The sequence below is a fragment of the Calidris pugnax genome, unplaced genomic scaffold (genome assembly GCF_001431845.1).
Source record: "Calidris pugnax isolate Ruff unplaced genomic scaffold, ASM143184v1 scaffold188, whole genome shotgun sequence".
Taxonomy (NCBI): domain Eukaryota; kingdom Metazoa; phylum Chordata; class Aves; order Charadriiformes; family Scolopacidae; genus Calidris; species Calidris pugnax.
In genome coordinates this window covers 10,941,333-11,003,848 of record NW_015091257.1, presented here as the reverse complement: position 1 = coordinate 11,003,848, position 62,516 = coordinate 10,941,333, and the positions used below count along the sequence as shown (strand labels likewise).

Below are 62,516 nucleotides of genomic sequence, written 5' to 3'. Positions count from 1 at the left end.
TGGATTTTTTGCTTGTTTTTTTTTTTTTTTTGTGGCAGTCATCACCAACTTTTGTTACTGATAAAGTGTCTTTTCCTCAGGCATCCACCAATCCCTCCAACAAAGAAAGAGTGTCCAATTAAATGAGACATAGTTACCATCGCAGCTAGTTCTCAGTGTGTAGTCAAAGAAATCTATGATTTCTGCAAAGCAGCATGCTTTTTCAATCCTGCTTTTGGTAAGCACCATTTCCTAGATTTGTTTTTCCTGTCAAGAGACACGAACAAACAGACTGGTCTTGCAGAACGTGTTTCTGGTTGAGAACTTTTCCTGTCTTTGGCCCACTGTTAGGTGTATTTGAAGTTATTCTGCTCCTCTTAATACCCGAAGTTCATTGTTCTTTTGCTGCTGGAAGTTTTCTCTTTCCTTATTGCAGTCTGATTCTAGCCATCCTTGCATCCTTTTTTTGATCATTGTAGACATTCATTTAATGTAGGTATTCTTGGAGCATGTAATTGTTTCTCTGAAGACGTTCAGTGTGTTCATGTTTGGTATGATTTTACATTCAGAGTTGAGAGAAAAATCTAAACGTCATTCTTTTTTAGTTCTTTTATTACATAATTTTTGCAGCTTTTTAGAAACTGGTGGAATGTTGTAGAGTATCATCAACATGTGGTGGAGGTCCTGTTGAGGGCTCAGCAACTTAGAAACTTTCAGAACATGTAGACAAGTGGATCTAGAGGAATAATCTGCTTGAGTTAGAAAGTCTCAGGAGATAGGACAAGGGGAAATGGCCTCAAGTTGCTCCAGGGGAGGTTTAGATTGGATATTAGGAAAAATTTCTTCACAGAAAGGGTTATCCAGCATTGGAATAGGCTGCCCAGGGAAGTGGTTGAGGCACCATCCCTGGAGGTGTTCAAAAGACGGGTTGATATGGTCCTCAAGAATATGGTTTAGTGGTTTGGGGGAGTTTTTTGTGTTTTGTTTGTTTTTGTTTTTTTTTAATTGGTTATTTCTTATTTATTTTTTTGTCAGAGTTAGGTTGATGGTTGGACTAGACAATCTTTAAGGTCCCTTCCAACCTAGACAATTCTATGATTCTAAAGCTGATGCTGGTAACTGTCTTTGGCAAGCTGAGAAAAAGTGTATGAAGAAACTCTTACTTGTCCTGAACTTGGCTGTTACAAATAGTAACTACTTGAATAGTTAATGTTCTGTGACAACCTGCATTTCCCAGCATGGTTTCTGATACTCGGAAAGAACCCCAAAAACCCCAGAAACCAAAACTGAAGTACTACTCGCCATGTTTTGTTGCGGTACAAGGCATTGAGAGTTACTGGAAGACATATCAAATGAACCCTTAAAATGTAGTCCAGGTGGCCAAATACAAGATATTAGGCACAGCAAAAGGACAAATACAGATTCCAGTGGGTATGCTCTTCATGTTTAAGATAGTCATGCAAGCTTTGCTCATGTTGGGTAAATGCTTTCAATAACAATGAGTAACAGTACACAGGTTCATTGGAGGCTTTCATCTTTTGTTTAAAAGGGGGGAAGAAAATAATAATTTAAATGGCATTTTGTGCTTATTCTACTACCTCTAACTTCAAGAATTCATTAAGGGTGACTGCATTTGGTATGTGTCTCGGTAGACTAACACTTGTTGAAATCTAGAAAATACGGCCAAGCAGCTTCAGTCCTCATTTGGAATTCATGCCTGTTACTCTCTTGGCAGAATATCTTCTATCTATTAGAGCACTGCAGATGGAAAATGTAGAGGCATTCTGCCTGAACCCTTAGGTATTGAGACAATAAGAAGGCTTATAATAAATATGTCTAAAATATTAGTTAGATTTATTGGAAAAATAACACATTATTGGAAAAATAACACATTATTTTAAAAAAGGAGATTTGGTTATTTTGTATTTAGAAAATAACCTGTATTGCTAGATATTTTTATACCCTGTTTGTTAAAGTCACTGGTCATTACTGCCCATTAGTAGTGGTGGGTATGGGTACACTGGAGAATTTAAACTTCTTACGTATTGACTTATTTTCTCTTGAAGTAACATATCCACCAATCCGGACCCAATCTACCATATTTAAAATTGAATGCAAAATTTTGAGATTTAGGTTTTGGGGGAAAAATGAAAAGATTGGTTTAAAGTTGTGCGTAATAGTTGAGTTTGATTTATTAGAAGCCCTCTAGATCTGTATAATTATCTGGTGGGAAGCTGATTTGGTGTGACTTACCGTCCAGAGATCCTGAAGTGACAGCCTGAACTGCTCCTTTATCTTTGGAGAGAAGAGACTTTACCATTAGTAACGGATTGCTGGATATATTATTTTAGAGAAAAAAAAGAGAAAAAGGTAAGATTTTTCTCCTCTTCTACTATTTCCTGTCTACTGCAAAGGCATTCTGTGTCATCTTTGATATATCAGGTGCTATTTGATGACATGATCAGGTAGTCTCAAACTACACGATATCTGAATGTAATGATTTCTGCAAATATTTCATACTGTGGCTGCAGACTATAAATAGACTTTCTGGAAAGAGCTAATTTCTAGTTGCAAGTTGCATATATTGAAGATTTAAGGTTGCTGGTTTGAGGCTTTTGAAAGTAAAACTTGGGTACAGCAAGAAAGTAAGTGGTAGTTTCTTTAGATAATCTGTATAGAATATCTGTGTTTTCTTTGACACAACTAAACAAAAATCAAGTTAGGACATCGTGAGTCAAACTGCAGTTTGTCATAAAACAATGTTTCCCATCTCACAAGAAATACAATTAAGTCTTATGAACTTGTATGTTAAAAAAATTTAGAAGTTTGCCTGACACAAAGTTTGTGTGTTACTTTCAGAAGGCATTGACTTTTAATTTATCCTTTAATAAGCTTGGAATATAGTAATGCATGCACTGTACCAAGACTCTAGGTTACTTTTGACCTGTAGCAGACATTGGCAAGACTGAAATTTTAATTTCTTAGTGTGATTGAAGCTGTGGGTGGGTTTTTTTCACCTTTTTTTTTTTTTTTTTTTTAATCTTTATTTATTAACCTGTCTTTGTCTCCACCCACAAGCTGCTATCTCTCCTGCCCTCCCTGATTCTCTCCCCAAGGCGGCTGGCGGGAGGGCTTAGCTACTGGCTGGGACCAGCCACCACACAAGAAGCAGGCAGACAACAGAGCACCCGCATCGGCAACAGGCGCCCAAAGAACAACTCAAAGAGGGACTTGCACAGTGAAAACATGCTCTGGTTTCACTCCTGACAGTCCACTCTCTGCCTCAGCGGCAGCCTCTGAGCTTTTGATGCTTAAAAACCCTGGAGCCCATGGCAAGAGCTTCCAGAAAGGCTGCAAAATTCAAGCAGTTTTACCGAGTGAGGCAAAAATTTGTACTTCCACTGGGGCAGTAGAATAAGCCTTGTAGACAAATAGGAGCTAAAACCTGACTTTTGCTACGCAATGTGGTACTTTTTCCTCTATTTCGAAATAATGCTGCTGAGAGAAGAAACTTTCCCACCAGGCTGAACTCTCATCTCATCCTCAGACCAGAATCCTAGCATGCGCCAAGCATCACAGAGCATTAAACACCAAACACCTCACCATTGTCTGTTTCCATGCCTTTTAATTCTGTCAAAATGGGTGGGTTTTTCACAGAGCTGTTGGAATTCACCTAGAACTCTTCATAAGCATTTCAAGGGCACAAACTGCTGCGGACACAGTAAGCTTAATTCTGTATTTTCCTTCAGCTCTTTCCCCATCTCATCCTGTTAAATACCATTGAGGGGGTTTGTTTACAACAATGTGAGAAATTAGAACTTCAGATGCTCATAAAGCACTAACTCAAACTCCCAGTTAAACTTAAACATTGTGTCCCTTCTGCCAGACCATAAAAAGGAAGAGAAGGATGCTCTTATTACAAAGATATGTACCAGTCTGGTGTGATTAACAGTCCATCCTTATGTCCAAGACAGCTGGAATGTGATTTATGAGCAAGGTTTCCATGAGAACCAATGCCACATTCTTCCCTATTTGACCTGTGCAGGGTATGGCCTCAAAAAAAACCCAAAACAAGTGTATCAAAATAATAATAAAACCACAAGCAATCTCTTGGCACAAGTAATTGTCAAGTTTTATTTATAATACTTGTGCACAGTAAAGGCAAACAATTCAGCATCTTGTTTCTAAGAAAGATCTCATCTCTATGTGGTGGATTGACCTTGGGTGGATGCCAGTTGTCCACCAAGCCCTTCTATCACTCTCCTTCTCAGCGGGGCACTGAGAGGGAAATAAGATGGAAAAAAACTCGTGGGTCAAGATGAAGGCAGTTTAATACAGCAAAAGTGGAGGCAGCTCACAGACCAAAGGAAAATAAAAGATACTCCTTATGTCCTATCGTCGGGGGATGTCCAGCCACTTCCCGGGAAGCAGAGCTTCAGTACTCGTAGCAAACAAAGTGGACTTTGTTGTGAGAGTCTACTATCCACCACCCAATCAGGATGATGAATTATTCTATTAGGAATTCAGGAATATCAGTAGATCAGCTGCCCCTGTCCTTATGGGTGGTTTTAACTTCCCAGATGTCAACTGGGAATATCATACAGTGGACACAAACAGGTCCAGGAAATAGACTTAGTGTTGCTAGTCTGCTTAAAGGAGTTAGTTAGTAAGGTCCCCTGGGAATCTGCTGTTGCAGGTATTGTGGTCCATAAAAGCTGGTCACTTTTTAAGATCCATCTCTTAAGGGTGCAGGAGCAGGCAATTGCAAATTGTTGGAAGTCAAGCAAGCAGGCCAGAAGGCCAGCTTGGATATTCTAAAACTTATGTTGAAAAGGAAAGTGTTTGGACATTGGAAGCAAGGACAGGCGACACAGGAGGACTACAGAGATGCTATTCACCACTGTAGAGGGAAAATGTGTGTGGCCAAAGCTTGATGTGTGTGAAAATGTGAAATGCGTGTGGCCAAGCTGGCCAGTACAGTGAATGACAACAAAAACTTTCAAAAATATGCTGACAGCAAAAAGAGAGTCAGAGATAACATTGATTCCTTACTTGATGAGGGTGGTCACCTTACAAACAGGGATGCAGTCAAAGCGGAGACATTTAACGCCTTATTCACCTCTGCCTTCAACACCAATGATGGGCCCTGAGACCCCTGGAGCCATGTGTTGGAAGATCATGACTGGGGAATGATTAACTCCCAGCTGAATTTGAATTTGTTTAAGACTTGCTGCTCCAGCTGGCTGCACATAAGAATCATCCCAGGGTACTGAAAGAGCTGGCTGATGTTATCGTAGGACCTCTCTCCAGTATTTGTCAAGAGTCTGGGGAGTCTGGAGAGGTCCCAAGCAGCTGGAAGCAGGCAAATGTCCCAGTTTTTAAGAAGGGTAAGAAGAAAGATCCTGGTAACTACAGGCACGCCAATCTCACTTCAGTGCCTGGTAAAATTACAGAGAAGGTTGTTCTTGGAGTTGTTGAAAAACACTTGAGAGACAGTCTCTGGTCAGTATGTGTTCACAAGGGGAAAGCTTCATTAACTTAATTTCCTCTTATAACGAGGTCACACATCTAGTTGACCAAGGGAAGCCAGTAAATGTGGGGATTTTTGATTTCAGCAAAGCTTGTGATACGATCTCTCACACAATCCTTCTTGACAAATTTTCAGCAATGCAGATAGACAAGTCTGTAATATGATGAATGAACATTTGGCTGATGGGCTGGGCTCGAAGGGTTATAGAAAACAGAGTTACATCAGGCTGGTAGCCAGTCACCAGTGGCATTCCCCAGGGCTCAATTTTAGGGCCAGTGCTTTTTGATGCTTTTATAAATGATCTGGAAGCAGAAATTTAATGTACATGAAGTAAGTTTTCTGATTATACTAAACTAAGAGGAGCTGTAGACTCTCTTGAGAATAGAGAGGCTTTACAGAGAGGTCTGAATAGACTAGAAAGCTGGGCAATCACCAACCATGTGAAATTTAGCAAGAGGGAGTGCCAGATTCTGCATCTAGGACAGGGTAATCTTGGTTATACATACAAATTGGGGGATGAGAGGCTGGAAAGCAGCCCCTCAGAAAGACATGTAGGGGTTTGGGTTGATGGCAAGTTGAATATGAGTCAACAGTGTGCCCTGGCAACCAAAAGGGCCAACTGTGTCTGGGGGGTGCATCAAGCACAACATAGCTAGCCAGTCAAGGGAGGTGATGAATATAGTTTTGGGCACCTCTGTACTAGGAAATCAGACTATTAGAGTGTGTCCAGAGGAGGGCAACCAAGAGGTGAAAAGCCTCGAGGACAAGACTTATGAGGAAAGGCTGAAGTAACTTGTTTTTCAGCTTGGAGAAGAGAAGGCTGAGGGATGACTCATTGCAGTCTACAGCTTCCTCAAGGCGGCAGTAGAGGAGGAGGTGCTCATCTCCTCTCTCTGGTGACCAGCAATAAGACAAAAAGAAACAGTATGAAGTTTGAAGGCAAGTTCCGACTGGACATTAGGAAAAAGTTCTTCACTGGACTGGCTGGTGGTCAGTCACTGGAATAGGGGAAGTGGTCATGGCACCAAGTCTGTAAGAGTTCAAGGAGCATCAGGATGATGGTCTTAGTCATATGGTTTAGTTTTAGGTGGTCCAACAAGGAGGAGGGATTTGGACTCGATCATCCTTATGGGTCCCTTCCAGCTCAAGATGTTCTATGATTCTACGATTCTGCCTTATGAAGAGAGCTGTAGTACAGCTCACGTTACTCTATTTTGAGATACAGACACAATCATCAGAAAGACATTTGTTAAAATATAACTATAAATCACCCACTTTAACCAGACCCTCCTCTTTCTTCTGCTTCTATTGTTAATCGTTAAAACTGCTGTGATAAATTGGGAGGAAAAACCCCTTATTATCTGTAATATTATTACATGATCCTTGGTTTTCTTGTTCGTGTTTATGTACTTGTCTGTTTGGATGCCTACAACCAAATCAAAAAAGAACTATTTAAAGAAAAGATCAGGCAGAACAGGTAGGCAAGGAAGCACAGGAGGCAGCTGAGATCATAGAATCATAGTATGGTTTGAATTGGAAGAGACCTTAAAGATAATCTAGTTCCAATTCCCCTGTCATGGGCAGGGACACCTTTCACTAGATGAGGTTGCTCAAAGCCCCATCCAACCTGGCCTTGAACACTTCCAGGGATGGGGCATCCACAACTTCTCTGGCCAACCTGTTTCAGAGTCTCCCCACCCTCAGAGTAAAGAATTTCTTCCTTATATCTAGTCTAAATCTACCCTCTGAATTTCAGTTTATAACTGTTATCCCTCATCCTATCACTACACTCCCTGATAAAGAGCCTCTCCTCATCTTTCCTGTAGGTCCCCTTTAGGTATTGAAAGGCTGCAATAAGGTCTCTCTGAAGTCTTCACTTCTCCAGGCTGAACAACCCCAACTCTTTCAGCTAGTCCTCATCGGAGAGGTGCTCCAGTCCCCTCATCATCTTTGTGGCTCTCCTCTGGACCCATTTGAGCAGGTCCATGTCTTTAGAATGCTGGGGCCTCCAGAGCTGAGTTCCAGATGGGGGTATCACAGGAGTGGAGTGGAGGGGGAGAATCACCTCCCTCAACCTGCTGGCCACACTTCTTTTGATGCAGCCCAGGATGCAATTGGCTTTTGGGGCTGCTAGCACACATTGCCAGCTCATATTCAGTTTTTCATCCACCAATACCCTCAAGTCCTTCTTCTCAGGGCTGGTCTCAATCCACTCGTCGCCCAGCCTATATCTGTGTTTGGGATTGCCTCCACTCGGGTGCAGGGCCTTGTACTTGGCCTTGTTGAACTTAATGAGGTTTGCATGGGTCCACCTCTCTAGCCTGCTGAGGTCCCTCTGAATGGCATCACTTCCCTATAAACTATCAGCCACACCACTCACCTTTTGATGCAGCCCAGGATGCAATTGGCTTTTGGGGCTGCTAGCACACATTGCCAGCTCATATTCAGTTTTTCATCCACCAATACCCTCAAGTCCTTCTTCTCAGGGCTGGTCTCAATCCACTCGTCGCCCAGCCTATATCTGTGTTTGGGATTGCCTCCACTCGGGTGCAGGGCCTTGTACTTGGCCTTGTTGAACTTAATGAGGTTTGCATGGGTCCACCTCTCTAGCCTGCTGAGGTCCCTCTGAATGGCATCACTTCCCTATAAACTATCAGCCACACCACTCACCTTGGTGTCCTCTGCAAACTTGCTGAGGGTGCACTCAATCCCACTGTCCATGTCACCAAAAAAAGATGTTAAATAATACTCATCACAATACAGACCCCTGTAGGACACCATTCATCACTGGTTTCCACATGGACATCAAGCTGCTGACCACAACACTGACCATCCAGCCAATTCCTCATCCACCAAGTGGTCTACTCATCAAATCCACGTCTCTCCAATTTAGAGACAAGGATGTTTTGTGACACTGACCATCCAGCCAATTCCTCATCCACCAAGTGGTCTACTCATCAAATCCACGTCTCTCCAATTTAGAGACAAGGATGTTTTGTGAGACAGTATCAAATGCTTTGCACAAGTCCAGGTAGATGATATGACTCACTCTTCCCTGGGACATATCCCTATCATCTCCCCAGGATGTGTATCCCTTCCTCCACTGCCTATGCTGTTTTTTAAGTTTGGCTAAGAAGTCGTGACTTCCTGAATTCTTGCACATCATGATTGAGAGCTCTGGAACCCTAAGTAAAATGTCTTTAAATATATCCCAGCTCTCGTTCGCTCCTTTATCCCTGGGGGCAGTTTCCCAAGAGATCCCACGCACTAACACCCTAAATAGTCAAAAGTTTGCCTTTCTGAGGTTTAGGATCCTGATTCTACTTTTATTTATCCTGTACCCTTCAAGACTGAGAATTCTACCAGGGTGTGACAGCTGGGTCAAAGCAGTTAAGAGTGTCAGTTCCCCATTAGCCAGAGCTGTCACTGAGACAAGCTGCCAGAAAAGCAAAAAGGCTTTGAGAGGGGAGGGGAGAAGCCCCCCAGACTGCACTGTGGACAGGAACGCTAGCAAGGTGAAAGCGCGCTGCTCCTCCCAAAACAGAGATCATCACAGCAAGCAGAGAGCCCACCTGTGCCATGCACAGAGTTTTAGGCTGCCATTACAAAAGTCCTTAGCTGAAATACTGTCACATGTTCGACGAGGCTGTGCTGTGAACCACAGCGGGCAACGGGCCCAAGTGTTTATGTTTCTGAGCAGTGTTTCTTCCCTTTTTTCCGGATGTCTCGAAAGTCAGTCAGACCTGTTCCTGGTTCAGATTTTAGTGGTGCCCCAGCAGCCACTGTGGGAGAGGGACCTGCTTGGGGAACAAGGAGGTGAAGGAGGGCTTGAGGCCGCTCTGGATCACCGTAGCATGGCTAAAGAAATGGTGGGATAGATGCTTTCTTTGTATGACTTGATCTTCCATGTTTTGAACTTTGAGTGACTCTGGTTTGTTCTGGAGAAAGTCTGGGCAGGCTAGTCAGTCACTTTAGCATGTCCTCGGGCCCCAGCCCTGGCTGGACCTGCTAACATCATCCCAGTTGATACACAACAGTTTGTAACACAGGACATGGGTGGAAACAGGGAAGCCAAGCTCCTAGAGCTGATGGCACAGCACTGGAGAGGAACCCAGAGTCCTCAGGAAGGACCCAGCTCAGACAGCAGCCAAGGAGGAAGGTGAAAGGCAGAGTGAAGATGTTACCTGGAAATTAGCAGTAAATGCTTCTTAGCTTTTATCATGCCTTTTTCATGACTTTTTCTCAGTTGTTTCCACCTCTTCCAATTTCTCTTTTTTTATTTTTTTACCTTCCTTTCTTTGTCTCTTCCTACTTCCTCTTTGGTTGACTTGATTTTCTCCATCTGCCTTCTGCAAAGGCTTCCCTCATCCTACCTTCTGTCCTACTCCCTCTCCTCACTCCAACATAGCAGGTCCTTGCGCAAGGACTCCCTTCATCTTGTAATTGCTTCCAACCCACAGCCTGTGAACCCTTCTGAAATTGTTTCCCACATACCTTCCTATTTTAGACCATACACATTCTTCAAAGTTCCCTCACCTTTATGAGCTTTTTGATAACACAACAGCAGGAGAGCTCCCATGCCACACTCAAGCCCCTGACAGCAGTCCCAACCTTTCCCCAGCGATTGGGGCTGTTGCCTACACATACAGAAGCCGTAGACTCAACATCTATAAGCCTGAGATGAAAAGATAGTCATTCTTACATGTTCCCAACTCATAAATCAAAGCATGAATTGGGTATTTTCTGAGACAAATATGTCACAAAATGCTTTTCTTGCTTTCCATAAATACACCAAATACAGAAACTAACACTTCGTTAAAATCACCTTTACTCCAACAGTGATCTGAACAGCAGCAATTTAAGGCACGGCCAGACTCCTCCCGGCAGTCTGGGTACTGGAGTAAGCCGGGCAAGTGTCTCACCCATGCTTGACCCAACCACAAAAGATGCTGGAGGCCCCCAGCAAACTGAAAGCTGGACGTGGTGATTCTCTTCTAAAGCAAGGGCTTCCAGTGGGTAGTGCATCTTCTCCTGCTGGGCAGCAATCCATGCCAAGCAAGTGTCAGATAAACATCTGTGCCAGCAACAGTTTGTGTTCAATCTTGTCCTAGCAAAACAAGTGTACTATCAGCTTGAGGACCAATTGCACGTTTCATTTTGGGAACAATGGCACAATTCCTCTTATCCTCCACACCTCAACAGTTTCTCCAAGTTACGTTTAGGACCTTTTGCTCACCAGGCATCCGAGCAGTGTTTACAGTAGAGCTAAACAGTTTCTTGGAGTAGCTTGTTGTAGGCCAGGGTATTACTGGTAGCTATGGCATTTTTCAGGCACTGCCAGAAGTAGGGCTGAGATCGGGGGTTAGTGGGCCATTCCAGGACAGAACTTCTGCACAGCCTCTTCCTCAGCCGGACATACCGAGACTTCTGCAAGACCTTCTCAAGAAATATCAAGATAATGACATCTATTTTTTCATCTAGAAGGCGCTGGTGGGCCATGTAAAATGTTGTCTTGAAGCGACCGCTTTTAATATACTTGTTGGTCAGCACAAAGACGGTCTTCTTGCTCAGCCGAATGCTCTGGGAAAGGTTGTCAAAGACGGGCTGTCCTGGCAGCCAGTCCCTTTCTTCCAGGCATAGATTGAACTGCCTGGGTTTCTGATCCTCCAGCCTTTCAACCAGTTCTGTCAGCACCCACTCATTCACAGCCGGATCTTTGTTGTCATAGGCAATAAAAGCATCGTAGCAAGCATCTGGTAAAGGGAGGCGCCGATAGCCCTTCAGCTTGGCAGTGCAGTAATGGTAACTATACCACACATCCCAGAAGTAGAGATGGTTCATCACTGTGAACGCCATTAAGGCTAGGACAGTTGAGGCTGACAGAGCGTACAGGATCAAATACGAGGTGTCCAGCTCACACGTATACAAATTCAAGAAAACCACACTCTTTCCTTTATGTGCCCCTGGGCCTGCACAGGTCACATCTGTTGCCAGAAGAGGAATAGTCACTTGAGTTTGATTGATCCAGGAAACAAACCACACGGCATCACAATTGCACTTGAAAGGATTGCCATGCAAGAGCAGCATCCTCAGGTTGTTAATGACGTTTTCAGGGAAGCTAGATTTCTTAATTATCTCGATCTTGTTTGCACTGAGGTCCAAGTATTTCAATTTAAAAGCACCTCTGAGAAAGTGTTTGGTTAGTCGCTGAATGCGATTGTTTCGGAGCATCAGTTCTTGGAGTGTTGAAGAGCAATTGGACAGTTCTCGGGGAACAGTAGAGAGAAGGTTATTGCTGAGGTCCAGAGTTACGAGTTTCTTCAGATACTGCAGTTTTCCCCAGTTGAAACTCTTCATCTGATTATTGGTTAAGTTGAGGGTCTTGAGGCCTGGAGGCATACCTTGAAAAACATCCGCAGGTAAAAAACTGAGTGAGTTGAAGGAAATATCCAGTTGTTCCAGGCTGGTCAGATTCTTGAAGAATGACAAGTATTTAGCATTGCCATCCATCCATAAAACATCCAAGCGATTTCCTCTGAATTCTAAAATTTGAAGAGATTGACTTTCCATTCCTGTGTTAATAGAGGTAGAAATCTCATTCTCATTCATCATCAGCTTCTTCAGGTGGGCCAAGTTTTTCATAAAACTCAGCGTGTGACTAACACCTTCTGCCAAGAAATAATATTTGTTGTTGCTCAGGTCTAGAACTTCTAGAAGTTGTAGCTCTTTGAAAGCAGTTGAGTAGAGCAAGTCAATCCTGTTGTCGGAAAAATCCAGATATTTCAATCCAGACAAGGAAGAGAATTCACTTCCGTTTAAGGTTTGACTTATTGCATTACCTGACAAGTTGAGGCATCTGAGGGAACCAAGTCCCTGGAAGTCTGAGGGGTTAATGAAAAAGATATTGTTTCTGCTCAAATCCAGAGTTTCTCCGTACCTCAGGCACTCTTCCTTAACTGAAGATTGGTAGGAAGCAGCCTCTTTGTCTTTGGACCTGCAACTTCGCCCATATACGTCATACCTGAAATAATGCATTTCTTGTAATACTTGCCTATTGTATTGCTCTACTGAAATCCGAGGATTAGAGCAAAATCCATAAGAATTGCTTTCCTCTGAAGAAGGAGAAATTTTATTCACTGAGAGGTCTATGAGTTTAAGAGCAGGGAACTCCTTGAACACTTTCAAGTCAGCTATTTTAATGAAGTTAGTCCCAAGATCCACCACAGTTAGATTTCTGAGACCGAGCAATGGAGCTAGATTACTTTTTTTCAGTTCATTAAAGACATAACCCCTGAGCCTGAGGGTTTCCAGGTTAGAGAGGGAGGAAAATGTCTTAGACAGATTCAAGAATGGAGAATACATCTTCAGTTCAAAATTAAAGGACAGATCAAGCTCAACAAGGCTAGGGATATACCGCAAAAACTGAGCATCTCCTATCTCCCTTAGGAGGAAATTTTGGGAGAGGTCAAGCTCTTTGAGATTCTTCATGTTTTGAAACCAGCTGCTGGGTACGCTCTGAAGAGAGTTGCTGTGGAGTCTCAAAATTCTTAAACTTTTCAAGGAATAAAAAGCCTCTGGATGAATCTCAATTGTGCTCCTGGGGCAGGGTAGACAAGGATATGGGGCATTATAGCAACGTGGGCAATTGCCGCTTAGATCAAGAATTTCTAGGTTGTGCAGGGCACTTAAATCCTGTTCTTGAATCACTTGAATCATGTTATTGTAAATATACAGTTCCTTTAAAGTCGATGGCAAATGGGCTGGAATATGAGTCAAGTTGTTGGACTTCAAGGAAAGTATTGTTAATTTCTGCAGCTCCAGAAAGGCCGTTTCTTCAATTTCAAATGAAACGTTGCATGGATTACGGTAGTAACAGTTCTGTCCCAGATACAACACTTCTATGTTTCCTAGCTCGGACAAGTTAGCTCTTTGGATAGAAAAGATGCTGTTCGCTTCCAGGCTCAGCAGACTTAAATTAATGGGAAGACCCCGGGGTATTTCCAACAGCTGGTTGGCATCCAGATACAAGGACTTCAGTCTTGTCAGGGCAGTAAAACTGCCACGCTCAATCTTTGGTGTTGTGGTACACACGTTATCTTTGGGTCCCATTTTGACAGGCACACAGTTGCACCTGAAGTCAATCTCCATGAGGTTGTCAAGATGAGCAAAGGATGTTGGATAGATATAGGGGATGTGGTTAATGCTCAGGGTAAGGTTGGTAGCATTTGCTGGGATCCCTCTAGGTATTTCAATGAGGCGGCGATTGGTGCAGTCCACGGTCACAGTACCTTCAGAAGCTTTAACATCACAGGGTAAACTTTTGGGAAACCAAGCTCCTGACAGCAGCATCGGAAATAGGAAGAGCAAGACAAATGGCAATGACTTTGACATCTTTGCACGAGGAACCTAAAAATAAGAACAAAGGGCGGTATTAATTTAATGTAATGAGAACATGTCATAGGATATCAGACCAAGCATGTACTTGGTCAGACCAAATATACAGCTAACCTGGTGTTCTGACTTTCACACTGGATAGATGTGGATATGCAGGTAGGGTTGTAAGTTTGGGGTTGGTATATGTTTTCTCAATTTATTTAGTTTCTTATCATCAAGTATTGTAGCAGTAATAGAGAGGTCACTAAATAATGAATCATTAAAAATGAACCTACTGAAAAGATGAGAAGGCAGGTGATTAAAGGCTACACCTCTGTGAATATTCTTTATAACGGATAAGAAGAAGGCTTAAACATCCAGCTGATTGCCATCTGTGGCAATAAAGTGAATGAGCAAAGTTAATTTTTCGAAGCATATGAAAGATAGAACAAATCTATAGTCACTTACAAGCTGGTGTAAATTTTCCAAACCACACCGACTAACAGTTGAGTGCCTAATTAAAATTTCACTTTATCATAAATATTCTTAGAAACCTACAATATAATCAAAGAATCATTCAGGTTGGAAAAGACTTTTAAGATCACCAATTCAAGCCATTAAACTCCCTCTGCCAAGTCCATCAAAAAAATATGTCCCTAAGGACCATATGTATACATCTTTTAAAAACCTCCAGGAATAGGGACTCAGCCACTTTCCTGGGCAGCCTGTTACAGAGCTTGACAACCCTTTCGGAGAAGAAATTTTTCCTAATATCCAATCTATACCTTCCTTGGCACAACTTGAGGTCTCCAGTTTCCTCTCATTGTATTACTTGTTGCTTGGGAGAAGAGACCAGCCTCTGCCTCACTACAACCTGCTTTCAGTTGTAGAGAGTGATAAGGTCTCACCTCAGCCTCCTTTTCTCCAGGCTAAACAACCTCAGTTCCCTCAGCCGCTCCTCAGACGACTTGTTCACTAGATCCTAGTTCTGGTATTCTTCTTTGGACAGGCTCCAGCACCTCAATGTCCCTCCTGTAGTGAGGGGCCCAAAACTGAACACAGTACTTGAGGGGGAATCTCCTCAGTGCCGAGAACAGTGGGACGATCACTTCCCTAATCATACTGGTCACACTATTTCTGATACAAGCCAGGATGCTACTGGCCTTTATGGCCAACTGGGCACACGGCCACCTCATAGTCAGCCGGCTGTCGACCAACACCCCCAGATTCTTTTCTGCCAGGTGGCTTCCCAGGCACTCTTCCGCCGGCCTGTAGCACTGACTGGGGTTGTTGTGACTCAAGTGCAGGACCTGGCACTTGGCCTTGTTGAACCTCATACTGTTGGCCTCGGCCCATTGATCCAGCCTGTCCAGATCCCTCTGCAGAGCCTTCCTACCCTCAAGCAGATCAACGCTCCTGCCCAACTTGGTGTCATCTGCGAACTTACTGAGGGTGCACTCAATCCCCTTCTCCAGATAATTGAAAAACATATCAAACAGAACCGGCCCCAGTGCTGAGCCCTGGGCAACACCACCTGTGACCCGCTGCCAAGTGGATTTAACTCCCTTCACCAAAACTCTTTGGGCTCAGCCATCCAGCCAGTTTTTTACCCAGCAAAGTATATGCCCATCCAAGCCATGAGCAGCCAGTTTCTCCAGGAGAATGCTGTAGGAAATGATGTCAAAGGCTCTACTAAAGTTCAAGTAGACATCCTCAGCCTTTCCCTCATCCAGTAGGTGGGTCACTTTGTCACTGAAGGAGATCATGTTAGTCAAGCAGGACCTGCCTTTCATAAACCCATGCTGACTGGGCCTGATCATCTGGCTGTTCTGGACATGCCACGTGATGGCACTTCAGGTGATCTACTCTAAAACCTTTCCCGGCACTGAGATCAATCTGGGACCTTCCCAGATAGCCAGGACCACTGTCAAATGATTGAAAGTGGCTTGGTGAGCACTTCTATCAGTTTCCTCAATATCCCTGGGTGGATCCCATCCAGCCCCATAGACTTGTGCATGTCTAAGTGGTGTAGCAGGTCACCAACCATTTCCCTTTGGATTATGGGTGCTTTTCCTTGGCTTTGTCACTATGTTTGCCCCCACATCCAATAAAAGATGGAGATTCTCCTTAACCCTCCTTTTGTTCTTAATGTATATATTGAACCATTTTTATTGTCTTCTATGGCAGTAGCCAAATTAAGTTCTAGCTGAGCTTTGGACCGTCTGATTTTCTCCCTGCATAGCCACACAACAGCTTTGTAGTTCTCCTGAGTATCTGCTCCTTCTTCCAAAGGTCATAAGCTCTCTTTTTTTTCCCCTGAGTTCCAGCCAAAGCACTCTGTTTAGCCAGGACGATGTTCTTCCCCAGCAGCTCTTCTTTGAGCACACGGGGACACTTGTGTGCCTTGAAGATTTCCCTCTTGAAGAATGTCTAGCCTTTCTGGACTCCTTTGCCCTTCAGGACTGCCTTCCAGGGGACTCTGTCAACCTAAACAGGCCAAAGTCTGCCCTCTGGAACTCCAAAGTCACAGTTTTTCTAACCTCCCTCCTTACTTCTCCAAGAACTGAAAAGTCTCTCATTTCATTATCACTGTGCCCAAGAGGGCCTCCAACCATCACATCACCCACAAGTCTTAATCTGTTTGCAAACAAATCCAGCAGGGCACCTTCCCTAGTTGGCTCACTTACCAGCTGTGTCAGGATCTTCTACACATTCCAGGAATCTCCTAGACTGGTTCCTCTTCACTGCGTTATATTTCCAGCAGATATCTGATAAGTTGAAGTCCTCCATGAGAACAAGGGCTAGCGATCATGAAACTTCTCCCAGTTGCTTATAGAATCTTTCACCTGCCTCTTCATCCTAGTTGGGTGGTCTATAACAGACTCCCACCATGATAGCTACCTTGTTGGCTCCCCCAATTTTATCCATAAACACTTGACCCTTTCATCACCATCATCAAGCTCTAGACAGTCACACACATACACCTCCCCCCAAGAAACAGGGTTACCCCACTGCCTCTCATTCCTTGCCCGTCCCTTCTGAAGTGTTTATAGCCATCTATTTCAACGTTATAGTTGTGTGAGCCATCCCACCACATTTCTGTAGTTGCAACTATATCAGTCTTCCAGCTGCACAATGGCTTTCAACTCCTCCTCTTTGTTGCCTTTTCTGCATGCATTGCTACAGATACACTTCAGCTGGGCTAGTGATCCTACCACCTTTTCTTGGGGAGAAACCCTAATTACTATGTTACAGTTCTCAGATGCTTCTGTGATTTCTAACTACCAAGGGAAATAGTGATAACTGTCGTGGATCAAACTCTAGCAGCCTGCCTTCCTTTAAAAGAAGGAAGGTAGACCTCTGCTGCTAACTGGGGCTCAAACAACAGACCAGCTGCACTTGAGGAAAAGTTCATTAACACCAACCTTTCACCATTTGCTAAACCAAATTAAACTCCTCTGTGCAAGCACTAGAGCAGGACTTGAGCAAAGTGAGATTGCAACCTAGATCGCCATAAAATGTCCACGTGAACTCATACTTGGCCACTGCATTCAGGAACTTAATTTTAGGCACTTACCCAAGTTCCTCATTTCGTTGCCAACAAACCTGGGCTGCACTGACATTCAAGAGAGAGTGGGAGAGAAGAGAGAGGCCCCTCTGCAGGCGCTGCTCAGCTCGAACATGGAGGGAGCTCTGCCTGACTACACGCCAAACAGGGACTAACACTGCAGGGTCAGATGACTAAAATTAGGTGCATTGAATCTGGGCCTTAAAAATCTTCATGAAGACAACTAGGTTTCTTAAGAAGTCAAAAAATGCCTTTTGAGATCCTCACGATGTCCAGATTTTGAACTCTCACGTACTGCAGTACTTCCAGGAACCCAAGCACTGTTGCAGAGACAGCCCAGCTCCAACCATCTTTGTGCTTCATTTCTGTCTATATCCTTCTGTTTCCTAATACCCTTTGGATGCATTTGCCATCTGTAACTGGGAACTGTGACGTGCTGGTGCTGCACCTAACTATTTGCATGTGCAACACCTGGTGCCTGTTGTAGTTCCAGAACACACCAAAAAGATTGTTTTAATTAGAAGAAGCAATGCTGACTTGTGCAACGTCTTTGCAATGAGAAGCCAGTTCAAACGTGCAGCGGGAGTGTGCACGTGCACTGTCCTTTCCCTGTGACCTACGCTTGGCTTTAGAAGAAATTCAAGAAGCACTACTCTGCTGATATCAATGAGCACATGCACAAAGCCATAAGGATTTAGGGTAGTCTTCAAATGTTTAGCAACAACACAGCTAGATGTTTCTGAAGGAAGCTTTTCTCCTAGGTGTTCCACATGTGTTTTCAGAGGTGAAAGGGCGAATGTTTGGAGAAAAAAAGAGCATCTCAGAAGTTATAGCGATTAGAAGAGACATGATTGTACTCCTGTGTTACAGAATGAGTATAATTAAATGCTAGCCAGTTTGTATCGGCACAAATAAAAGCTTTCCTTTCCTGTCATTATGTACTGCAGCTTCTAACCACAATAGCAAGTTTGAACATTCCCAAAGCAGAAAAGCACAATGGTCTTGAAAGCCTTCCACAACAGTTGCAGGCAAAGAGACCTAAGAGCAAATTTGAAATGAAAGTTTAACCTACCATTTTTGTGTGCTTCCAGGTCTGGCAAATTTGTGGCTGGAGGAGACTGTAAATCCCAGCAGAAGCCAACAGCATAAAAGAGGTTCCCAGTGGTTCAGCTCAGGTGCAGAGGAGAGTGTAACGTGCCATAACTCACCCAAGACAACAGCAGTAATCACTACTCTAGGACTACTCTTCAGCTGGACTGCGACTTAAGAAATAATGAAATGTGAAACAACTGCTTCAACCCACTTCCTCAAACATTCGTACTTAAATTTAAAACAACGGTACCTCATTTACTGCTCCACCCCCCCAATATAAATAACTGAGTACAGTTATTTTTTCCCTTTTAAACGAATTCTCACATTACTCATACATTCATGTTCTATTATGACAGAAATTTTTTCCTTTTGGTCTCCTATGCTGTATTTTTTTCTCTTCTTTGCTACCTTTCAACATGGCTTTCTTTTCAAATTGTGTATTTTACCGAGCTACAGTGTCATGCCATAAAGAACTATAATTAGACCTGCTCCAAAATGAACATCCAAGCCACGAGAAACCTCAAAGGAAGGAAATTGCAAAATGCTGACAAGAGAGTGTAAGATCAATCGGCTGGGAGACAAATGCGTTACATAAGGGTAACATTCACTTCAGACAACTAAGATTTGCAGAGAGCTCAAGTTCCTTCTTTCCTCCCCCCACCCCCTCTTTTTTAGTGTAAGCTGTATGAACAGAAAAGCAGAAATTGTTAATTGACATTACTAGACGTCAGAATATAAAATATTGCTAATTTTCGTATTTTGGTTCCCTTCCCCAAAGATCCATTCACTTAATAGAGATTTCTTCCACAAAGCATTCAGTTTAAATTATTTGTCCCAGTTCGTGAAGCTACTAGCAGAAGAAATGAACACATATAATAATAATAATACTTTGTGGACAAATGTCTATTAAGTGAATGGGATTTCAGGGAATGGAACCAAAACCAAAACCAAGGAAAAAAAGGTATGGTGGTAAGGGCATAGGAAGCAGCATACAAAAAAGTGAAAACTCCATGAGAGAGTGTAGAAAGGACCAAGCTCATGATGACATGGGTAGACTATAGTGGCGACAAGCCAGCATTTCATTAAACACCGTGTCTGTTGGAGAGTTTCTTATTTAGAAGTTTCTTTGCTTAGCAGGACAGATTAGTGTAGGTTTCTTAAGAAGTCAAAAAATGCCTTTTGAGATCCTCACGATGTCCAGATTTTGAACTCTCACGTACTGCAGTACTTCCAGGAACCCAAGCACTGTTGCAGAGACAGCCCAGCTCCAACCATCTTTGTGCTTCATTTCTGTCTATATCCTTCTGTTTCCTAATACCCTTTGGATGCATTTGCCATCTGTAACTGGGAACTGTGACGTGCTGGTGCTGCACCTAACTATTTGCATGTGCAACACCTGGTGCCTGTTGTAGTTCCAGAACACACCAAAAAGATTGTTTTAATTAGAAGAAGCAATGCTGACTTGTGCAACGTCTTTGCAATGAGAAGCCAGTTCAAACGTGCAGCTGGAGTGTGCACGTGCACTGTCCTTTCCCTGTGACCTACGCTTGGCTTTAGAAGAAATTCAAGAAGCACTACTCTGCTGATATCAATGAGCACATGCACAAAGCCATAAGGATTTAGGGTAGTCTTCAAATGTTTAGCAACAACACAGCTAGATGTTTCTGAAGGAAGCTTTTCTCCTAGGTGTTCCACATGTGTTTTCAGAGGTGAAAGGGCGAATGTTTGGAGAAAAAAAGAGCATCTCAGAAGTTATAGCGATTAGAAGAGACATGATTGTACTCCTGTGTTACAGAATGAGTATAATTAAATGCTAGCCAGTTTGTATCGGCACAAATAAAAGCTTTCCTTTCCTGTCATTATGTACTGCAGCTTCTAACCACAATAGCAAGTTTGAACATTCCCAAAGCAGAAAAGCACAATGGTCTTGAAAGCCTTCCACAACAGTTGCAGGCAAAGAGACCTAAGAGCAAATTTGAAATGAAAGTTTAACCTACCATTTTTGTGTGCTTCCAGGTCTGGCAAATTTGTGGCTGGAGGAGACTGTAAATCCCAGCAGAAGCCAACAGCATAAAAGAGGTTCCCAGTGGTTCAGCTCAGGTGCAGAGGAGAGTGTAACGTGCCATAACTCACCCAAGACAACAGCAGTAATCACTACTCTAGGACTACTCTTCAGCTGGACTGCGACTTAAGAAATAATGAAATGTGAAACAACTGCTTCAACCCACTTCCTCAAACATTCGTACTTAAATTTAAAACAACGGTACCTCATTTACTGCTCCACCCCCCCAATATAAATAACTGAGTACAGTTATTTTTTCCCTTTTAAACGAATTCTCACATTACTCATACATTCATGTTCTATTATGACAGAAATTTTTTCCTTTTGGTCTCCTATGCTGTATTTTTTTCTCTTCTTTGCTACCTTTCAACATGGCTTTCTTTTCAAATTGTGTATTTTACCGAGCTACAGTGTCATGCCATAAAGAACTATAATTAGACCTGCTCCAAAATGAACATCCAAGCCACGAGAAACCTCAAAGGAAGGAAATTGCAAAATGCTGACAAGAGAGTGTAAGATCAATCGGCTGGGAGACAAATGCGTTACATAAGGGTAACATTCACTTCAGACAACTAAGATTTGCAGAGAGCTCAAGTTCCTTCTTTCCTCCCCCCACCCCCTCTTTTTTAGTGTAAGCTGTATGAACAGAAAAGCAGAAATTGTTAATTGACATTACTAGACGTCAGAATATAAAATATTGCTAATTTTCGTATTTTGGTTCCCTTCCCCAAAGATCCATTCACTTAATAGAGATTTCTTCCACAAAGCATTCAGTTTAAATTATTTGTCCCAGTTCGTGAAGCTACTAGCAGAAGAAATGAACACATATAATAATAATAATACTTTGTGGACAAATGTCTATTAAGTGAATGGGATTTCAGGGAATGGAACCAAAACCAAAACCAAGGAAAAAAAGGTATGGTGGTAAGGGCATAGGAAGCAGCATACAAAAAAGTGAAAACTCCATGAGAGAGTGTAGAAAGGACCAAGCTCATGATGACATGGGTAGACTATAGTGGCGACAAGCCAGCATTTCATTAAACACCGTGTCTGTTGGAGAGTTTCTTATTTAGAAGTTTCTTTGCTTAGCAGGACAGATTAGTTCAAGGGTAAGGATATTTATTAAGTGAGGCTTTTTTCATATCTTGCTTCCCTACGTATTTTTCTTTACATTTCAAATAGCAGTTCATCACTTCCATTTTGGAAGACTGGAACCTGAAGAACGACCAGGGAAGGAATTTGCAATCATACTTTAAAATTCCATGGTTTTAGTGGCCGAGTCCTACAGACACACACAAAACCAAGAAGATGTACAGCATCATTGCCCTGTCAGTCAAGGCCTAGGAAAGTGCTCATTAATTCACTCGAGGTCCAGGACTATAATGTTCACCTTTGTGCCCGCTTGCTAAAAGTACTATAATAAAGTACAATTCCTCTGCTGTTTACTGGTAACTGTTTGGTTTTCTTTACATTTCAAATAGCAGTTCATCACTTCCATTTTGGAAGACTGGAACCTGAAGAACGACCAGGGAAGGAATTTGCAATCATACTTTAAAATTCCATGGTTTTAGTGGCCGAGTCCTACAGACACACACAAAACCAAGAAGATGTACAGCATCATTGCCCTGTCAGTCAAGGCCTAGGAAAGTGCTCATTAATTCACTCGAGGTCCAGGACTATAATGTTCACCTTTGTGCCCGCTTGCTAAAAGTACTATAATAAAGTACAATTCCTCTGCTGTTTACTGGTAACTGTTTGGTTTTTTTTCATGCAGTCTGCACTGAGGTTTTCTTTGGGGGGTTATTGTAACTAATGCAGACATCTCACTAAAGTCCTGCCGTGTTCTGCAAGGCCATTCAATGCATTTCTGGTAAGAGGAAAACCTTCATTGCAAGCACCCTACCTTAGCAATTCCGCTCTGTTTCACAGATTACATGTCACCAGAAGGGAAAGTTAGCTTCCCCTCATTTATAGTTACTCACCCGATTGTAGAGCAAACGTGCTTACTTGTGAAATAAGAGAAGGACTCAGCACAAGCTGGATTGTGGAAGTTGATTTCTTCAAGCACCCAACCATGTCCCTGGTGTATGACACTGGAACATCACTTAAAGATGAGATACTTAATGTCCACTCACTTTGGTTATAAGTAGGTTTTCTAGAGCACAGTGTACTGTGCTTCAGAAACACTGTAATTTGTGACAGGTTCTCAGTGTCTTTGGAGATCTTCCTTGCAGCCTGTACCTACAAACTTCAAAAATTTTAGTAGGTGCACCGACACTTGTCTGTTTCTTTTCCACTGAGGCTGAGTTTATTTTTTTCATATTAGGAACTCACTGTCACCCAGTTTCAATTCCGTGCAGAGCGAAACTGCAACTTTAGCTCATAGAAATGCAGGGTGCTTCTTGGCTTTTTTCTTAACCTAAGAAATATGGGAAGGAAAATCCAGCAACATTTCCCTTCATAAGATATGGAGACCACAGGATATGATACTGTCATCTATAACAGGGATTGATATTGCCTTTAAAAAAAATCATGCATGACATACTTATGGGAGAGGGCTACTACGCAAGAGAGGTTATTTTGATCCTAATTTCATGAACAGCAATTGGTAGGAAATAATTCCCTTTCTCCCTCTATGTATTTACAAATGCAAGATAACTACTGATTCACAGAAACATCAGAGCATACTACCAGAATCCACTGAAGCACCAAAGAACAGCTACATAGGAGCCTGTTAAATACCTTTGAGGTGGTTTGTTTACAAAAATGTGAGAAGTCAGAACTTCAGCTGCTCATAAAAAGCACCAGCTCAAACTCCCAACAAAACGTAATCATTGTGTCCCTTCTGCCAGACCATAAAAAGAAAGAGAAGGATGATCTTATTCCAAAGATGTGTACCAGTCTGGTATGATTAACAGTCCATCCTTATGTCCAAGACAGCTGGAACATGATTTATGAGCAAGGTTTCCATGAGAATCAATGCCACATTCTTCCCTATTTGACCTGTGCAGGGTATGGCCTCAAAAAAAACCCAAAACAAGTGTATCAAAATAATAATAAAACCACAAGCAATCTCTTGGCACAAGTAATTGTCAAGTTTTATTTATAATACTTGTGCACAGTAAAGGCAAACAATTCAGCATCTTGTTTCTAACCGATACCTACAAAGCAACTGAATTGATACCGTGCATTTAAAGTATTTTATATCTTTTGCACAGTAATGAGAGCTAAACTGTGGTATATTTATGTGGCCACAGACTTGGGTTAAGAACTTAACTGTGAAGTGATGTTTTCAGGACAACAGGTTACATAGCCTTACATTTAAATATTGCTTTACAAACTGAAACAATGTATGTTAATTTCCACTGCATTAAAAAGTATTTTCAAAAAATAACCTATAATGAGGAATTCCTCAGAGTTGGTGGCTGAATTGAATCCTCATCACAATATTTAATGTACTATATTTTTGTATTGATCACTGAAAGTAGTACAGGTGAAATTCTGTATTACTTATCTTAATACAGGAAAAAGAAACAGAATAAATAAAAAAGCACTGGAAAAATTTGTAAACAAAGTAGAGGACTGTCTTAAACAGAACGGTAAAATCCATTTTATAATACAAAATTGTTTCATTATAGATATATCCCAGAATAAGCAATGTAGGATGAAATAAGGCTATTTTTTATGTAGCTCCACAGTAAAGCAGCATCTGTCAAGCATGGCTAATGCTTTTGTAATTAACAACTGCAATTTCAGGTAGAAAACTGAGTTTTCCCATTATCCAAGTGCAGGAACATTATCTTAATACACAAAGTCTTCCTTTCTAGCAGGAAGACTGAAAAGCCTCCACAGCAGGCTTCAAAGACCTAAAATTACAATGTTAGATTCAGGGTGTTTTTTCCCCTCCAGAATGCATTACTGACTGCATTACCAGTACTTAACCATAAGCTTTCTCAGCATACAAGTAGCAAAACTGTTTTCATAAACAGTAGAGAATTAAAATAATTAAGTATTCAACAGCCTACCGTAGTTCTCTGGATGTACAGTAAAGTATGGTGGTACTTAGGAATAGAAACGTGAAGATCTCATGACTGCAGTTTGAAAAATAGAAAAAACCCACACCAAAAAATAGTTTCAGAGACTTTTAAAATCAAGTAACTGTGGTCAGAGACCAACTTGTATAAATATCTGTATTTAAATTTGCTGTTTGGAATGTACGTAGTGAAGCATCACAATATTAAACAGGAAAACTGCTATGAAATGATTCATGTGATCACAAGCAATGTCAGAAGTGAAAATGAAACCAAACTTCTTGTGATTAAAGATTGGTCCTTGTTGTTGAAAGACATGAAATGAATCATCCTGGAAATACTGAAACACTAATTTTACAACTGAAGACAATAACTGCACAGAATAGATGTTAAGCAAAAAATTTAATGTAATGAGAGCTTTACAAAAGAAAACAGCAGCCACATATATCTGTGGAAAAAAGAACATGAAGTGTACAGAACACAATTAATACTATGTATGTGTCAACAGTTCCTAAAAATTAACATGAAGTTTACATTCTGTTAGGGCTCACTTATTCATGGTAGTTAAACTAATAAACAACAGCTGCTTACCTGGCAAATTAATAGATACAAGATACCCAGCCAGCAGCATTTAGCTTAACACAGAAAGTGATCTTATATGCATACATTGCATTAAGTTCTATGAACAGACAGTTAGTGGTTCTGTAATGAAAAACTGATCTGAAGCAGCAGTTTAGCAGAAAGTGAGGATGGGTACTTAAAAGACAACTTACACAACACACAAGACTTTCAAAGGAATTCATAAAGTTTCTGCAAGACAGATTTATTGCCCATTTACAAAGAACAAATGGTAATTACAAGAAAAATATAATAATTAAACATACAAGCTCTGGAATTGTACAAAGATACTCATTCCTTGTGGTTGAGATGCATTGTTAAAAACAGCAGTGCTAGCTGAAGGGACCGTTGCAAAGACGCAGTGTAACCTCCTGCAGTTACAAGGGGACATGACTGAAAAGGTAAGACACTGATTCACCATTGTGTGTTCTTCGAATGGCCTCAGCCAGGATCATGGAAATGTCAATAAACTGAAAGAAAAAAAAAAGAAGATAATTTTTGTGAGATGTAAAGATCAACTAGACAGTTTACAAACATATAAACATTCAATTTACCATTGTGCTCTCTTACTTCTAGGAAATAACTTTAAAGCATTAGTATTTAACATTATATAAAAGCACTGCATTAATAGAAAGTACAAACTCAAAAAAAAAAGAATAAGAAAGCATTGCATAAGATTGCTGCACAGGGATACTGCTGAAGACTTCTGGCACAGGGCATATTGTCAAAAAAATTATTTTAGCCATCAGATGGCAGTGTCTACTTGACACAAATACAGTTTAAGGAAAGTATACCTTTTAAGTGCTTGACTTGTTTCAATAAATACCAAGTAAATTTTAGGCTTTTTAAAAAGAAATGTTGCATTTAAAAAAGCACCCTCCATGCTGTACTAAAGAAAAACTGCAAAAGGGACACATGACTTCCCAGAACAACCTCATGGAAAAGCTGCTGACATTGTCAGCTTTGTATTCTCAGTTTGGTTTTTGAAAAGAAACTCTCATTGTTATGTCAACATTGGTATCTCGAGCATTTTCATTAATGTATCTAAAAAAAAAGTCATCACCTAAGGTTTATGTGACATCCACAGTAAAACAGCTGTTACTACAGCTATCTATAGTAAGTAGATAAACTCCTAAATACAAATATTGTATTATTAATATTGATTTTTTTTAAAAAAAACCACCTTAATCCAGCCAATTTACATTTGCCATTTTCAGTCAGGCATACTCAAATCTTTGCAAATATCAAATACCAAATATTTTACAACACTCTATTGTACTACCTGAATCCACTTAAAAGCATCCTTTGACATGTTTTAACAATGTGTTCTGCCAACAGCAAAGCTGCATAAGGTACTTTAGAGTATTATTTTCTTCTCAAGGAAGAAATTCTAGCATCAGTGAACAGTAAAATACAAGTCCAGAGTTTAAACAGATGACACAAAGCCACTACTGTACCTGGATTTTTGGGCAGTGTTTCATTTTCTCTTCTTGGGGAATTGTATTAGTTACCACAACAGCCTCAAATGATGCATTATTAATCCGAGAAATAGCAGGACCAGAAAAGATGCCATGAGTAAGAATGGCATAAACTTTAGTAGCTCCAGCAGATACTAACCTGTAGAACACAACAGAAAAGAATGCTGTGATGCATGTTTACATACATGGCTATAGATGAAACAAGATACAAATCTCTTAAAACTACATTTTACACAAATTCCTCCTGGAAGCTACAGGAAGATGAAAATATCTACAAAATAATTTAGAACTTTTTTCAGCTTATACAAACAAGTCTCACAAAAAAAATTCCTAATTAAATAAAAAAGTTCTTATCAGTAGCAGTAGCATTAGTTTAAAGCGCTGCACTTTTGACCACATCAGCACAACATACAACTGAATTCCAGTACAAGTTTTCTAACAATCAGGCAAAAATGAAGTATGTTGGATGGCAGCTTGCACAACCCTATTGTGCCTCCATTATTGTCCACCTTTATTTTCACTTGCAACTCAAATACTTTTGCTTAGAAAGTTTCTAAGGAAGAATAAATGTTAATGATTTAAAGCCTAGCATAAAGATATGATGCTGGCCCAAGCAAGCAGTGAAATGATGCAGCACAGGAGAAAAAAAAAAGTATAAATCAAAGAGCTAGAACACCTTATGAATGAGTCAGAATCTCTTAATTTGGTTTTGACACGCAGCTATGTCCTAGTTGCTTTTCTAGTCTTACAAAGGGAGGCCCTAAAGAGTGGCATTTTATCAGATAATAGCATAAGCACAGTAAGATAGGAAAAAAAGACAAAAAAAACAGAAAAACATCATCGCATTTTGAATGACTCAATAGAATCAAAGTTTTCTGGCCATTCTCAGCATTACATTTAATACCTGCAGCCCACAAGGAGAATGCACAGGGTGAGTGTGTACATAGGGTGTGTTCTTCAGTGTGTACCTAAGCAAGTCTATCTGCTGTATCTGAAAATACATTTCTTAATTCGTTTTCTTGATATGCATCTCGGTTGCTGATATAAGAGGCCTAAAAAGTATTTTGGTGAGCAAGTCTAATTAAGCATAAAGTATGTGTCACCTAGATACAGCCTTAATGAAGAACAGTACTTCATGCCAAAAATGGGATATAAGGCAGGATTACTCAAGCAAAAGCATCTTTCTTATGAACACTATAGATACATTGAAGGTTTCTGATGGTTTTAGACTTTGCTTTATAGAAATATACTACAGGTAAATAAAGAAGTGGTTCTTTCATAACAGGAAAGAAATAAAGGCATCCATTTGGACAAGAATTAACTTCCTCTATGCAAAGCAGTATAAATAAAATATCCTTGGCTAGGCAATTTGTGATTTTGATCTGCAAAGGGCACAGCCCAGAAGCAGGCTTTGAGGTCTGATACAGACGTGTACGCTGATACAACTGCACAATACTGCTTTGCAAAATTCCATCAAATTTCCAAAGTGAAAAGGAACACAGGACTATGTGAATCCCTCTATCATATTTTTGACTTCTTTCTATCTAGATGCAAACAGCAAGCCCGCAACTGAACACTGTAAACTAAATGGGATGATCTTTACTTCAGACCACCAACAGTAATGTCTAACTCGCTTTACCCTGTTGATTTCACACCATTTCCTACAGCATTCTCCTGGAGAAACTGGCTGCTCATGGCTTGGATGGGCATATACTTTGCTGGGTAAAAAACTGGCTGGATGGCTGAGCCCAAAGTGTTTTGGTGAAGGGAGTTAAATCCACTTGGCAGCCGGTCACAGGTGGTGTTGCCCAGGGCTCAGCACTGGGGCCGGTTCTGTTTGATATGTTTTTCAATTATCTGGAGAAGGGGATTGAGTGCATCCTCAGTAAGTTCGCAGATGACACCAAGTTGGGTGGGAGCGTTGATCTGCTTGAGGGTAGGAAGGCTCTGCAGAGGGATCTGGACAGGCTGGATCCATGGGTCGAGGCCAACAGTATGAGGTTCAACAAGGCCAAGTGCCAGGTCCTGCACTTGAGTCACAACAACCCCAGCCAGTGCTACAGGCCGGCGGAAGAGTGCCTGGGAAGCCACCTGGCAGAAAAGAATCTGGGGGTGTTGGTCGACAGCCGGCTGACTATGAGGTGGCCGTGTGCCCAGTTGGCCATAAAGGCCAGTAGCATCCTGGCTTGTATCAGAAATAGTGTGACCAGCATGATTAAGGAAGTGATCGTCCCACTGTTCTCGGCACTGAGGAGATTCCCCCTCGAGTCCTGTGTTCAGTTTTGGGCCCCTCACTACAGGAGGGACGTTGAGGTGCTGGAGCCTGTCCAAACAAGAACACCAAAACTAGGATCTAGTGAAAAAGTCATTTGAGGAGCAGCTGAGGGAACTGAGGTTGTTTAGCCTGGAGAAAAGGAGGCTGAGGTGAGACCTTGTCACTCACTACAACTGAAAGCAGGTTGTAGTGAGGCAGAGGCTGGTCTCTTCTCCCAAGTAATAAGTGACTTGATAAGAGGAAAAGGCAATTTGTGCCAAGGAAGGTATAGATTGGATATTAGGAAAAATTTCTTCTCTGAAAGGGTTGTCAAGCTCTGTAACAGGCTGCCCAGGAAAGTTGAGTCACCATCTCTGGAGCTTTTTGAAAGAGGTATAGATGTGATGCTTAGGGACATGGTTTAGGGGTGGACTTGGTAGTGTTAGGTTAACAGTTGGACTTGATGATCTTAAAAGTCTTTTCCAACCTAAAAGATTCTATGATTCAAAATAGAGTCAGGCAGGAAGTACCATACGGACCTATTTTGGATGCAAGACTATTAGATACTTTCATAGTGCCTACAAATATATTGGACAGGAATATAAATTCAAAATGCTCTTAACAGAGACATATTAGCCAAACCATGTCCAAGAGTAGCAATGATACAGTAAATGTTCAGTAACGCCAATTTTTAACATTCCTATGTCTTGCTCCTCAGCCGTTCCTTCTCACTTTCAATGTGTACTCTTCATAATCATATGGGGGTGGGCTTTGCTATAAGTGATACCAAAATATAACATCATTGAATGGAAAATTTTAAATCTCAAGTTTTAAATCCAAGTTTAGATTGCAGCCCCTGACCTCCCAAGCCAAAGTTGGTAGCACGTGTTTGGATATGAATGGATGGGCAGGAGCACCTTAGTATCACTTAACTGTAATACCTCATATTTTTTCTAACTAAATTGCAGTCTATTTCTCCAATTTGTCAACGTGATCTGGAAGCTAGAGTTACTGCCAAAAATTTTGAGTTGTGAAGCTACAGCATTAGGAAGAATTAATCATTTCAGTAATCAGCAGTTTTTTTTAAAAAGGCTACAGACATTACCAAAGTTCAGTACAGTCAACACCACCAACTTCTGTGGAAAAAAACCCCTACAACTACCCTGAAACGTCCTAGCATGAAGTCAAGTGGAAAACCATAAAGTAATCACAGCTTGATCACAGGACTGTGACTGATAGAGTGACTTCATGCTGCACAGGTCAGGTTGGGTTACAGGTGTGCAGGACACAGCAACTGTGTCCATCAGCTATCTTCAGGTTACACTACAGTGCGGCAGGGGGCCAGTTCATAATAATACTTACTTGTCTGCTGCATGACATATTGTGCCACATGTGTCAGCCATGTCATCGACAAGAATTGCTACTCTGTCTTTCACGTCACCAACCAAGACCATTCTGTCCACTTCATTTGCCTTCTTTCTTTCCTTATGAATGAGAGCAAATTCCACATTCAGTCTGTCAGCAATTGAAGTTACCCTGTTAGAGGAAGAAATACAACACATTTAGAAAACTATTTTCAAAGAAAGAACAGAGGCATGCACGTGTATTTTTCATAAAATACAGTTTTTGTTTCCTTGCTTTCAAATTCCTGCAGCACAAACTTTTGTTTCTAACCTGTCTCATTACTAGCAATCTTGCTTCACTGCTAATAAATACAACCAGAGAGTCTTAAGCTACACTCCAGAAATAGTTTTTTTTTTTCTTTTATTGAATTGACTTTGCTTTTCTGTTATTAAGTGCCTGGTCTTGCAAACATTTCAGCCATTCACAAGCTTTTGTTAACTTATTGCAATACCTAATCACACACAGGTAATTTAAAGCAGAGGTAGCCTCAATTCTAAGCCAACAGCAGCATGCACTTTAACATCCTAACTGAAAATACCACTGCAGGAATGTGAAAACAAACCAATGGGAAAAACCAAACAAGTTAATAGTGATTAATAATTCTTTTAGCAGTACTTGACTACTAATCAAGTAGCTTACTTCATTAGCAATTCCCTTAGCAATACATCTGCTTGACAAAGATCTTTAAAAACTGTTCAGTGTGACCTCTGGTGGCGAGACAAACCTTCAATAACAAACTTAATTTGTTACAGACTTCTGATTGCTTTTTTGTTTCTGTCGTTTTTGGTTTTTTTTTGTTTTTTTAAAATATCCCAGAGCTGCAAGGTATAAAGACACAGGAATAAACAGCTTTTCTATGCTGCTTCAACCTTGTAGCCTGTCTTTTAGACTACATTTACAATGTTAACAAGGTTATTAACTGCACAGAGAACAGTGTTCTTTACTACTTAAATATGAAAGATTTGTTAGTTACTGCATTTCAACAACTGGGTGATAAGCAAAACCCCAAATGTTCTGGCATTTTTCTGTGAACAATAGTGTAATGTCATAGCAAGTCTCAATAACTCAGAAGCATTAAGATATCAACACAATTTGCATGCTTTATTTCAGTCACAAAATTTAATAAACTGGGAAAAAAGTGCAAGTGTTAAGAAACAAAAAAGAAATCAGATATTTTAAATCACTGCAAGAACATGTATTTTTTAAAAAAAAAATCTTTAACACTTACAGATCTAAATTTTAAAGACAAACTTTCTTCACATTCTGTTCACATTTTATTAACCCAAGTATTATTTTGAAGGCCTACATGTTTTAAATTGAAAAGCCAAATAATTTTTTTTATAATTCTGTAAAGAAATGTAAATAATTTCTTTACATTATTGGAGGTGAAGGAGAAGCTGTGAATTTATTGAAAGCAACATCTTTTCTACTGCAACAGCAAATGCTTGGCTGCACTACAACAGAAAGGTATCACAAATAGACTATCTACTTATGTTAAATAGAGTGAGAGTGGTCCTCAAAAAGAAACTCTCATGATCAACTTGATAATATACAAGTACTTGCCAATGGAAAAAAAAACAGTCTTCTGACTTGAATTCTCAACAAAAGCTGTATTTAAAAAAAAATATAAATAAAAACTGTGAAACAACAGTATTCAGATTGGAACTAACCAATTTAATTGACTGAGTCACCTGAATTTTAGAATGCTTTCTATAGTTCATATTCTCCAGATCTTTAACTTGATTAATCTACACAGGAACAACTATGAAGTTCTAATCAGTCTTATCTCCCTATTAATTATTAGAAGATGAACACTGACAAAAGACCCAAGGACTTCAGTTAAAAGCAACTTATGACAGTCTTTCACATTTTTCCCTATACTACATTCCAAACATTTAAATTACTATGGGCTTACAAGATTCTTACTTCATTTGATTGTTCCCAATCCGGTTTGTAGCAGCATCATGACCACTAAAACTTGAGACTAAGCATTTCACTTCAATGGCATGTTTATCACCCCATCAGCCAGCATGCTTATGAGATTTTACATTAGTTTATTCACAATAGATAGCAAATAAAATTCTGCTAAATGAGTATCACATGCTGCAGATGAAGAAACACTCCAATGAACTAACTTTTCTATTTTCACCTTTTGCCACTGAAAACAAAAACTTCACTCCCTTTTTCCAGTGTTTACAGTGCACAACTTAGGGTCAACAGGTTTACAGCTGGAATGCAGTAACATAAAGAAAGAAGAAACACGACTCAAGCAAGCTCTTACCTAAATGCCAGCAGGTATAGGCCATATGCTTTGACAGAGAAGGGAAACTTAGGCAATTCCAGAGCGAAGCAGGAAGAGGTGCAGCAACTGGACTAAAAAAAGCAAGCAGCAGGAAAAAATCTCTTCCCTCCTGCAGAGGGATACAGCTAATGAGGCCATATCCAGGGAGAGAGAAAAAGATATTCTTTAGAGTACAGAAAGCTCCTGGATGTTTTCAAGCATGAACAACATTGAAAGAACTATTCTGGTTTTACAATGCAGTTGGATTCATCAGTGACGCACCCTGTATCTTGCACAATTCAGAGGAAAAGAGAAGACTAGGCAAACTAGTTCATTAAGCACTAACAGTTTTAGGCTTGTATAGTACCTTTTTGCACCACCTGCATCAGGTGAGACTATGATACAATTTCTCCACTCCAAAATATTCTCTTTAATCCATTGCAGCACTGCGGGTTCTGCATACAGGTTATCTACTGGAATGTCAAAGAAACCCTGTCCAAAATAGAAAATTTCATAAATGCATGTTTATGTCTTACTGGGAACAAAGACACAGTGAAAGAATCAAGCCTTTGCCTTTCATATATGGTAGAACTTTAATTAGTATTTTACACTGGCCAAACTCTGCCCTCTGATATTACTATCAAATGCAGCAGAAGTTAGACAAAGATCTCTAAAAATCTCACCCAAGAGTAGTGAAATAAAAACCAGCTGTTCTCAAATGATATAAAAATCAGAAAAAGATCACCTTTAGGTACTCATGTAAATTCATGCTTGTGAAAAGCTCTCCAAAAAAATCCAGTGAGTAATACTCAGCTTCCATAAATTTCAACTGCTTCAAATGAACAGTAGTATTTCAATATGGAGAAGATTCAAGTTAGTATTACTTGAGCAGCAGAAATGGAATCTTTATTTTTGTGCAAGTTATAATGCCAAGAAATCTGTTAGACCACAAATGAAACTGCTTTTTATTTGCATGACAGCTATCTAGCATAATAGGAAATTCTGATTAAATAGAACACCAGAACTGGTAGAGAAGGCATTTTCTAGAAAAAAACAAGATATCTTGAAAAGATGTACACGTGAGAATAACAAATTATGTTTGCTCCAAGGAAACAGTTTTATGATTTGCTGGATTCAGCAGTAAGCCATCTAAGGGTTGCCAGCCTCCACCTCTACTTCTCTTAAGAGAATATTGTCCCCTTGGCCATAACAACAAAACTGTATCTAGGGCAATACTATAAACTCTGACCAGGCCAAGATTACAAGAACTTGCCCCAAACCAGTATATTTTATGTTCTGGAAGCTCTTGCACTAGACTTGGCAAATTCCACAAAAGACTCTAATGCACAAGTATTCAAAGTGCTGGCAAAATCACCCCATAAAATCAAGGCTGGTCTCTTTCAAAAAGGGGATATAATTAGCAACAGGTGGTGAGACTTTCTCTAACCACTGAGAATTACAATTCTGTACATAGCCTTTCAAAACAATGAGGAAAAAAACCAGAGAATCAATACTAGCTTTTCCCACTGATTCAGTAGATCCCCTAGTCACAGTTAGCAAGAACCAATGGTTACCTGGATCTGAGAAGCATGCAAGTCCATGGTGATGATGTGGTCAGCCCCTGCAACTGACAGCATGTTGGCAACAAGTTTTGCAGAAATTGGAGCACGACTCTGAGGAATAAAGCACAAATGTTTAATTTTTAAAATTATTTTGGCTAGATGCAAGGAGTCAGAAAATTAGCTACTACTTTTGGTTTTTTCCTTTAAAATATTTGGAATCTAGGTATGAAGAGCTACAGAACTGTCAATAGCTAATCTTGCTACTAGGGTTTTGAAACTCAGCAAGACATTTTGGAATATCTAAATCAGTTTGCACAGTCTGCCTAATAATGCTTTGTAGCAATTAAGCTGACTAACAAGCAGATAAAATTGGGGATAAAATTTTCCAGTTCTTCCATTTAAAGCTTTCAGTTAGCCTTTCTAGAGCAGAAGGACAGATAACGTTCATTTCTTTAAGCCACTACCCTACATTAACATCCAACTCTCAAGCAACTATCCTGTTCTAAATAATGCTGCCAAAACCACAGATTGAAGGCAGAGTGAACTCAACTTTTGAAAGCACTGCTTTAGAACAAAGTTAGTATCAAGCATTTCCTCACAATACAGTAAAGCTTGTAACAGATCTATGTTGGCAGGGATCTTCTACCCTGGCCTATCTATTTATTCTTTTTCACTAATTCAGGCTTAATTGTTGAATGCAATTAGGATTCTAGAATTCCCAAAAGGGACAGGGGGGTGAAAAAAAACAGAAGTGGAAAGAACAAAAGAGCAAAAATCTAATTAGAAAAGTTAATGCCAATGTCAAGAGCTTTTAAAAAGTGACAAGGATGCAAAATGAACAGCAACACAAAAAAAGAAAAGATGGAGAATAATGACTGGAGGGTACCTTGAGCAACGCCAAAGTTTCTTCAGATTATTTTTAAGCTCTGAAAAAAGCTATGTTGCCCTAGACAGCTTCTCTATAACAGAAATACTAAACAAACCCTTATGTTTTCCTTTTGCCAATCTTTAAATAAGGCTAATAGCTGGCAATAACATTAGCATGAAGGCAGAACTGCAATTCAGAGATTCCATCTCATTGTCAGACTGTTTTTGCTGGCACAGTATTCTCACTTGCTACAGCTCTTTATCAAACAGGCTCATTTAGCCTCCTAGGAACTCCCTCTTCCTCCACCCTATAGAATTTCAGAGTATATCTGCTCTCCTTCCACTGATGTTTAAGGGCATAACCTAAAATAAGTGGAACCACTGCCAGTTTAACCTGGATGCTTTTCTGTCTGTGTCACATCAAGGAGTCAGTATTTTCCTCAAAACTTTTGCTAATTTTGGCAGAAATTTGGCATTTCTCTGTTTTAAGATTGCCAGCATACTTCCAGCAAAGAAACTGAGATGTTGCAATCTTTCTTATGGCTGGATCAAGTTTATTATCTTCATTACAGAAATGCTTCATTTTGAAAGCTACCCCTTTTGGCTTTAGTGGTGATGTTCTGTGAAACAATTTGGTCTGTATAAGATATACAGAAGGTATATACAACAGCTACCACTTCCCTAGGTCTCTACAATTCAGATGCATATAACTTCCATAAGAGCTTGCTGTCATTAGCACTTCAGCACAGATGATTTTCCAGTTACTGAGGACTACACTGCTCCCCATTTAAAGCCAGTTCTGTAAGGTCCTAGTTGGCCAAAGCTTTCTGGATATTTCTTATTATTTGTAGTAAACTTTTGGCTCAGGCCATTCAAATTACTGATCACTTCAGCTCATCTTAGTAGTACTAACTGTCACTTTTAAGCTGGGTTTCAAAATATCCTGAAACCTCTGGCAGCATGTAATAAACCAAATCAAATAAAATCTAACAAATTTAATACAACAAATCTACTCTTTTGACTCTACCCCAATGTTCTCTTAACAGCTCTTTGCAAAGATCTGGTTTCATGCTACACCTAAGTGGACTAGTAGGTGATGCCGAAACCAGGAGTTTTGCTCCCCTGCTTGTCCCATTCCCTTCCTCCCAGGCAATACACTTCCACCTCTTCCCTTGTGCTGCACCCTGGGACTTGTCTGAACTCACAGCAGACAGATGAGGCAGCTAAATGGAAGAGAAGGGAAAAGATGGCAAACCAGGATCACCCCCTCTGGCAGAAACAAGTAACTAGTTCAGGCTAGCTGCTAAAGGCAAATTACATTCTTCTCAGAACATGGTTTGCCATTTCCATTCCATCCAGCATCCTGAATTTTGTTTTATTTTTTTTTCCCATTTCTGTTCAATGTGAGTAACACTTAGCTTGTCTCATGAGTACATCCCAAAATACTTTCCTGCATCAAATACTAATGTATACATTACCAGTTGGTACTTCTTTCAGCTGCTGGCCTTGCAGGCTGCCTTCCCAGAAGGAAGAACTTGGAGGTTTTACCACTAGGTAACTTGTTTTAGCAGACATGTACGCATCACAGATTGCCTACATGTTGATGGACAGAGGATCTTGGAAGGAAAGATAGCCAGACACCAATACCTGTTTCTCAAGAATGGGCTAACAGGAGATTAAGACAAATGAAGCTGGCAGCTATCTGACAGTTTCCTTTACACAAAATTGTGCATTAAAGAAAATACATGACACGTTCAAGAGGATTTAAAATTTGATTGCTTGCACGGAAAATAAGTTGTGTGCTACAATATGATCCAAATTGAAGATTATTTTAAAATCAAAGGGAGTATATTCATGGTAACCTCAGACAACCCGGCCTCATTATTCAGAAACTTGGATGACAAAGGTAGATGAAAACTTAAGATTTTTATTTATCTTGGCATTCGTAAAGTTTGCTTCTTATCAGAGAGGCAAGAACACAAAGATTCAGAATATTCATTGTTCCATTCTTTGACACAATTTGAGATTAGTTTCAGAATTATTAGTGTGAAACACAACATTACATTATGTACAGAAATTGAATTGTAAAAAAAATAAATAGCTGAGTTTTTAGTTCCGAAGCAAACTCCCCGCTTTGGTATAACAAGTTATATAAATTATTTCCTCCTTTGTGATGCATTACACATTTATTCACTATTCTTAAAGTTACCAGCAGCAGGGGAAAATCCACAAGGCTAATATAAACTCAGAACAGTAACTATGCAAAGGACACATAGCTGAAAGTAAAAGCTGTCCATCAAGATTAAAACTCTGATATCTTTAAGGATCTTATAACATTGTCTTGCTCAAAATGCATCACATGTATACTGAACAAAAAAAAATAAAAATCCAAGGAACTCCAAAGTTTTATAACTGGAACTTTCATTTCCAAGAAAGCCAGTTGTGAACTATATGGATACTGGATGTTCACTAATGTATTACCTAAATTAATCATTTCAAAAATGAGATACTCCTTGAAGCTTCAGCAGTTGACAGCCATTATCTTGAATGTCCAGATTAATTTTTAACTGGAAGCTAGGAGTTTTCTGGTAGCAAATTATTCCACAAGATTACTGTCATGGCCTAGGTGAAACACAACTGAAATCAAGAAGTGAAACTGAAAACATTCCCAGTTATACATAATGTAACCCAGTAAGTTTCACCCTTTAAGGCCATATTAATGGAAATGCATAGCATGAGATTAAAAAAAAGGATACCTACCCAACGCTCCACGGACCCCTTCTACAAATCAAAAAAACAAGGTTACATGAGCTGTAGAACACCAAACTCACCTGTCACTCTACTTCTAACTTATCTCAAAAGCATCTCTTCAGCATCCTACATGAATGTGTTCTGCCCACATCTTGGAAGGTTAGCATAATTAGAGGATGCATAAATGTAACTGTGGCCAAAGAACAGATACACCTGAGGTAATTTTAAATTAGCCAGCTTGTATACCAGAAGTATTCTAGTTTATGGCAGTGCTTGACTGCAGCTAAATTAGTTACTAACATTTCTATGATTCTCAGCAAGCCTTTTTTCTTTTTTTTAAGCCTCTGTTTCTCATGTAAAGCCAGTCCAGGTTTAATGCTAAGATTTCCAGGATAGATTACACAGGCCTTGTTCAGAATATGATTTTTTTACTGCAAGTCTGTTTCCTGAAATAAGTAAATGAAGAGCACTTTCATTGCTCTCAGAAATCATAACTGCAACAGAAGCATGAAGAATACAGGGTTATTTCAAGCAAGGATTCAGTCTATTTAGCTCTTTACAGATTAAAGTCAACAACTTAAATTCAAACAAGAAAACAGCATCCAGCTAGTGAAGATGATACTGCTTCAGTTCGTAGTCAAACCACAGCAATATCTTTCACAAGAGAGGAAAATCTGTGTGCAACCATAGAAAGAAAATGGCTGGCACTTTGCTGACACTTCAGGCAGCATACAAAGTTTGTGCACTCAACATGGGTCAAAGACCAACTGATGTGATGCAATCCAACAGCGGGAGGAAAGATCTCCCTGTCAATAAGCTGCCCAATGTTGACAGCTATATTATAGCTTATTTTGCAACATGGAGGTCAACTACCAAGGTTAATTTCCAAAGACGACAAACATTTTCTCAATTGCAAAACAGAGGTTAAAAAGAAAGAAAAAAGAAATGGTTTGCGTAGAATTGCAGAACTCAGTGACACCCAGAGAACAGTCTGGAATATTGTTCAAAATATCTGTTAATCAAAAGCGCTTTTGTAGGCTATTCTATATCTTCAGATGGCATTTCCAAAAGGCAAAAGGCTCCTGGGTGGCATGCTAGTTTACCACGCTGTGGGTTTTAAGTGTCTCTTGGAAGTCTGCCACACAGATTTTGGGTACCCCAGACAGGGTATAACCTAGATGCATGGAAAACTTGGCATATGCCCATCCTTTTCTCACACCAAGAACTTACAGGATGGTCCAGCAGACTCTTCCAATAGAAATCTGGAAATCAAAACCTAATGAGATTTCCTTCTCTTTCAACAAAATGTTTATCATTCCCCTTTTAAGTTCTTTTGATAAAAAGAAGTCTGTCAGTTTCCTGATTGAGGGAGAACATTATTCAGCACAAAACACAGCAAAAATGAAGTTCCAAAACCTGTATGCAAAGAATAGGGAGCTACTATTTAACACCTGAATTCGTTTTTGGAAGTATAACAAGTGGGTCTTGATAATACTAGTATGGCCTCAGGGAGCTTGCACTTAAAGAATGACTATACTAGAAATAACTTTTCTGTATTTAGCTTTGTTCTCAGACCTTGCAGGCTGATCATTACATATTTTGTAACATCTGCTATTATTTTTAGCTTCTGCATTACTTCCCAGTCCTGCTATGTTTTATATAAAAGAATGTAAAGAACAACAGAAGCCTTTCAGGATGGTTTTCTTGATGCCCAAAGTGGAAGGGAGAGGGCAGCCCATTTATAAGAATTATCGGAGCGAGGGGCAATTTTCCAAAAAGACAACTATTGCAATCCATTCTTAAAAGCCAAATTCACATTTATTCTTGTTAGCTCTTTTCAAGTGAGTTTAGGTAAAAGTAATAGTCACATAACATATTAGAGTGTTTCAGTATATACAGTGGAGCTAGGAAAGTTTAGTTCCATGTTTTTTAAATCAAACTCATTTGTCACAGAGAGTCTGTTGCTATGTTATCAACTTGGCTGAACTGGTATATTCATCAGTTAGAGCAGACCAAATCCGGGAAAAGGGCACTAAACTCAGAAGAGGATTTATGGGATTTCTATACAATTTTTGGTGTGCATCAATAAAAATAATTATGGATATAAAAACTTTTTTTAAGAATCTGCCTCGCAGCATAAAATAATGTTTTTATGAATTAAGGTTATGCATTGTATATTTACTCAGCTCTTTCCATTTGGCTCTGTTTAACCACAGAGTAAAACCCACCTACATAATGGGATTTAATTCCATGCAATTAAAATGTTTAAAAGTTTGTGCTCTCTTCATGTATAGAGGTTAAAAAAAAAGGCAGCTAGAAAAAGCAGGAAAAACAGTCCTGTGATGTGAGGCTTCCTAGCAGAGTACTTTGCAATACACCACACACATAGGATGTGCCTTCTTTTTTAAACTGAAGGTGTGTCAATTATCAAGCAAAAAAATTCATTGTCTCACTTCCTCCACCTATATATGATACCATTGAACATTTTACCAAAAAAGGATGAAAAAAGCACAAATCTTTCAAATCACTTGAATGTTTATGAAAATATGTTTCATCTCCAAAAATTTCAAGTGAACAAGTTGAAACAAAAGCCTTCCAAAATTACACAGTTCTTACCTACCTTATCTTTCTTATCTTGTCTGGCATATGGAAAACATGGAATTACGGCAGTCACTCTGGAGGATGATGCAATCTTGCAAGCATTGATCATGATAAGCAGTTCCATTAAGTTGTCATTTATTTCTCCACAGCCACTCTGGATGATATATACATCTTCTCCTCTCACGCTTTCACCAATCTCTACACTGAAAGAGCAGGAGATGACCATTTAAACACTTGAATTGCTGGAAAAGCATTATTAAAGAATACAAAAATCAGGTTTGTTTTAACAAACTTCCATACATTTATACCCATTTAAATTTTTTTTACAGCAGTTTGGATAACAGTCCTCTTGATACAAAGTCTATTTCAATGTAAACCAGCCTAAAATTTACTTCAGCATAAATATGGTCTTCATAAGGTCAGCACCAAACAACACATTATTACGGCTACAGCACTGACGCAGCTGACATTGTTATTGAAGTTGAGGCTGCCTTTTTTGGTTTAGTCTGTGTATTGTGTGTCCTTGCCATCCAAGGAGATGACCATTTAAAGAATAACCTACACGGTAAGAACAGAAACGGAGTCAATTTTAGAGCATTAAATACTACCTGCACCAAAATACCTCCTTAAGAAGGGCAGCTATTTTTCTACAATAATTGTTACTAAATTCAAGGAACTACTATATTTTAGAAGAGAGAAGTATCAAACCACACCCCAAAAGCAGAAGTCTAGTTAAAATCTACACTAAGTAAAGCAATTTACACTTATGTCCAAGTAAAGTATTTTTTAAAAAAATAAACTCTTAGAGAAAAACTAAGAGGGCTGCTCATCAACGGCTCAACATGAATCAAGAACTCTCACATTCTGTCAGTTGTTCTATTTGCTGTAACAGCACTTAGATACTTTGATTCCTTATGGTAGTATCAAAGAGCTATTTTATTTTTACACAGATTTCAAGTTAAATTTTGGTGCTAATCAGTACTCATATCACAGAATTTAATAATTAAATAGAGCTTATTAATAAAGAGGAAAATATATCTGTTGAACGTGGGTCCTTTTTCAATTGTAGACCCAAGCAAGAGAAATCTATTGTTGACCCACACTAACTTCTCACATCTGTTACTCCAAAGCTTAAACATAAAACCAGCAGACTAACCTTCATTTTCCCCTGACTCCATGCACAACGTCCAAGAAACATCCAGTCTTCCTAAATAATTAGGCAATCAGATCTTTCAAACTCATGCTACTACTAAGGTACTGCTAAGTAGTAGCTTTACTAAAGTACTACTAAGGTAGTCTTAAGTATTAAATGCTAAAATATCCTAAGCCCTTATCTAAAAGGTTGTCTCTTTACCCAACACACAAATAAGCAAAAGCTTCTAGCTGGCAACCATCCAAATGGCCCAGATGTGGCTAAAATAGTTTCTCTGATGGGTCCTTCAATGCTGAGGCTTGTTCTAGTCCACCACAGTCTGAACAACTTTTGCTTATCAGCTTTCAGGGTGCTGTGTAAGACTCATTTGTTTTCTGTAGCTACAAAACACAGAAAAGAATTTACTGCTTAAAAACATCTTAATGATATGCAAACATTTCATTTATCAGCATCAAGATAGTTGAGTCCATGCTCTCAGATCCCCTATTTGACTCCTCTGCAGTCCCAAACAAGCTATAAAAAGAAAAATCCTGTCTTAATTTTTCTCCTTAATTGAATAATTTTTTTTTTGGCCTAAGAATGCTACTAGCAGGATTTCTTAAGGTCAAAGAAAGCAAACCACCTATCAAACACCAGGAAGGACAAAGGTGGTCAGGGACAGCATTATCTGAAAATATGTCAGTATTTATCCGGGAAACCTTTTGGAGGCTTTCATCATGGCACAACGACAATTCTTTGGTCATAAAACCTACATCCCTGTTCAAGTTTTGATCAACAGTATAGGGCTGTTCAGAGAAAACTGCTTTGATCAAAATATTTTCTTTGTTTGTTTTCTTTTGGAGCTAAAAAAGTTTTGATCGACATAAGTTCAGCAAGACACTAAGCATATTCCATAATTGGAAGAATTGGTCAGGCTTAATCATAAACCCTACCAAAGACAGTACTGGTGTTGGAATATCAGGTTCCACTTCCCAGAAGAATAAACAAATAAAGTAAGAGGTCTGTTATTGTTCCGAACATACAAATCCAGCTCAGAGTAAAGCATCTACCCTCTAGTTTACAGACACAGCCTCAGTCATCATTAGAGATTCACAGTTATTGTTATGAGGACTCTGAAAAATAATAATTACCACTTGACTCAGCACTTACACAGACCTGCTTAATAACAACTGTTGTGACATACCACACTACCACATGCAAAAAAAAAAAAATCTATGGCACCTCTTTCAACCTAAGACTGTAGTTACACTCCAGTTCTGAAAATTAAAGTAGGAACCATTACAAAAAAGAAAGTTAAAAGACTAAGAAGAAAACACTGTCAATTTTCAGGGGAGAACATTATTGGAGTGACAAAGAATGGCAGAATAAGATTTTAGTATTTGGGGGGAAAAAAGCAACCATTTGTTTTGTTTTATGCAATAGGAAGAAAACTTTGCTGAATGACAAAAACAGATGATCTTAATGTTCATTACATGCACAAAGAGCACACAATTATAACACTCAGAGTTGTTTTGCTCCTTTAAAAGCCAGTAATTTCTAAGCACACTGCTAAGAAATAATAGGTTTCAGAAGGTCAGGGAATATACTTTGAGATAAATATAGATCTGGTTAATACAATGGACGTTAAGTGATGCTTCTTCCATTGCCGTTAACTGTTTTCAATGACCTTGGGCTAGCAATGACTTTTTCATCTTGTAAACAGCTTAAAAAACAAAAATGCTTCTACCTTCTCTCTTGGAGCATTTGAAGAGCTTTTGGTTACACTTTTCAGGCCAGAATGACATGCTTATTTGGCACACAAATGTGAAAGTATGTGTAGTATATAGAAATAACTTCTGTGTCCACTAGAAGAGATATCTGAAAACTAAAATAAATCAAGCTTAAATTAATACTTGCATAGCACTCAGGACTAACGCAGCTAAAGGTGTCTAAGAATAACATTATGAGATTATTGCACAAAGTTCTTCCCCCAATCAACTGGAGACATCCGTGCAACAGATCAGTATCTCTTACTATCTACCTACTCAGACTGGTATTGAGATGTATTGTGTACACTCAACCAAAAGGCACACTGGTGTCTATTTTACCTTCATCGAGCCACACAGTAAAAGATAACCAGTCACTGCATTACAACTATTCCATCAGATGTTGTCCGTACTAACCACATTGGGGTTTTTTTGGGTGTTTTTTTTTTTGTTTGGATGTGTGTCAGCAGTTTGGGGGTTTTTGTTTGTTTTTTTTTTCTCGCCTTTTTAATTTGTTTTACACAATCAGCTATAAAAACTTATAATAAGAGACTATAAACTATAGTATCAGATACCTGAAGCATTCCACTTCAAATATCTATTGGAGAACACAAAGGTAACAGCACTCAAGCTTTGTGACAGTTATCTTATTGACGTTACTACTAAATTCCACTTAGACCATCTATATCATGACCCAATTAACTGTTTGGGGGACTTGTTTAAACAGTTTCAGACAGTGAGGACACAAAGGACATAAGAACAAGCTCTTCCCTCAAGATCACAAGATCTGTTTGTTTTATGCAATTTTATCAAATTCAGCTATTTGGTAACACTCAGTTTAAATAAACTTCTTGTTCAAGAAAAGTCAACAGAACCTGCACATTAAAAGTCCTGACACCACACAATTGCATTCTAAAGTAAAAATTATAGAAATTAATACCCCACAAAAGTAAATTTACTATTAGAGCCAGTTGCTTGGAATCCACAAGCACAAGGCTTGAGCCGGGAAAGACAGGCTTAAGTGAGTAAAGACATGACTAAAACCAAGTTTGAGTGTTGGTATCTGCCTTCACCTTGCAAAGGTTGATGTGAGAGTTCAATTTAGTAGGTAGAAACTTGGAGAGACTAATTACCGTGAATTAAGGGTAAGGCTCAAAACCCACTTACATTACAAACATATTGCAATGGATGAAGCAAAACTCAAAATCAGGAGTAACAGCAGGCAGAACTCTGAGCTAGATTTATAGTATGCTCCCAACAAAACTTACAGTGACGGAAATTTCAAATTTTTACATCCTAAGAATACAGTTGTGCGGAAGCAGGGGAATAAGTATGCAGAGCCAGATTAGAATGGTAAAAAATGTAAATCTGTAACTAGGATTCTGTTAAAATCATGCACTTAAATGGGCTCTATGTTTCTTTTAAAGTATTTACAACAGATTAAGTTTCTAGCCATGTTTACAAGTAGTAAGATTTCTCAAGCAATTTACATGCCAATGAAGTAGATGTGTAGTCCAGGCACCAGAGAAGAGGCCATAATTTAAGGTCTAGAGTCCTCATACAGTGTGCAAAAATAATCAATATCTCAAAAGTAATCAAAAAATCCACATGCTGAATTTGCAATTCATTGAAACCCAGCCAATGGAAAGCACTATGCAGAGGGGTGTGTTTGACCTCTTACCTTTGGGAACACATTTTGCAGCATAAAGTCTTTTAATGCAAGACCTCCAACTTACTGGGCAAATATTTTGACTGCCATGACTTTATATAACAGAGTTGGCACCAGCAAAGCCCAAAGCAACAAAGAAACAATAGAGGTGACAGAGTTAGTTTTAAGTCTATAGGTATCCTCTTGGCACCCATGGTCTCCCCTTAACTCCAGGCTCTTCCACTTGGATTAACAGCTCCAAGACCAACCCCCAGTTAGATTTTCATGGACAACTGCCTTGTCCTAATGGTGGGTACTGGCATGGTGAGCGCCACAAGACAGGAAATATCTTCTTAACCTCCACTCTAGCACACAGCCTGCCACCACAAATGAAAAACACCTTCACATGAGCAGCTCTGTATTGAGCCATGTGCAGTCCGAAAGGAACCCTCAGAAATTTGGAAACAAAGGTCTAACAAGCCTGAGCAGGTGCAGAGAGTCTCCAAAGGCTGAGTGCCAAACACTGGAGGTAAGGACATATGGGATTGTCAGCCATTATTCACACAGATCAGTTTTTGGTTTTAAATCTCAAGCATTTAACATCTTAGAGAGGTGCACAGTGTACAGGAAGGTCAATAAAGTGGAAGTCTCAAACCAAAAGCTTTGAAGCATTTTTGGCCTTTTTGTGATTCAGAGCAATGAGCTATGTGATAAAAGGTCATATTTGCTACATCTTCAATCCCCTATATAAAAAACACACTCAACATGCAATCCAGAAAGATTTTTTATCTTACTCAACCAAGGTGGTAAAATCTGTTTCTCCAGCCCCCACCCTTGCTCATGACAGCAGTGAGCAGGGAGTGAGAGAAAGAGCCACCTCTGCTGCTGCAGGCAGGGCACAACCCTGGCTGTGAATCACTCTCTCAGCAGCTGGGTAGTATGAAGAGACACTTCACCTCCCAGCACATCCCTACTCCCTACCGCCTTCAGCCAATTTATCACCATCTGAGCTTTCTTGCTCCTCCATTAGGGGTCTGCAAACACCATAACCATCTATTCCAGTGAGAGTGATACAGCTCATGGCCCCTGCAGCAGCCAAACCCAAAGGAACCAGGGTACAGGACACGTCACAAGGTCATGTCTCATCTGAGACAACTGCAGTAGAAGAGCTGGAGGATGCTGGAGGGGAGATGGGAGAGAAATGTTACATGCCAGTGCTGAATTCTGCGTTCCTGATATCAAAGTTTCCAGGTTTGATCCTGATTTTTTTCAATTATTTACTTCATAGAACAAACTGTTTTCATTACCCTGCTTTGAGTGAACTAGAAACTGACATCCATCCTTGTAAGAATTCTCCAAGCAAACATCAGCTATTTTTTTTCCTACCTTCCAAGATTAAACTTCAGTCCAAGACACCAAGATACTTTTATCCATTTACTTACAAGTAGCCCTCATATCAATAACAGAGCTTTTCCCATACAGCAAATAACATCCCTTTGTTGTTCAACTTATATTTTCCTCTGTAAGAGCTGAACAGCATCAACTTAAGTTGACATTTCTGAAACCACCCAGCTTCAGCAGTTAAATAGGGCTGCGGGTAGGCAGCTCCAAATTGACATGTGCCAGGCAGGACTTCAATTCCCTTCCTCATGCATCTGTTGGGAAGATCTGCAAGACTCCCTTCAGCCAATGAATCTGACAGAAGCAGCAAGGAAGCTCCCAGCAATGGGTGTGGGGACTAACTACTTCCTCTGGGAGAGACGTGTATAAGAGGATGCCATCTATGACTCCAGTGATGGACACTCAATGATCATTTTGTTAAACCAGCTCTGGGATTTAATTGTGTATCAACTACAATTAAATGCCATCTCAATATATTTGGAGACAGTTTTGTGAAAAATTTCAGAGCATTTAGTATCTGTGTGCTTCTGTTACATGTTTGTCAGAGTTTCATGATGTGGAGGCTACAACAGGCATGTCTGTTTAAGGACCTCCATTCTTTTCCTCTTCCTCTAGCCTGCCAAACTCTGCTGATGACAGTTGCTTGTGGGGTTTGAAGAAGATAAACTGACTGAGCTCCCACTGAAGCCCTAACATTTTGCCAGATAAGTGAGAAGGTGGTGCCACCCAAGCTCCTACCATGACACTGTGGCTGGCATTTAATTGACATGCAAGCTTTGAATACTAAACAGAGTTATCTTCTACAACCAGATATTATTGAGGAGCTCTCTCACTGCTTTAGTTAGGGCTGCTTGACTTCAGTAGTCACCTGAAGGAAAGCATTTCCATACGATTTGGATGGCAGGAAAAAATGGGGCAGTTGTCAAGTCTACCTGCAATTTCCCATCTCTTCATCTAGCCCAGGCATTACCTTAGATCTGTGAGAATACTGAATGCCTAAAACAGAAAAGAACAGGAATATTGCTAGATATGCTAGTCCCAGTATAAATTTAGAAGAGAAGCTTTTCCAATTTTAAAGGCTCTGGAGTTGGGAGCATACCTGCCCATTCAACACACTGCTTGTCAGTGGTGGTCCTATCCCTGCTAATGCTAACCTCAGGGTACAGCTTTAGTTCCTCAAACCCACTTATATCTGCTAAGGCTTGGGACTGAGACCTAAAGCCTGTCTGAGTGGAAATATAAGGCAAAATATTTCATGACTTTTCCTTCCATTGTATTCTGCAAGCCAGAATCTAACTGACTTCAAGTAAAAGGTTTCCACCTAGTACCCCCTTGACAAGGATTTAAACCCAGGGCTGAATGCATTTATCAATTTGCATGTAACTTACATGTAAGTTTCAGAAAACATAGCAAACAGCAAAACAGTTTTCAAACAAACAGTGAATCTTCTCTGCAACTTGCTAACGCAACAGATCTGACAAAGCAAGAGTTTGTTGACCCTCAGGCCGAGGCTTATCTGTTTGCTCAGAGGTTTGCCCGAGTGCCATTGGGAAGGTTTAAGGTTCTTTGAGCATTTTAACCATCACGTTCTAGTATTCTGCAATATTGTAAGTGTATTTTGTAATGTCAATACACTTGTTTATAAATTTAAAAATGCAACAAAAAGAAGGAAAAAAAAAGACTGTGCTGGATTATCTTTCTATATAAAGAAATGGAGTTTCGCTTACATATGCACACAAACTTTGCTATGCAGACAGACTGAAAATCCAGGTGTCTCAGGAAAGGACCACTACAGTATAAATATCTTAACTTTAGCCACAGTTTAATTTAAAATACATTGTTGAGGAATTCTTTTATTACTAATGGGGATTTTCTTATTATGAACATGAGTCTACAAAACTGGAAGGCAACATCCTGAAATAAGTTGCTAATGTTTTAAGTGGGTAATCTTTTCAATATCCTTATGTAGTGGGTGCAACTCTACTTGCTGAAGGGGAAACAGGACCTTCATTTTAGAATCTCAAAAGCATGAGGATTTAAAAAAAGGAAACAAAAATAAACACTTAAGGATTTAAGGTGTTAAGGCATTTTAACGTCAGGGAAAAAGAAAAAGAAAGGGAAAAAAAACCAGACAATGCCAGCCTCTCAGGGTTACAACAGAAGCAACCAGAAAAAATGTTCAGGCGAGATACATACCTCGTATCTACACCACACTACATCCCTACTTGCCTAAGAAAATAAACTGGCACTGCTAGATTAGCCAAAGCACTGACATGCTGCAATCACCACTGCCTACTTGCTTAATGGCAGAGGCCAATATTGAACACCTGGAAAAATAGGTGTAATGACAAAGATTATTATTGTGTCCTGAAGCCTAGAATTAACTTACCTCATAAAATAAATATGCAAACTTTGAAGATAAATTTCTACCTTGGATAAAATCCAAATCAGTTAATCTCTGCTTAAAACATAGCAAACAGCACAACTAAAGGTAAGTGTCTCTGGAGAACAAACATTTTAAAAAATAGACATAAGTTAGCAAGAAAGTCATGCCACCAAATACACAAATTAAGTTTTATCATGCAGAAAAGAGATCAAAGAGCAATAAAGTGAGTATGGGGCTGGAAAGACTTGAGAGAAGATTTAAACCTTCATTTAATCAGGAATGAATAGAAGAATAAACACCAATGGAAGAGGGTTTATAGTAATGCCAGTGAGCATAACTAGAACAAGAGCAATTAAACCGAGAATGCAAAAACATAGACAGAATAGAAGGACAAGCTTTGAGAGAGCAATTTTAGAATACACCATGTTAATCTTTCACAGGAAGCAATGAAAACACGCTTGTTCAGGAAATTCAGAACAAGAACAGATGAAAATAAACATACAATAACTTCAGAGGCTAGCCAGATACCTGCAGTGAGGAACTCGTGTTTCAGAACCAGCTGGCAGCCCAGGCTCATACACTTATACAGAAAAGCAGCTGCACAGTCTCACCAGCTCATGGGACAAATGTACAGCTGCCACCTCAATTTGAAGCCCTTTATTAAAAATGAGTAAATAAAACACGTGGGTCAGAAAGCTGAGAAACTGGCTAAAAGAGGCAATGTTGGTAGAAAAAGCCCTGGCAAGTGCATTCTCAGAGAGTCAAGGCGAGCAAACTATCCTTATGGTTTCACGGAATTCTCAGAGTTGGAAGGGACCATAGGGATCATCTAGTCCAACTCCCCTGCTGAAGCAGGATTGCCTAGAGCATGTCAGAGCATGTTACTCAGGACTGCATCCAGGTGGGTCTTGAAAATCTCCAAAGAAGGGGACTCCACAACCTCCCTGGGCAGCCTGTTCCAGGGTTCCGTCACCCTCACCGTGAAGAAGTTTCTCCTCATATTTGAGTGGAACCTCTTATGTTCCAACTTGTGCCCATTGCCCCGCATCCTCTCACTGGGAACCACTGAAAAGAGTCTGGCTCCCTCCTCCTTCAACCCTCCCTTGAGATACTTAAAAGCACTGATAAGGTTTCACGCAGGACATTTTGCACTGTGATCAGAGTCACTCTCTGCATTTTGCTGGCCAGGAGCCTAACACACCTGCACTTCCAGCAGTGAGCCCAGGCCACCATACCAACTGTATTATCCTCATGCAGGACCAAGAGCCTGGGACAAAGCAGGGGAGCCACACAGGAGCTGTGACTGGTGTCACACACGCACAGCTGGCTGCTAATACAAATTAAAGACCAGTCACAACAAACCCTCAAGCATGATTTGACCCAGGCTGTTTTTTCAATAACCTGATCCATCCTCATCATCCTGTCCTTACATCCACTCACACACAGACCTACTTAGGAAAATGGTGTAATGCACTCTAATCCTTCACATCACGACAATTTCACCTTTAGGGAGACGAACCGTTTCATTAATTAGCTGCGAAGGCTGGGACGAACCTCATGCTGCAGGGAGGCTGCCCGTGGCCAATTCCACCCGCACCCCACTGGAGGATGCTCTTCACCTGCGCAGGGGGACTTGGCCACCCCTTCCTCCGGGGCCGGAGCTGCTCAGGGGAGCGCTCCCGACCCGGGACAGCCCCGAGCGCCCCGGGACAGCGGCGCTTGTGCTCCTCCGACCCTTTCTACCGGCGGGAGAGGAACGGGGCGGGAGCGGGGGAAAGCAAGTAGGACCGAGCGTGTGTATGTTGGGGGGGATGGGGGGGAAGTTGCCATCCAACCTACCTGGTCTCCTGGTTGCTGAACTTCTTGGTGACCACCTTGCCCAGCTCCAGCCCGAGCCGGTCCGCCACCCGCTGCGACAGGTCGTGGTGGGAGCTACCGCTGAAGAGCACGATGTTCGGCATGGCGGGCAGGGAGGGGTGTGGGGGGCGAGAGGAGCGCGGGCGGAGGCGGGCGAGAGAGAGCTTAGCGCCCACGGCGCCGGGTCAAATAAGCGGCGCGGCGGGTCCGCCCCCCGCCCAGGAGCCGAGGGGCGGAGCGAGCCGGTGCGGGCGCGGGGCACCGGTGGCGGCCGTTAACCGGCGGCCGTTAACGGGCGGTGGGAGCTACCGCTGAAGAGCACGATGTTCGGCATGGCGGGCAGGGAGGGGTGTGGGGGGCGAGAGGAGCGCGGGCGGAGGCGGGCGAGAGAGAGCTTAGCGCCCGCGGGGCCGGGTCAAATAAGCGGCGCGGCGGGTCCGCCCCCCGCCCAGGAGCCGAGGGGCGGAGCGAGCCGGTGCGGGCGCGGGGCACCGGTGGCGGCCGTTAACCGGCGGCCGTTAACGGGCGGCCGAAGGGGTGGCGTTAGGCCGCGCTCTCTCCCTCCTCCCCGAGCCCCGCGTGCCCGGGTGCAGCCCGCGCCTGAGGCGGGGGTTGTGGCGGGTTTTACCTCAGGCGGACAGAGCTCGGCCGCTGCTTCTCCTCTCCTCTCCTCTCCTGGGCTGGGAGAGGGCCCGGCGGGGGGAGGTTTGGCGTCTGTGGGGCTCAGGTGACACTCTCGCCGAAAGAAAGCTCTCGCCCAGCTACAGGTATACCTAGGGGTGTGTTTCGTTAGGTAGCTGGCTAATTAATTTTAGCCCCCCGAGCCGTCCTTGAATAACCCCACAGCCGATTCTGTATATACACCCCATTCATTTTCCATTAACGTGTTTGTTTTTCTAGATCGTTGCTTAGAAGTAGGCTCACGCACAAACTACGGGCAGAAAATTGCACAAAGGAGAAAAGGCCTTAGCTTTCCGCTAAAGTAATTTTAGCTCATAGATAAAAAAATAGGCAGAAATTGCATTGGATACATGAACTGAGAACCACCGCGGTTTCCCTGCCTTAAGCAAAGCTTTCCCTCAAGAAGCAGGATCTTTAACATATGTTTAATCGTGCTCTAGCACTGGGATAATTCATGACCAGGTAAAAACCACAGTGTTCCATAGTTCACCTCTGCAGAGAGTGTTGGAGCTGGTCAAAACGTCCTAGCAAAGTAATTTTTCAGCTGAATACTAGGTTTTCAATGAAATCTGATTTCTGCAAAGAAATTAGATTTTTTTTCCCAGTAAGGAACCTTCTCCGTCAAAAAAATCAAATCCAGAGAGAACAGGTGCATGTCCCAAACTGAATCTTTTAATCAACGGCTGAGTAATAAATGGTTTGGGTTGGGGAATTAGGGTTGGATAGTTTGGCTGACTAGCATTCCCATTCTCCCTGGCCTAAACCAACCCGCCAGATACTTCCACAAATCAGGGACACTTCTTGCTAAGTATTGCCTCATTGCAGAGGCAGGATAAACAAGGGGCACAGCTTATGGACAAGAATGGGAATAATGAGTATTGTGACTTATCACAGCATAATTTCAGAATCTATTTCAGTGTTTGATACATTGCCAATACCTCAACATATGAGGACTGCTTTATGGCCCACTCACCCTTTTGCCCTCTGTATTTTCTCCTTATGCAAATTAAAAATAAATGGGTTTAACTGTCAGCAGCGTAGACTCATAATAGCAACTGAAAGTCAAGCCTATGTTTCTTCCAGTTCATCCATCTTCTTCAGCAACTAATTTTGTAGACTACACTTTGTTCTGAGTTACTTGCAACTCCAAGTTTTGCCACCTGTCCTGATTTCACTGTGATTTTTAATATTGATTATTCTAAAATAATGTGACAGGAGATCTCGGCTTCCATTAAGACTGCAGGTTTTGAATCTGTGGAAAAGAAAACTTCCTGACATGCACAACTAAAAACAGTGTTAGACAGAAAAGGGTAATTTAACTTCAAAATAATGTAATAAAGGAAAACCCATACTTCTGTGTAGACTCAAAACAACAGCAGAACTTTTGAAATGGTCTACAGAAGACGAGAAAACAACTTGGGCTGCCAAGAGTTTTTTGGGCAGCACTGAGCCCTACAATGAACTGGCTCGCTTGGTGAATGTCTTGATCCACTCTCTTTTTTCCCCAAGGTATCCACTTAAAACTCTTGTCCTCAAATGCAGTTTAATATATATTCCCCTATTTGCTGGCTTAGTGGGATACCCAGACCATTCTTTTCAGCCCACTAACACTTTTGTGCCCAATAGCTAATTTATTTGTGTTTATCCTGTAGTTACAATATAGAAACTGCAGTCATTAAAACTAGTTGTGGAGGCAGACATAGTGCTGGTTGACATGAAAAGTATGATTACCTTTCCTTTGGTTATGATAGGCTAAAACAGCGGACCAGATTTCAAAAGTTTATGTCATCACCACTTGAAGCTTTGCAGTTTTGTAGAGAAAAATAAATCACTGTTTCTCCTCTTTTGAGTAAATGAGGATAAGGGAACTACCTGCCTAACAGCAGAAAGTAAAACTTTCACAGGAAATTGCTTTCTTCCTTTTATCATCACATTGTGTGTAGAAACAGTCTTGCCTGATGTAGGATGTAATACTCAGCAAAGAACAACAAAATGCTGTTTCCTGGTAACTAGATATCAGTAAATATTGGCCAGTTTAGCCAGGACAAAGACTGCAACAATTACTAGTCAATTGCACCTGAGAAAGCATATGTAATTCTGCTCCTGCAATAGAAAGCCCTTCCAGCAAAGGTGCGAGAGCAAAGGAAAACCAAGAGACTTTAAAATATCAGAAGCAGAAACTGGACTAGCAAGAGACTCTGATTTCCATAAAACTGAAAAATGTTTGCCCATCTTGGATTCATTGGAGTGCACAGTTTTGCAAATCTTGCCATGTAGCTCACTCCATAACTCTCCTTACACTTCCCGTACTGGAAATTGTTATACTCCAAAGTAACCCAGCACTGTTGTAGTTTTTGTATCACAATGACTTCTGACCTCTTTTTTTTTTTTTTCCAAATTACAAAATATCTTTATGGGGGAATATTTGCTGGGGAAAAAACAAGAACTGACAAAATGGGTCTCTGGAAATACAATCTGAATATCAAGCTATTTCATTCCTTCCTCTCCCAGTCATAATTTTCAAAAGACTCCATTGACCAATTTCTACCCTCATTTACAGCATTTAATTGTCAAATGTTACCAAATCATGGGTCTGGTCTCAAAAGAGTTGATCATGAAAAATCTGAGATTTAAAATAAACAGTTGCAGGCTATTTTTATTTTTTGTGTATATTTTTAACTGTTAGTGTACATTCAGCTCATTATTTCAAGATTTTCTCAAAACCTCCCTTAAAAAAATTAAAGCTAATATTTGCCTCTAATCACTTGCCTCCAAGGGCTTTGGCTAGAAGAATAAACAGCAAATATTGGAGGCCTTGATATGGAATAGCAGCAGCTGACAGCATGACAGTTACATCTGTCCAAACGTATTATCTCTGCATTTTGAGACCTGTGATTCTATTGTCTTCAAATGCTGATCTGGTTTTTCCAAAGCTTTTTCTATCCTGCAAGAATAAAAACATAAAAAATTGTTAAATGAGTAATGCTAATGAGAAAGCATAAAGTTTTGTCATAAGACCCCTATAGTTGTTCCTACCGCCCAATAACTTAGCATGTTCTTCATGATCTTGGCCACCCACTGCTCCCAAATTACCTTCAACGTTCCCAACTTCCACGTAGCTCCAGTCATCTCCCTCCCAGCTGTCTTCCAAATCCCCATTGCTTCCCTGCTTTGCTCTATGGCTTCCAGTTTCTGCGATTGTTTCTAATGTTACCTCTGGATATTTTCTGAATACTGAATATTTCAGCTGCTGCTTCTCTTTCAGACTCACAGCTCTACAAAATACTTACTGTTCAGCTGCTATTGAAAGCTCTTTGATCACTTAGCTCCTCTTTTCTTTGTCAGCAGATACAGCTCCTACTGCTTCACCTACTTTATTCTGTAAAAGGGCTTACTGCCCTTCTTACATTTATTCTGAGAGAAGATGCTAAGCCAAACAGCTTTCATAAATTTTTCCTAATGCATATCATAACACACCTTTTTCAGCTCTAATCATCATCTAACAAGTGGCACCGTATACAATGCATGATCAATGGAGAAAAAAAGAAAACATTTTCAGACTGCAAGTTATATAAACTTAACTGTTCACAGTGTGCTTTGTTATCAGGATGTTTTCACATCAATGGCCTAGGCTGTTCTTAGCCCCCTATTTACCTCCATAGTGATGTTCTCTTCTTCTCTAACAGATTTTTGTCTTAAACTTCCTTTATTTGAGCAACAGAAAATGTCTTTTGGTGCTGAGAAACCTGGAAAACTTGTCACTGTTTTTCCAGTCTGAGCTTTGATGGCTATGTCTCAACTGCAGTAAGCAATCATTTTGTTACTCTTGTAGTTATGACAGGTTACTAAATTTATATGTATATTTCACCTCATAATGCTGCAGTTTTCCCAGACAGCTTACAAAGTACCTTTCAGGATTCTCGCATCTAAAAAGGTACTATCTGGGATATGTGGCTTGTCTGGAGCATTGATTATCTGCCACGTAGCAGTAGCGAAAATGATCTACCAAAAGCATTGGTGTTGGTACTGTAGGTATTGCTATGGAGGAAAGGCCCAGACTACATGATTTCTTAAGATCCTTTATAAATCTTATTTTCTATAATGCTACTATTATTCTAGATTTTGTCACTGCCAGGAGTTCTTTTTATGGATGTCACAATAGTATAATGCTTCTTTACCTAGACTTTTTCCATATTAAGTCATCATACAGTCATGACTTGTGTTGCCACATCAACATTGGACTGTAATTACTATCATTTATGTCCATTATGGAAGGGTTTTGAAGATCAGGTAAGTTAAAAGATCTTTTTTCATTTGTGATTTTTGTCTTCTGTAGTAAATGATAAATTGAACTTTACTGACCCAGCACTGAATTCTCATGGGGAAAAGAAATACTCTAAATCCTCAAGAATTGCTATGTATTAACATCTTGTTGTCCAGACAGCTCTGTTACACATCTGATTCCTTCTCAAGATGACATCTCAGGTCCTTAAGCTTCTGTTGCAGCTTAGCCCTGTTAGGAAGCTCTAAGTTGAAGGAAGTAATTTACTTAGTAGGAAGCAATCTGATTCCCTTTGTTTTGTCCTAACAATTTAGACTGGGATCCTTCAATTTGGCTTTCCCAGTGAATCATGAAACATTTTAATTTTAATTTTTGCACACAGATTTAGTTTCTACTACTAGGTCATTTCTGAACTTTTTCTAGGAAAACAATCCTAATTCTGGTTTAATTCCTTTCTTGTTTCAAAGCTTTTTTTCAAGTGTTTACAGAACTTCCAGTTTCCACAATACCTCTTGTTTTAATTCCTTTTCACTGTTTTTTTTTCCTTTCTGCCATGATTTTGCCCACTTGAGCTCCAAAGGAACAAACTTCATCCTTGAAAACTGCATCTCACCTCTAGTACCAGGGCTTTCACCTCTGATTCCTCCAGTTAGACAGCCACCAGTCTTCAGCATCTTCTGTGTTACCACTTGCATGAGTAGAAAATGGCAAGACACCAGACTAATCCTGGAATTGAATATTTCTTCCTAAGCCTGTGTCTAAACAAGATTGCTCTTGCTTCACAGAACACAGGCTCTAGGGCCTGCTCTATTGGAGAAAGAAACGTCTCAGTGCCAGTCTACAGGGGAAGGAGAGAGCAGATCAATGTTTACTTTCCATTCAGATATCAGAGGCAAAAGACCAAAACTTTCCAGAAAATAATTTTCTAACCCTTTAAAAATAGCCTAGTTCAAAATAAAAGATCAAAGATTTCCGTTTCTTTTGCAAGACTAAAGCTTGTGCATTCTGCTTCGGGCCAATTTAGAAAGTTTTAGCTTGCCTTTCATGTGTCTTGGTTCTAAGTCTGGGCATCCATAGGGCTGCAGCTTAGCCTGCAAGCCTGTCTGCTTATTCTCCACTCTAATCTTCTACTAAATCAACACATCACCATGCTGTGTCTCAGTTCTGTCAAATCACATTTTCCAAAATAAAACCATTCTGCATGGACATTTTTGACTGGCAAAAGATACAAAAAGAGAAGCAAACAAGAAGAAAAGAGATCATGATCTGAGCCTGCAGTCTTTTACATCATACTTTCACAACCACAGGCATTTGCTTTTGGTGTAGTCAGAGGCAGAATGTCAGATATCTCTGACAGATTTGGTCTGACCCAGTATAGCCTTTTGCATGTGATTCCTGTGTTCTGACAGCATAGAAATCCAGGGTGTCAAGTCAATGTAAAGGAAAGTCTCTCCTAAAGCAGAGCCCCTAGTCTGTTTTGAAAGTCAAATGGTAGATGGCTGTGATGTCTGTGATGGTCGTTCTCCTAATATTATTGTACTACTGCTACTTCAAAAGCAAGGTAATGTATTCAGATTACATAGACTTTCATAGAATCATCTAGGTTGGAAGGGACCTTAAAGATCATGTAGTCCAACCATCAACCTAACTCTGACAAAAAAATAAATAAGAAATAAGCAATTAAAAAAAAAACCAAACCACTAAACCATATTCCTGAGGACCATCTCAACCCGTCTTTTGAACACCTCCAGGGATGGTGCCTCAACCACTTCCCTGGGGAGCCTATTCCAATGCTGGATAACCCTTTCTGTGAAGAATTTTTTCCTAATATCCAATCTAAAGCTCCCCTGGCACAACTTGAGGTCATTTCCCCTTGTCCTATCTCCTGTGACTTGGGGAGATCAAGCCTTGGGTAGAACTCACTAAGGGAAGCTTTCAGCAGCTGTTTTGTTTCTCTTGCTGTGGCTATGCAGTGAGACCGAAGAAGACTTCCTCACCTCCACATCTGAGTGAATATTCCATGTCAGGATAAGATCTGGACATGGGCCATTAAATATCAACTACCTCTTGATAAAAACCCCAAGCGCACCAAAAGGAAGAGACCTGAAGTACGACAAACCAAGACTGAAAAAGAGCACACCGATTACCGAGTCAAAACTTCCTGTCCCCTTCCTTTTCCCACAGTATAATTGCTATAAATGCTGCTAGTTACTTAAGAAACGGGCATAGACTCTTCACGTAACACCAGACAACAAAATAAAAAGATAACAAAGTATAGCAGAAATAAAAATGAGAAAATTATTTTTTCTGAATCTGAAATTAAGTATCCCTGCAACTTTACTATACTCACAAACAAAAATGATAGAAATACACCAAATTAAAATTAAGTGTTTTTCTTGGATATTCAAAAAAGTCCTCTATGTCAGCTTCTTTAAACCTTTTTGCAATATTTGGGGAAAAAAAACCCAAACCCAACAGAAAATACTTTTTACCTGCCTATGTATTCTTTCCAATTCATAATTTTTAGACAGAGAATTGCCAAAGAGTGGAAAAATATTTTCCAGGATTATTTTGAAGAACATGGAATCAACTTCACTGTAGTGTTATTGTTTGAGACGTCTGTGAAAGATGTGTGTTTTATTCAAAACTAATGTGAGAAATATTTTCTTCACTGGGTAAAGACAGGCATGCAAATCAATTTTCACTAACACTGGCACAACAAGTACCAAGAAATAAAAATTACATGAAACATAAGAAGATTTGGTACCCCTAATCCACCATAAATCACCCCACCTTCAAACTGTTTCTTCATGTTGCCTGTTTTCATATATAAATCAAACCTAATGAAAGCTACATCACTAACATTTGTTTCTTTTTGATTATTCCAGGCTGATTTCAATGATAGCTTCATTAGTTATGTTCAGGATTGGACACACTGGGTTTTACTTCATTCTTACTCCAGGGAGAAATTACAGTAGCTTGTGTTTATTAGCTTCATTCTCACTAAAAATAAATTCCTTCATCCCACATGATCAGGTACAGATTTATCATGAAGTGGAAGGAAGGAGAGCAATAGATCAATATACAAGCACTGACTCCTCTCATGCTTGTATTCCCAAGTTACATAAAGTAGGAACTGCCATGGGCCCGCTGAGACTGCCAGGTGGACTGCTAACCTCCTTAGTGAAAGGGTCATTGACTTGTCAGGCTGAAATATACATAAAGAACATTTCTATTTTAAAGTACACCTACTTAAGGGTTGAATTTGATATCACAATTGTTATGAGACACAGATTGTATAAAAAGAATTAATACCTGATCAAAAAGAAATTATTAAAACAGACTTAAAAATCCAGCAGCTATTCCCACACAGCTTGGCAGTTGTACAACTGAGAACAGTTGCGTCACACTCTGAAGGTTTCCCCCAAGATTAGAAGGAGCTGGAAACTTTCAAGTGTATATATGTAAATTTGGCTTTTCAAAAGCTGAAAGCATTCGTCATACAGGTCCAAAAAGCATTTCTACATTAATGAGGTCTTGCAAAGAATTTTGATACTTAAACATACTAAAAAATCTGGAGCCTTTACCAGAAAAGAAAAGAAAAAAAGAGTTATAAAAGGGAAAAAAGGAGCATATGTATTCAATCCTGCTTCAAGCCATCCACACATTAATGTTCACTTCTTTTATGAGACTAAGCAGAGAGGATTAAAGTAGTACAGCATGTCAGTGTGTATTTCTGAAATTATTTTAAAACATTATAAATTTCTCAGTAGTATTGCTTCAACATAATGGTATAATAATAACATCTTAAAAGTACTACACAAGTGTGTTTTATGATCTTGGTTTGTATCCTACCTTCAAATTACTCATGAAGTTTTGCTGTAATATTCTATGAAGCTTATCAGTGAATAAAATTACTCATAAGTAAAGTACATAACAATGCATCAGTTGAGGAACTTTATGATTTGGATGAAGGTTAAAGCTGCATATGTCTGTGTATATTCTTGTTGCCTTCTGTTAAAGGTCCATTTTGATCAAATCATTTGCCAGGGTTCATGTATTATTTATGTCAAAACAGGACTGTCTATTTCCAAATCTTTAAAATCTTTAAATCTTTTAAAAATCTTCAAGTCTTTTAATTTTTCCCTCTGCAAGTCTTATAAGCTTGCTTCCTGTTTTCTGCTCTTCTTTATGGTACCATCTCTCAAAGGAAAAGGAAAATAAGGTACATATGTGGTTAAAAAGAAATGAACAAAAAACCTCAAACCATTTCTTGCCAATATGAAATTCACAGTAACAGAGATCTGGGTTCTTCACAAAGTGAAAGAGTAAAATATCCATGTTCTGCCCCTTAATCTACCTTGTTCCTATATTGCTCTTGAGTAGCTATGTTGGAGCCTCCAGGGATCTCCATAAATTCTGTCATTGTACCCATTTTACCCGTATACCCAGACACAATCACAGCACAGGTTTTGCCAGTAGATACTCCAGCACTAACCAAGGGGCAAGGTTTCTCTCTCAGTAGGAAAGGTGAAGTTAAATTATTGCCACAAGCAAATATTCTGTATCAGGAAAGGTGAAGTTAAATTATTTCCATGAGCAAATATTCTGTATCAGTAGCCTTGACAATCTAGCGGCAACCACACAACGTTTTGCTTTGTTAGAAAAGCAAAAAGTACATTTGCTGCTTAAAATGTACAACTGAATAGTACAGGCAGCTGTTACAGCAGCATATATAGTCTGAATCCTCACCCCCTGCTTGCGCAGACCTCTGTTTCCCCTGCTCTTCTGGTGGTACTGGTGAATCTTCTATACCAGGGGACTGAGAAAGAAGGAAGGGGTCAAAAGAGCGAGGGAACAGCTAAAAATAGGGTGGGGGAAAGAGAGGGTTTCCTCTCCCTGCTTCTTGACTGGCCTTCTGAAGTCTGTACAACATTCTGACATCCCACCTGTCCTCACCTAAATTTTCTCCTCTGTCCATCCCCCAACACATTAACACCTCTAAACTTCCTAAATCCCATGGCCTGACCAGCCTTCCCAGACTTCAGAACATCACTGACATTTGCCAGCCTTGCCCATATGCTTCCTTTTAGCACTCCAAGCTGCCAGTTCTCTCAAAACTGCATTTCACCTACTTGCTGTGAAAGAAACTGCGAGCCAGCTCTTGATCTGACTCGCTCTACGGAAGAATAAGACCCATATTCTATATGCTATGCTATGCTATAAAATCCTTCTGTGCCAAAGTTTGAAGAAGATCTTTATTTGGTGATGAAGTTTGGTTGCATCTGTTTAACCTGACATGTCTCTCTGTAGAGCTCTGTTCACAGATTTACCATGTTTGAAACACTCTAACATTTAAAAGTACTATTTTCAATAACTTATTTTGCCAGTGAAAAGTCAACAAGATCTACATTTAAAGCTGCACAGAATGCATAATTTCAAATACTTAAACCATTAAATGTTAATCAAGTGCTGTTCAACTAAGCTCTGAGGTGTTGTGAACTCTGAGTCTCCCTTTGAGATATTAATATTATAATCATTAGAAGATCTTAAGTTATTTCCAGCATTGTGTCTTGGAACCCGTTTGGATCATTGGTTAACTAAGGCTTCTTAGCTATGGATAGGAAGAGATAAACTTCAATCAGCCTGGTCAAATCATGGCCACCATTACCACTAGGAAGAGATAAAGGCAGAAGTCAAGGCTGTAATAGTTAAAAGGTCCTTTTGACTGGGAAAGGTAAATAGATGTGCTCTGTTGACTAAGGAGAAAAAGTGCAAGACAATGGAAATACTGTTAAGGTTCATGTCAAGAATGTATACACTGTGAAGCTCAAAAAACAAAAAAAAAAGAGATGCAGACTTGTTTAACCACAAACATCTGCACAAATCAGGAGGAAGGATTTTTCAAAAGATTTTTCAAACTGTCAGCAGAAGCCTACAAAAGATTTCTAATGCTACATGGAGTTTTCAAATCTATTGGAAAAGCAAATGGACAGGATAAAGCAATCTTACATACCAGGGAATGACACACATCCAAGAATTTTCCTTTGCACCGAGGCAAAGTAGCGTGTAATCAATTAAAATCTCTTAGCTCCTGAATCAGTGTCTGCATGCAAACTGCCTATTGGTAATGACCCCCAGAACGATGATCTGCTGAACTGCCCCCAGGAAGTATTTGGGGAAAGCGCTTGCTGGAAGGGCCAAGCTCACGCCAGGGCACAGTTTAACAGTTTGTTAGCATAAAGGATCATGCTCTGAAGGTCAGCAGTACTTTCAGCCATGCTGAAATCTCCTAGTGTAGGCACAGTTATTCCAGGAAGTTCTTATGGCAATGATTTCTCCCCTGCCCTGTGCCCGCTCAACCCTCCCTGCCCCCAGCCAAGCAAACTAGAAGAAGCTACTGGTGAAGTGGCTATTTTCAATTTGATTTTCACCAGAAAATTAGTGAAAACATGAAGGTGGGAAGCAAGCTTGGTGAAAGTGAATGAGAGGAGTTCATTAACGTAAGGAAAGGAGCGACTCAAAGATTAGAAGAAAAATAAACCAAACTGCAACACACTCAAGGATCTGGAGTCTTCTGGAAACTTAACTTAAATGATAGGACTCCCAGGAAGGTAGCAGTAATTGAAACGGGCTATAAATGGGGAACAGCAAACCTCTCTGATTCAAGACAGAAAGCAAAGATAAGAAATCACTGTGGCTTTACCAAGAGTTTTTCAACAACATGAGAATTAATGAGAAATCATGCAAGGCACAAAGACATCCCTCATAAGTATGAAGAAATCAATATAAAGCATTAACACACAGGGATAAAATCAGGAGGGTGAAGTGACGTAGCAAAGGTTAAAAAAAAAAAAAAAAAAAAAAAAAAAAAAAAAAAGAAAACCAAAAAAAAGCCCATTTGCTAACCAG

At 40.2% G+C, this 62,516-nt stretch overlaps 3 protein-coding genes across 4 annotated transcripts in view; all 3 read right to left on the bottom strand.

The window, feature by feature from the left end:
• The window catches only part of LOC106898747, a 32,383-nt gene extending 24,432 nt beyond the window's left edge, over positions 1 to 7,951 (bottom strand). Inside the window, exon 1 of the mRNA XM_014960177.1 lies at positions 7,890 to 7,951. Coding sequence (XP_014815663.1) covers positions 7,890 to 7,951 — 62 coding nt within the window. The remainder of the gene's footprint in view (positions 1 to 7,889) is intronic.
• A 2,402-nt stretch (positions 7,952 to 10,353) lies between these two features.
• On the bottom strand, positions 10,354 to 18,673 carry LOC106898764 (toll-like receptor 7). The gene is made up of 2 exons (XM_014960201.1): positions 18,523 to 18,673; positions 10,354 to 13,915 (listed from the first exon to the last, which is right to left on the bottom strand). Exons 1-2 carry the CDS (start codon positions 18,595 to 18,597, stop codon positions 10,775 to 10,777), a joined length of 3,216 nt encoding a protein of 1,071 aa, XP_014815687.1. The 5' UTR covers positions 18,598 to 18,673; the 3' UTR covers positions 10,354 to 10,774.
• Positions 18,674 to 25,018: 6,345 nt separating this feature from the next.
• PRPS2 (phosphoribosyl pyrophosphate synthetase 2) lies at positions 25,019 to 50,812 on the bottom strand. Of its 2 annotated transcripts, XM_014960420.1 has the most exons (8): positions 50,624 to 50,757; positions 40,471 to 40,654; positions 37,860 to 37,880; positions 34,245 to 34,343; positions 33,038 to 33,162; positions 30,348 to 30,521; positions 26,711 to 26,870; positions 25,019 to 25,723 (listed from the first exon to the last, which is right to left on the bottom strand). In XM_014960420.1, exons 1-8 carry the CDS (start codon positions 50,743 to 50,745, stop codon positions 25,631 to 25,633), a joined length of 978 nt encoding a protein of 325 aa, XP_014815906.1. In that variant the 5' UTR covers positions 50,746 to 50,757; the 3' UTR covers positions 25,019 to 25,630. The 2 variants fall into 2 exon arrangements, with proteins under 2 accessions (XP_014815906.1, XP_014815907.1); XM_014960421.1 differs by lacking the exon at positions 37,860 to 37,880 and having other exon boundaries at positions 50,624 to 50,812.
• Positions 50,813 to 62,516: the final 11,704 nt, after the last annotated feature.

Coding starts and splice junctions, on each gene's coding strand:
- LOC106898764 (XM_014960201.1), bottom strand. CDS start 18,597: ATGCTGTTGGCTTCTGCTGGGATTTACAGTCTCCTCCAGCCACAAATT. Junction 13,916..18,522: donor CCTGGAAGCACACAAAAATG/GTAGGTTAAACT, acceptor TCTTATTTTTAG/GTTCCTCGTGCAAAGATGTC.
- PRPS2 (XM_014960420.1), bottom strand. CDS start 50,745: ATGCCGAACATCGTGCTCTTCAGCGGTAGCTCCCACCACGACCTGTCG. Junction 37,881..40,470: donor GACAAGATAAGAAAGATAAG/GTAGGTAAGAAC, acceptor TTTGATTTGTAG/AAGGGGTCCGTGGAGCGTTG. Junction 25,724..26,710: donor AACACTGCCCAAAAATCCAG/GTACAGTAGTGG, acceptor TTTTTCTTTCAG/TTTATTGACATTTCCATGAT.